The sequence below is a fragment of the Mchenga conophoros genome, linkage group LG5, assembly GCF_057382185.1.
Source record: "Mchenga conophoros isolate Kocher_MC1m ecotype Shallow Benthic linkage group LG5, M_conophoros_male_GT1.1, whole genome shotgun sequence".
NCBI lineage: Eukaryota > Metazoa > Chordata > Actinopteri > Cichliformes > Cichlidae > Mchenga > Mchenga conophoros.
In genome coordinates, this window is record NC_140530.1 from 4822123 (window position 1) to 4882550 (window position 60428).

Here is a 60428-nt window from a genome sequence, read left to right on the forward strand (position 1 = left end):
TCTGCTAAGAGCATGGTTTGTGTCGACATGGCAACAAGACACCTCCTACCACGCATGTTTTCTACAGTCTGCACACTGCCCTGTAGGGCGGAAGCACAGTTTTAGTGCATGGTTTTAAAGCCCCAGTCAGATGAAACAAAATCACAGTGTGTGGATGTGTGCAGGAGTCTGCTGAAAAAAAGTCAGCAGACTCCTGCATTATGTGTGCAGGAGTCTGCTGAAAAAAAGTCAGCAGAGGTCTGATGATGTTGATAAATTGTTATTTGGCTGTGTTGCTCAGGTTACTAGGATACAAGGTTTGAGTCGAGTTTTACAGCTGATGGTCAGCAGCGACAAGAGACAAACAACATGTTCCTTCTGCTCCTGCTGGCCTCTCAGCTGCCGACGCACAACATAGTTTAAGAGAGATGGTTGTTTGGTGCAATGTAGACTTTTATCCATGTGCGTCCAGCTGCTCTTGGGAATGTCTGACACATGCTGAGTCACACTGTGGATGTTGGCATAACCACAGTAGTACTAAATACTTCTAGAAACAACATCAGCAACAAAAAATGTTCTTATGCAGCAAAACGTTAAATAGACATTTTCAGCCCCATGTCTTAGTGGTTGTAAACAGCAGATCTGAACAGCAGGTAGGTGGGGCTTTTGTGCTCACAGCATGACCTTTGTGCCTGAGTTGACAATATCAGGGATACCTCCTCTCACAGCATACAGAGAGAGTAAAAAACCATCAGAAAGTGTTTCGATCAGTGTGAAGCTCAGACTTCACTCTGAGCTTTGTTATACATGCACCGATTTCATTATTTCAAGCTCTTGCCATGTTAAATATGAGCATCCACCACTGGAGCGGTATAAGAAATGACAGAAAACAATCAGCTTCCTTCAAAATGTACCCGCACTGCAAGGACTGCAAGGTATTCTGCCTATTTCATCGGTGTTTGATGGGGATCATTCAAAAAAGTCTACCTTTTCCATAGCAGGTTTCCACCATCATCCCTGTAATCTGAATGTATTACAGTGCATTTTGTCTCTTTGTTTTTGGCCAGCACTAGCAGTGATGAACCACATTACAGGAAGTGGTAACTGAGCATTAATGTGTGTGCATCTGTACGTGGGTGGGATTTGCTGCAGGCCTATAACCACTTACGTGTTCATCTTCCCAGTAGCTTAAGCACAGCAGCCTCATGTCCCACTCTTGTCCACAACCAGCTGCCATCACTGACACTTTTCTTTCCCTTTGTGTCTGAGATGGTGCTCTTTTGCGCCCTCTCCTGGATCATGGCTGACAAAAAGTCTTGAACCCATAAGATAAGATAAGATAAGATAAGATAACCTTTATTAGTCCCACACGTGGGAAATTTGTTTTGTCACAGCAGGAAGTGGACAGTGCAAAAGTTATGAGGCAAAAATTAGAATACAATAAGAATAAATACAGTACACAGCTGTACAGAATAGAATAAAATAATATACTATATACAGTAGAATAAAATAGAATAAAAATATACAATAAGATAAAAATAGAATACGAATGCTATATACAACTGAGTAAAAATACAACGATGCCAGAAAAGATTATTGCACTTAGTGTTATTGCACATGTGTGGATGTGTGTGTTTGTTCAGTTAAAGTCTTTGTTGTGGAGTCTGACAGCAGTGGGGAGGAAAGACCTGCGAAATCTCTCCGTCCCACACCGTGGGTGCCGCAGTCTCCCACTGAAGGAGCTGCTCAGTGCTGTCACAGTCTGCTGCATGGGGTGGGAGATGTTGTCCATCAGGGATGACAGCTTAGCCGCCGTTCTCCTGTCACTCACCACCTCCACTGGGTCCAGAGGGCATCCTAGAACAGAGCTGGCCCTTCGGATCACCCTGTTCAGTCTCTTCCTGTCCCCAGCAGAGATGCTGCCGCCCCAGCAGACCACACCATAAAAGATAGCAGAAGCCACCACAGAGTCATAGAAGGTCTTCAGGAGTGGGCCCTCCACCCCAAACGACCTGAGTCTCCGCAGCAGGTACAGCCTGCTCTGCCCTTTCCTGTAGAGGGCGTCTGAGTTATGAGTCCAGTCCAGTCTGTTGTTCAGATGAACACCAAGGTACCTGTAGCTGTCCACAGCCTCAATGTCCATACCTTGGATGTTCAGTGGTTGCAGTGGAGAATGCTTGTGCCTGCGGAAGTCTACCACCAGCTCCTTGGTTTTACTGGCGTTGATCTGGAGGTAGTTCAGCTGGCACCAGTCCACAAAGTCTTGAGTCAGTCCTCTGTACTCCTTGTCGTCCCCATCAGTGATGAGGCCGACTATTGCAGAGTCATCAGAGAACTTCTGCAGGAAGCACTGGGTGGAATTGTGGGAGAAGTCTGCAGTGTAGATGGTGAAGAGGAACGGAGCCAGAACCGTTCCCTGCGGGGCCCCCGTACTGCAGACGACCCTGTCCGACACACAGCCCTGAGTCCTCACATACTGTGGTCGGTCGGTGAGGTAGTCCAAAATCCAGGTAGTGAGGTGATGGTCCACTCCAGAGTTCTCCAGCTTGTCCTTCAGAACCGAGGGAAGAATAGTGTTGAAGGCACTGGAGAAATCAAAGAACATGATTCTCACAGTGCTTCCAGCGGTCTCCAGGTGAGCGAGGGAACGATGTAGGAGGTGAATGACGGCATCATCCGCGCCAATGCCAGGCTGGTAGGCAAACTGAAGTGGGTCCAGTGATGAGCTTGTTAGGCGCCGAAGCTGAGCCAGGACCAACCGCTCCAGGGTCTTCATCAGGTGGGATGTCAGAGCCACCGGCCTGTAGCTGTTGAGGTCCTTGGGGCGTGAAGTCTTTGGCACTGGTACAACACAGGAGGTTTTCCAGAGCTGTGGGACTCTTCCCAACCTCAGGCTCAGGTTGAAGAGGTGCTCCATCACCCCACACAGTTGGTCCGCGCAGGACCTGACGACCCTCGAGCTGATGCCATCTGGGCCCGCTGCCTTCTTGCCATTAATCCTCCTCAGTTCCCTCCTAACCTGGGTGGTTGAGAGAGACAGGCTGGAGCCTTGTGTTGAGTGTGTATTGGATGCTGTTGTTGGGGGTGGGGGGGAGTGAGCAGGGTGAATAGAGGAGGTGTGAAGTGTCTGAGGTGTCAGAGGTGGAACAGCAGCAGTGGGGGTGGGTGAGTCTGCAGCCGATGTTGCAGACTGCCTCATGGTTGAATCAAATCTGTTGAAGAAATGATTCAGTTCATTTGCCCACCTCACATCCCTCCCAGGCAGAGAGTTCTGCTGTTTGTGGCCTGAGATGGTTCTGAGGCCTCTCCAGACTTCACCAACGTTGTTTTGCTGAAGCTGGTAAAATAAATAGAACGTATTTGCATTAAAAGTGTTAGAATTGTGTTAATAATATTATTGTTGTTGTTTTTGTTGTTATGCAGAGGGCGGTCAGGATTAGCTATGATGGATGACCTCTTCTCCACCACAGTTTCAAAGTGTCCAGCCAATCACAGAGCCTGCTTTTCTAATCAGTTTATCCAGTTTCCTCGTGTCGCCACCTTTGATGTTGCTCTCCAGCACACCAGCACAAATTAGAGACAGAAAATCTCATTTCACTGCAAATTTGGAAGAATCTCACCTTCCTTATGAAATACAGCTTGCTCACCCGTCTTGTTGTATAAAACGTGTTGGTGTTCCAGTTCAGCCTGGTGCCTGAGTGGATCATCAGGTACTTGCATCACATCAACATCCTGTCCCAGAATAGAAACAGACATGTTATGAACGTGCTCACCATCTCTCTCTGGTCTTCACTTGCACCTTCAGAAGCAATAAAAGTACTAACTATAACTTTTGATTGGCTTTTAAAATTTTGCTTTGTTTTTTTTTTTTGCAATATTTCTTTTTACTTACCAATGTTACTATTGGTAGTAGTGATATTTTCTCCTCTGGTTGCTCCCTTTCTCATACCAAGTCTCTGAATGTCTTCCTTCATTACATCCATTAAACTCTTCTCAGGTCTTCCTGACTCTGCATATGTCCAAACCGTCTCCGTCTTGCTTCTCTAACTTTGCCCCCAGACTGCTCAACCTGAACCTGAGCTGATATACCCAACTCTGCCACCTCCAGCTACACCTCCTGCCCTGCTGTTAGTGTAACTGTCTCCAAACCACACATAACAGCAGCTAATCTTGTGCATATTTCCTTTCAGTCTTGCTGTTATTCCTCTGTCCCAAATCACCTCTGGCACTCGTCTCTACTGACTCGTCTCTGCCTACACTCTCTTCTTCACCTCTCTTGTGTACTGTCTGTTGCTTTGAATGGTAGAAACCAGGTATTTAAACTCATCTAATTTCACTACCTCTACCCTTTGTATGCTCATCTTTCTATCTGTCTCCCCCTCATTCATACACATGTATTCTGTCTTGTTCCTACTGACTTTCAATCCTCTTCTCTCCAGAGCAGCTCCTCAGGCTCTCTTCCACTTGCTCTCACTACAGATCATGATGTCATCTGCAAACATCATAATCCACTGAGACTCCTGCCTGACCTCATCTGTCAACCTGTCCATCAGCACTGCAAACAGTTAGGGGGTGGATCAATCCCTGATATAATCCGACCACACCTTGAAACCATCTGTCACTGTTACCCCGTCTTACTGTCCTAAAATATTTGTGTAATAATTATGTTTCAAATGTATCAATTCTGCAGATGAATTTGTGAAATTCTGCCGTACAAACTGACTTTGAAATGCAAGATTACTGTCAGACTTAAAATGGCCCAATATAAACTCTTTTTTTTCATTGGCTTCTATCCACAAATGTCTTCTTTGAGAATCCTCACACAAGTCCATCTAAAGCCTATACCATAACTTTCTGATGCAACCCCAACGGGATCTTTGTCTATTAAAAACGGAGTTTGGGGTATATATAACTGTTAATGTATAAGGCATTAGTGAAATGAGAAATATTTTACAATGTGCTCATTTTAATAATTCATAATTCATTTCAATAATTTGCAGGGCACAATGTCAGATATAGTGAACTGACAAACTTAATTTTCAACATCTTTTCAATACATTACTTTATATGTTCTTTTTTATTTAACGTATTCTAATCAGCATTACCTTCATTTGGTTTCAGGGGTCAATAAACCATTAGCTTAAAAGGATTTCTAACTATGATGTATCAAATTAAACGGCTTTCACTAGCTGAACGTTATTCTATTATCATTTTCATTTGAACAACAAAAAGCAGCATAAAGCGTGGTATTTTGTATCGGAATAGGCCAAAACCTTAGCCAGAGCCCCTGAGGAAGATGGCGGCTCCAGAAACGCGTCGCGCGGATATGACGCTTTTCTGTGCGGTGACGTAGTGCGCATAATACGTATTACGTAACGGACGTTCGGATCAAGAAGCGCACTTGGAACTTTTAAGAGGGTTGGTATGTTTTATGTGTTTCAATGTTAAAAACAGATAATTTTTTACAGTTATGTTGTTAAGTAGCATGTGCCGCTTCTTTTGGACAATGCACAGGCTCATGGTTCACAATGGACACATTGTTCTTTTTTAGTTCTGTCATCGCTGTAGCAACAAAGCTAACGTTGTTAGCTGCAAGGCTAACACATCCATTCATTCCTTATAACTGCCACACTGTTAGCATACCTACAGCTAACGGTGTTCGCTAATATTGTGATTTGACATTAACCCAATCCGCTAATATAGACCTGGGGCAGGTTGTTAACATTTTGTTTTCGACTTTAGTTCACACAGTTGTCACGACCCGGTTTAGGTGACAGTGGCCCAACATGTTTCGTCCCAAACCGACTCTGAAGGACCGACAGCACCTGTACAAGCTTATCATCAGCCAGCTGCTCTACGATGGATACACTAGCATAGCCAACAGTCTCATCAATGAGGTGAAGCCACAGACCGTTGTGTCTCCCTCTGAGCAGCTCATGCAGCTGGCAAAGATAGGTAAGAGTTGAGACCATGTTCTGATCTTGAAAACAGCATCTTGGGGTGGAGGGTGGGGGATACCTAAAAGTATTTTGTGCAATTAAAAGAAACAGCCGACACCGACGTCATAGCTTTTGCTTAATTATAAGACGAGCTGTTTTTGAAGTGAAACAAATAATGCTAATTCTGACTTGCTTGAAGAATGCACTCTTCCACTTCAGTAAGACCTTTGGGATCATCTATCAGTCACACTCTTCTCTGCTCTGCATGCGTTGCTTGTTTGCACTGGTCTTATTTTGATTGATTTGATTGAAAGTGAGAGTCATTAGTGTGTGCCATACTGCAGCACCATTTACAGTTGCAGGACTTTTCCCTTTTGCATCCTCCGAAACACTCATGTGGCATAACCACAGTTTCCAGTTAAGTTAAAACTTTTGCAAAGATATGAAAAGAGGCTGACGTAGTAGACATAGCAGTGTGAAATGCCTCCAAACTGCTGACCCTTTGCTTTTAGCTTCCTCCTAATTTTTCTGCTAGGTTAGCTCCAGTCTGCCACCTCTGACTGACATATACACGAAACATGTGCTAAAAAGTCAGCTGTGTCGTAATGGATGCAGCTCACCCTGGACACTGTCTTTTCCCCTCTGCCCTTAGGACAAAGATTCAGGACTATGAAGCTCAGACCGAACACACTAAAACAGCTTGAAAAAGAAAAACATGACTGATTATAGAGTGACTGACTTTCTTTTAGGGCAGATTTTTCAAGTCTTCTACTGGTGCTACTTTTACTGGCTTTATTTATTCTGTCTATCTAGTTATCTAATCTCCTCTATCTGGGGTTATAATCTCAGATTCTCAGGCCTTTGTAGCAGTTTTTCATCCACATCTTGGTTTTTGTACTGTATGTCTTCAGATCCTAACTACAACCTATAATCCATTACAGGGATGGAAAATGACGATAGTGCTGTTCAGTATGCGATCGGTCGCTCCGATACTGTAGCCCCGGGTGTTGGCATCGATCTGGAATTTGACGCAGACGTCCAGACCATGTCTCCAGAGGCGTCAGAGTATGAGACCTGCTACGTCACATCTCACAAGGGCCCTTGCCGCGTTGCTACATACAGTCGAGATGGTCAGCTGATCGCTACAGGCTCTGCTGACGCCTCCATCAAGATCCTGGATACTGAGCGCATGCTGGCGAAGAGTGCCATGCCCATTGAGGTGAGGCAGCTCAGACAGCACAGGCATGCTGGATGTTTTTAAGCCAGTGCACTGACATTTTTTCATTTCTACATACATCAGGTGATGATGAATGAGACGGCGCAGCAAAACATGGAGAATCACCCTGTGATTCGGACGCTGTACGACCACGTCGATGAAGTCACCTGCCTTGCCTTCCATCCCACCGAACAGATTCTGGCATCTGGCTCCAGAGATTACACCCTCAAACTGTTTGACTACTCCAAGCCCTCTGCAAAAAGAGCCTTTAAATATATACAGGTCGGACATATTCAAATCCAAAGTGCCAAAGCTGATGTATATAAATGCAAATCTTTGTAATCCAGTTGTCGCCTTTCGATTTACCCACAGGAAGCAGAAATGCTGCGTTCAATCTCCTTCCACCCCTCTGGTGACTTCCTGCTAGTGGGGACGCAGCACCCCACCCTGCGCCTCTATGATGTCAACACTTTCCAGTGCTTCGTGTCTTGCAACCCACTGGACCAGCACACAGACACCATCAGCGGGGTCAGCTACAACCCCACAGCTAATAGCTATGTCACCTGCAGCAAGGACGGCAGCATCAAGCTGTGGGACGGTATCTCTAACCGCTGCGTGACGACCTTTGAGAAGGCACATGATGGAGCGGAGGTGTGCTCCGCCATCTTTTCCAAGAACTCCAAGTACATCCTGTCCAGTGGGAAAGACTCGGTGGTCAAACTTTGGGAGATCTCAACAGGCAGGACTCTGGTCAAGTACACAGGTAGGGAGGATTTGCTGTTATTCTAACCTATGGCAGTTGAAGCATTCACAGTCACAGGTTTGCTGATGCATAACTTACCTATAGTGAGCTACTTGCAACATTTAAAACCTATAAAAAATAAATATTATAACAAGTTTATGGCAAATTCATATTTAAAATTCTAACACTCAAGAATTACATTTATCTAGTGTGCATATTAGCTGTTCATGCTGAGACATATGACCAGAAATATAGTTTATATAAATGTATTGTTTCTGTCACGAGTGTATAGACTATGAAAAGAGAAAAAAATGCAAGAAATAAAGTAAAACAACACAAACTAACCAACTAAAAAAACAACATTAAGCATGGATGTCATTTCTGTTTTTAGTCCAGCACAGAAATAAAACTTTAAAAAAAGAACTGAAAGCATCCACACAGCACACACAGCTTCTGACTGAAGCCCAGCTGTTAACACTTTGCTATGTTACTCAGCATCTATATTTCTATATTTCACACACGATTGTGTATCATATTGACACTATTGAACAGAATTTCACATGGATCATGTGTTTGCCGTCCCTGTGTTGTTTTTTTGTAATGATTTTTAATTCTTAGTTTCATAACCGTGCTGTGGATGGAAGCAGTGGCAAAGCTTACTGTTCTCCAGCTGCTGAACAGGTGGTTTGATTAAAAATTCTTATTAGGATTTAAATGACAGAGGTTGGATAGTACTTACAGTAAGGAGCTTAGCTGACGTCAACGTAATTAAAATGCGCTTTCTCCCACATTGTGTGTGTGTGTGTGTGTGTGTGTGTGTGTGTGTGTGTGTGTGTGTGTGTGTGTGTGTGTGTGTGTGTGTGTGTGTGTGTGTGTGTGTGTGAGAAAATCCAAGAGTGTTATGTTTTGCATTTGTCCCTTAAAATTCCTAAATGGATATATGCAGTGTTTCATCTTGATAAGTGTTAGCGTGCCATGCTTGAGTAAAAAGGGTTTTTACTCCTATTTATCAGCTTTTAGGCACTGTTCTGTAACGTCTCCATCAAGCATGATCATAATGCAGTGGTAATAAGGATCCTATTTGTCAGTCAGCACTAGAGGTCGCCTTAGTTTAAAAAAATCACTTATGATGCCATTTTATCCGCCTTTTAATTTTTTTATAATATTGAAACATTTAATAGTGTTTAATTAAACAAATCAGAAGGAAATAATACAGGAAAAAAGAGACGTGGCGCTCAACACTGTAAAAACCAGAGGAATGAGCTGCAGTTACAGGAGAGACACTAAGATGATACAAACATGAGCTGAATGGACTTAAGCTGGGTGTCACTTTGTCACATGGATCCACAATGCTTTGTAAATTTCACGTGTTATTCTACAGTTTTATGACTTGTGTAATGCTGTGAAAGAGACAAAGCACTTATGGTAGCAGTATTGTAGCATGGGAACTATATAATGTTACAGTAGATCCACAGTCAGTGGAAGTGAGCAAGTGTGCATGGACTTTCAAATCAATAAAAATGGCAGTTTTTTAGAAGTGGCGTCTGAAACTCTTAAGCATAAACTCTGTTTACGCTTCCATATGTGCAACAGTTCATGCTGCAACACTGCTATCTGCACACACGACCCTTTATATTTCTACATCTCCTCACTCTACTGTCATTTCTCTCAACGCACTCTGCAGATACCATCTACACGATGTTATAAATATCTAATCTATAGAGGTTTTGCAGGCATGTGACCCCTTATCACTTCCCAACCATTTTAGATGCGTAACATGTCAAGTGAGTAAAAAACCCACTAAACGTCATGGAGATGAGATAAACTATGACAGTTATAAGTAAACAAACAAATGCCACACACTTTATATCATTATGTTATCAACAGTTATACTGGACGAGATCCAACATGGGTGACAGAGTCACTGGACTCTGCCTCTGCAGTCACTGCCTGAACAACTGAACCACGGTCACTGCAAATTTACCTGATGTTTATCATGTTAACATATTACCATCTAACATCTGTGACAGTGATACTGAGGCAAGTTGATTGAGGATATCTTCAATTTTCCATCAGTAAGCACTGCTGATTTTACCTTTGTTCACTGCTATTCATGGCTGTTACTGAAACTATATATTTATTCTCAAAATGGTCATTTTGTAAAAATGTCAATTAAAACTTCAAGTATTTTTTAAACATTTTTAAGAGATTTTAAAAAAAAAAGTGCCTTCTTGTAAGTGCTACCAGTGTCGGCATTTCAACAGGAAGTGTGTCAGCGTCCTCGTGGCTTAGTGCTGCTCTCTCTGCTGTGTTATCCTGTTGCTGTGACAGTATAACACCGTCTGTGGTGGGCTGTAACATTCTCCCTCTGATAGAGTCACAGGCTGCATGCAGCTTTATTTGGACACTTTAAAATCATGGAACGTTACAAGCATTCTGCTCCTGATTATTTTCATCAGTCAGGAGAGAGACATTTATGATAAGTTTGTGTGGTTAAGTGCGTTTAGTTGAACGTGCTACAAGCACAGTAAAAAGTGCATGAAGTGCTCCTGGATGTGGTTTATGTTGGTCATGAAAACCATTTCTGTAGCATAGAAATGATCAGTGCTGTCATCAAGGAGTTTTTATCACGAGATAAGTTATGCTTTATTTACATTTTTAAAACCACCAGTATCTGTTTCAAGTAATATTTGGCCATTTCACATTGATCATTTAGAGAATAAATATATCGTTTCAGTAAAGCAGTGAAAAGGAGCTAACAGAGGCAAAAACAGCAGAGCTTACTGATGGAAAATCAAAAAAAATCAAAAATCCTCAGTAACTCACGAGAGAAATGACAAGTACAGTGAGGAGATGTAGAAATAAAAGTGTCATCTATGGATGGTGGTGTAGCAGCATGAGCTGTTCAAGATTGTTTAGTTGACACGTGCATAGTTATACAAGTACAACACACAGTGAAATGTGAAGTGTGTGTGTTATTTATTTTTTCTCTCCTAATCTGCCGTTGTTAATGATTTGAAAGTCCATGCCACACTTGCTCCCTTACAGCCTGTTTAGGTTTGATGCTCTTTGGCTTGTGAAGACTACACTGCCCCCTAGCAGAGCAATGCTGAGTTAATGTTTCTAACTGCAGTGAAGAACTTGTTGTCAGCTGATTGGATTACATTTTACTTTATTGCAATAACCAGGTCATCGTGCCTTCACTGGTTTATTTTCTGTGATGCTACATATTACCTGCTGTTGGGACATCAGTGTGATCGAGGTCCACACTGTGTTTTAAATATACAGTAGCTTTCAGCTGGCAGTGCTGGATCTCAGTAAAAAAAGATTTCATTCCCTACAATCTTCATCACACTGAGTCAGATTATGAGTAATCGTGACTGTTCCGTCTTCAACTGCTGTTCTGATAAATGTTGCAAAAACTCCTGCCAAATCAAGAGCCTGATGACGCTATGTTGGAGGGTCTGCAGACGTGTTGCATTGCCACTTCCTTCCTCCTTTGTAAGAATGATCATAGTTTCAGATTTTTTTGTGAATGTTTATCTGATAAGAAAACCCTTGTGGCGTGCTTTGAGAATTCGGGGGTGGTGGGTGCAGACACAGTGATGTAGTAATGCGTTGTGCTCAAAGACTGGGGGGATTTTTTTCAAAATTGTTAATGTGGTTTTGATTCTTTTCTTAAGGAACCTGTGGGCTTCAATGCCCTGCTTATTTAACAGTAATTAATAACTATAGATAAATGTGTGGCCTATGCACAGGCTACACATTTAAAAAAAGGGTTACCCAGGAAACCAGAGCTTAATTGTATAATTTAGTCTACTAAGTACTAATTGGAAGGTTTCTGTTCGATCCTTGGACAAGATAATAACCCCAAGTAGTTTTCCGATGCATCCAGTGCTGGATTTAGGTGCAGAAAAACATGCCTGTGTGAATAGTTGTGAATGAGGTGAGTTCAGTTAGACTAGACAAATGCTGTATAAGAAGAAGCAGTCCTAACTACACAGCTGCTCATTCACATGCTGGTAGTTATAGTTTTGCTGTCATATAGCAAGTATATTATCTACAATGCTGCCTGCTAACATTCAGCACTTATGCATTTGATATTAGCAGGGAATCAACAACACTGCCGTGATTGCTCTCTGTGAATGTCCTAAGTCTACAAAAAGGAGAAAATTGGGTAACCTGTATCTCAGTATGAGAGAAAAGTACTGTTATTCTTTGTGAGATTACTCTGCAGGCAAAGTTTGGACAAGTCATCACTGCTGGAGATCTTAGTGTTATAGAGATCACATTGATTTCTACTGCTAACGCTCTAGGTTGGAGATGTGTCTGCATCTGTAATGAGATCTGCAACACACATCATCCCTGCAACTTCTAATCTGACCCATAAACACGCTGTCATTTAGCCTGTGGAGAAGATTTCTCCATCTTTGTGATGTTCTTATGGGTACAGGGACAAACCAATAGCATTCATGCATGCACAAGATTGCAGTGTGGTTCATTTTTAGAGTTATGCAATCACCATTCTTATGGTGGCAAATTAACATACATCAGGCAGCTGTAGGCACACAATCAAATGCTGTACTACACGAATAGTTCCTAAAGTCACCAAGTCATCTCCACGTCCACTTCCATCAGTCACTGGAGACAAGAAGAAGAAAAGTTCCCGGCTGCTCAAAGACAAATAGCAGCTAAGTGAAAGTAAACTTTATTGCCATGTACACAGTGTACACACAGTGCAAATAACAAAACATGCTCAGATGCCAAGATTTACAAATATGAATGCAAAGTAAATATGTAATCCATAAACCAACTGGAAAATATAAAATATGCAAAACATTTATGCAACATATAAATTACATTAGAAAAAGTGCAATAAAGAAGAAACAGCTGATTAAGCTGACTATAATGCCTTGCCTTTAGAGATATGACCACGACAGGTGTCAGGTGCGTTCTTCAAGAGCAGTATAAGACTGCCAGTCTGTCGTTTGGATATAGTGTCTGTGCATTAGTGAGTGTTTCTATCAGTCGGTTATTGGAGGGGTGTGGCAGTAAGGAGGATTCTGGTAGGCAGCCTGGTGTTGAGAAGCCTTTCGGCCTTGGGATAAAAGCTGTTGCATAGCCGCTTGTTAACTTTAGCCTTCTCAGGAAGTGTAGTTTCTGCAACAATTTTCTTTGTTGAGGAGATGGTGTTGTTTGTGTGAGACGTCTTCAGTTATATGGACACAGACGAACTTGATCCTCCAACAATCTCAGTTTATGATGAGTGGGTCAGGTCTTCCTGAAATCCAACATTAGCTCTTTAGTTGTGTTATGTCTGTGAAGGTTCTCAGTCACCTTGGCTCAGGCGATTAGAGGATCATCAGGGGGTCCTTTTGTCCCTCTGTGGGGGGTCACTCCCACTAGGTTTATATCTGGGACTCTCCACTATTTGACCTTAGAACTGAAGAAGCTTCTCGGATGAGAGGTGAAACGTCTTCAAGTAACTTAAAGAAGTCCAGACGCCTTTCTTTGCAAGCTCCTTTGACCTTTAGTTGTGTTGACGTTGAGAGATTGTTGTCTGTGCACCAGTTTGACAGCTACTGGCTCATCGGCATCTGCGGAATCATCGTTGTTGCTTATCAGTGCTAACGCAGTCGTGTTAGCAACAAACATGATAATGTGGTTGGTGTTATGTGTTGCTGTGCAGTTGTGAGTCAGCTGAGTGAAGAGCAGAGGAATGGGTACACAGCTCAGTGTGATGATGTTAGAGGTGTTGCAACTCATCTGTACTGCCTTTTTTGTGAATGGCAGTCAATGTGACAGAATCATGGCATTCTGTGTGTTGATCACATAAATAACATGTGTACTTTACAAGCCACAGCTGATATTTTGGTGTATCCGTGCAAGCTTAATTCAGTCAGGGCCACCGTAGTCAGAGGTGATTATTAGAGAGCCGTAAAACCCACTATTCTATGTCCACAGTGGGAAAGCAAAACAGTGAAGTAGTGAGCACAGAACAGAGCAGGCATCATGAAAGGAGGAGCTACGTTTGAGGTGGGTTGCAAAGTGGCTTACGGTTATAGTCTGCGCTTTTGGTTATTATTATGCAAACTGTGTTGTCATCATAGTTTACACAACTTGAGGCAAGCTTGACTTGCTGCTCTCTTCTCCTGTAAGATTTAAAAAGCTTGCTGAGAAGTTTTCTCTAACTATTGCAGCTCTATTGCTCCACTTCTGCAGTGAGTCATCGTAGAAACACCTGTAGGATCCAACCTGTTCAGTCTCAACAGTTTAGCGGTTCGCAACCAACCAAAATGATAACAAAACACACCATCCGCCAGCACTCACAGTATCACTTTTGACACTCGCCACATGCATGAGGGCAGTAGCAGTGAGCATAGACTGGCTGGAATCCAGCTCAACTGGCATAAGCTATACAATTTATCAATTACACGTGTTTTATGGTCGCATGTCTCTGAGAGCTGCCTACTCTCAGGAAGGGATGTGCTGTGCATCTAAGAAGATGCATACTACAGTGTGTTACACAGATACCACACATGCACAGAGATGCTCATTATTAAAGGCCCAAAGGAAAACCTGTTTGGAATCAGTGTCTGTGATTTTAGGCAGTAATAATATTGTCTATCCTCAGTTCACTTTGTTTCACCATGACATCATTTCACCAATGAGACAGTTTTTTGTTATGTGAAAGTACTGAATTGAAACAGATTCACATCCATCTCTGTTCTAAGGGACAGAAGCTAAAGTGAGCCCAAATATCTTGTTTCTCTGTGAGCGCTTCCTCATCGGTGGTCAGGCTCTGGCTGGCATCTCTCCAACGCTTGACTTATTTTCTGTGTTTGAGTTGGACTGACTATACTTGGATGTTTGTAGAGTAACTCGCTAACACACAATCTGGCCTTCACTGTTATAATTTGAGCACTTTAGTTTTTGGGTATCGGTTGTTAGTACACATGATAGCTGATAAACATGGGAAGTAAGGACAGCATTTATCAGCTGATATTTACTTGAAAGTACAGTGAAAATGATTACAGCATTTTTTTTAATGCTCAGTTACTTAGACTGACCTGTCGGGCTCATCTGTTGCAGGCGCAGGGCTGAGCGGCCGTCAGATGCACCGTACGCAGGGCGTGTTCAACCACACGGAGGACTACGTGCTGCTGCCTGACGAGCGCACCATCAGCCTCTGCTGCTGGGACTCCCGCACAGCCGAGAGGAAAAACCTGCTGTCTCTGGGTCACAATAACATTGTCCGCTGCATCGTCCACTCACCAACCAACCCGGGCTTCATGACCTGCAGTGATGACTTCAGGGCCCGTTTCTGGTACCGCCGCACAACCACAGACTGAGCCACAGGAGGATGTCTGACTCTTGTGAAGCCTTCCCTGACCTCAGCAAACACTCAGTCTTCTTCAATCATTTTCAGTTCAATGGAAAGAGGACAGTGGAATCAGAGAGACAGTACTTAGGAGGAAAAATCAGTCATGTGGTTTTCTTTTTTATGACCTATTAAAGAGTGTAGAAACTTCAGTGGTAACACTCTCCTCACATTTCTTAGATATCATTCTGCAGGTTTGATTGGTTTTCCACTTTTATATTTTGTGTATGTCCTTATGTTGTAATTCTGATTTTTAATAAACAACCCAAAGGAAAAATGTCTGTCCTATGAATTTGATGGCGTAAAGTCCCCCTCAGAGCTTATAACACAGTCTCAGTGATATCCTGTCGATATTTTAAGAACACAGTTGTTGCTGCAAAAAGTGAGCAGCAACCTGTCAGGAGCACCAAATGGACACAACACGCAAACAGCCAGAGCCATTTCGCACTTTCTGTCACAGTTAAGCTTAAGAGATCCCTCTACACTTTCTTGGTCTTATCTTCAAAAACAGGAAAGAGGGAAAAAAGAAGCAAACTTCTCAAAGCTCCTGGTTTCCCTTCTCTGGTGTGGCCTTTCACCTCTGCCTGGAAGGTCAGGCTGCCCCATCGCCCCTCTGCATTCCCCGACCCCGCCGTATGTCATTCAGACAACAATAAGGAAAGTCCCAAGAATTTGTGCTTTCAACAGCCACTACCCCCGTTTTCTTGGCTAACCAAACCAATCAGTCACAAATATAGAGAAATGATCCATATTTAAACATAAAGAGGAAACGCAATAAAAGGCAATGAGAAAAATTCCCTCAGTTAGTTGGAAGGGCAGACTAGTGGTGAGCAGGGTACTTCTGCTTTACAAGAAAAATTGAGGGTAAAAGAAGTGCAGAGTGCCATGAAGATGGGTTAAAACAAAGAAAAGCAGTGGGTGGGGCACAAGTTTGTGTGAGTGTGTGCAGGAGTGTCTCTCTGACCAATGGGGCTGCGGGAAAGCAGCTGAGTTTCTCCGCCCTGTGTAAAACAGCCGGGCTCGCCGTGACAGCTCAGACAATATGCTTGTGAGGCACGGAGGAAGAGGACAGCACGCAGACTTTCCACATACACGCGCTTCACTGAAACTGCGACCCTCGGCAGACGGATTTATTTCTCTGTGTGGATGCAGCTACTTCCTTAACGATCATGGTGAGTGCTGCAGCTGCTTCTGCGCTTCAACAGTTACTCAGCTTTTACTTTGTAATGCAGCATCCACCCTGTTGTGTCCTGCCGTCAGAGGAATGTGCCTGTAGACCACCTGCTCGGCTTTCGCTTTAAGCCGCGGTGTCGGCTACCACCTATTTCTACACACACCCCTGTGACCTGCTCTACTGTAGGCTGTAACCTGAGTCCATCCTGACGCAGCTGAGAGGGAAACTCTAAGAGCCTCATTAACACAAAAGCCTTTAGAAGTTGCTCAGCCGCAGATAACTGAGGATGTGAAGCTGGATATTTTCAGAATGATAAAACCAACAGACACAAGGTCTTAATATTCAAACTATCATCTGATCACCGAAACTTTACGCACTGTGGAAAATCAACTTTCGTGGCTTGATTGCATTGCAACCTCAGCTCACTCATCCACTACGTGTTACAAAAATAGTTACTGCAGCAACTAATGCAGTGGTTTCTAGATATGTTTGTGGTTTTCAAGCCCAAACACTATGATTGTTTCGAATAGGGCTGCTGCAGCTTCAGAACTTAATGATTATCCTCATTTTAAAGAAAATCCCTATAATATTATCCTAATATCGATAGCAAATTACAGAAAACAAGTGTTAGTCAAGTTGTTGATTTGTTTGTTGTCTTTTTTGGAAACTGATTAAACTCCAAATACAAGTGAATGATGAGTCAGTAACCAGAACTGTCATACGCACAAAAAGAACAATTACACAATCATTTATTATTGTAACAGCTCAGGTTGAGCAATTTGGAGGCAAAGTTAGAGGAAAGGCTGAGATGGGTGAGGATGGAGCGGTCAGGCAGGAGGAAGACCACAGAGGAGGTTCACAATGTAGTGAAGGAGGGGATGCTGGGATAGGGTGAGAGGGACGCGGACGATCTCCTGAGAGGATCACATGTGCATTATGACACAGTGTCCTCCATTATCATTTTATTGGAGCCTTTATTTTGTGTGCCTTTATTGTGAAAGGCAGTCACTGTGACATTTGGGAATATGCTGAAAAAGTCTACAGAAATCAAACTTGGTGGAGGGCTTACGCACACTTTAATACTGTAATACCTTTTCTGACGCACACCCGTTTTCACACCTTGGCTCATGTGATTAGGTAGAGGATCAATAGGGGGTCAGTGACCCTCTTGGGGACACGCCCATAGGGCTTAAAATCTGGGGCTCTCCACCAATCGCTCTTAGAACTGAAGAAGCTTCTCGAATGAGAGGTGAAACGTCTTCAAGGAAACTTAAAGAAGTCCAGATGCTTTTCAAGCTCCTTAGACTACGATGAGCTGGATGACTGAGAACCTTCACAGTCATTAATATAGGCCACACCAGTTGGGTAATGAATCCTACCATTTCCCACCGTATCACGGTTGTCACCGTGTATTTTCACCATTCTGCCTCCAGAAACGAGTGTTTGTTGAAGCACTCTGAGAGTCGCGGATCAGGGGAGCACTGCGGCCAACAGCAGATGTGGAAAGCATTAAAGTGAGCTGAGAATTCTGCTCCAGTTGCTGCGTTGGACAGTTCTCAGGCCAGTCAGTGTGTAAGGTCGGGTGGTAGAAAAAGTTTAGAAACCTCTATATGATGAATGAAACAGCAGAGCGCAATCTTCCCAAACCCTATCTGGAGTTACCAGTGGTGGGAAAGGATATGCATCACTCTGACAATCCCCAAGCGAAGCAACCAGTTTGACTGTGCTCATCTTATTCATTTTCCCTTTAAAAATACTGTCTGGCTTGGCTGATGACTAACTCTGTTTAAGCAATCGAACCTTACATGAAGGTTGTTTTATACCCGATCCCTGCCTTTATCAGGATGCAGAAAGCTATTTTGGGCCGCCTAGTGTGTTGCTTAGTGTCTGTTTTTATCATCTGAGAGCAGTAGTCAGTGCACAGTCACAGAGGTTTACACAGCAGGAGGCTGGTGTGGAGAAGTGGCAACAACATCACCCACAAAAGGAAGCTGATCTAAGTTTCTTGAGCTAATTTAACTCCTGTGATCTTCAGTCGTGCGTTTAACTCCTGAGGACTTTTGAGGAAATCATTAATAAAGTAGGTAACTGGATCCTCCTCAAACAGAGTACTTACTAATTACTACAGTAATGATAAATGAGTGGATCCAGCTCATTTAGTGGGAGGTTTATCTGAAAACCATAGCTAACAGATCAAGTTGTTCAAGTTTGTAATAGCAAAAAGGTAATTGTGAAACAAAAAGCAAAAAAACGAACCCATCAGCTACAAACACGAGGAGAATGCTCACGCTCGCCCATTCCTTACATGGCTTTTTTTTTCACATGTGAGGGAATTTTATTGTGTCTTCCAGCTTATTGCTTTGGTTTCTACTCCCATCAGTGAGGAGCAATAAATAAAAGCTTCACTGAGCGCACAGTGTGTTACTGTATGAGCTAAAGAGTTAGATGTGTTTATGAAGTCGTTTGAGGCCAAATTAAGTTTCTCTCACAGCTTGCTGAGCTCCCCCAAGTGACCAAAAAACAGCTTATGCCACTACTAAAGAGATATTATAATAGCCAATGCAACAGCCCTACCTAGATGCACGTACTGTAAATTGCAATGTTAAAAAATAATTTAAAAATTTCCGAAATGAAGTGAAAAACAAAAGAATGTGAAGAAAAAGACGCTAAAGCAGACGCTCAGATATCAGATGTGTTAGTGTTGGGCTGTACTTTCATGTAATGGAAATTTATACCACAAGAGCGTAACTGAAGCATCCTAAGTCGGACAACAAATAGTTGTTTATATAGAGCCTGACTGATAGAGAATTTCCAAGGCCAATACCAATATTTGGTGATTTCAATATTCAGATATACTGGCCTACATTTCATTTATCTTTAAGACACAGAGAGTATAAATGTCTGCTGTCATAAATGTCAGCAGATCAGCCAACATCTAATATCAGCCTGCCGACAAAACAGCAATTTCATTTTTTAAATCAGACCTTTGAGTTTCTCTTCAAAAGTTTGTTTTGGCTTTTTGAAACATTATCATCTAATACAGGGGTCTCCAACCCCCGGACCAAGGACCAGTACCGGTCCGTTAGTGGTTTGGTACTGGGTTGAGGCTCGGGTGTGAAATTGATGGTTTTCAGGGTTTTTATCGGTTTTTATCGTTAACTCGGTTTCCCTGGGTCTTTTCACGTGTGTTATGAATAAATTTCTTTTTTTGTACCGGTACTGGTTTTATGTTGTTGTATTTATTTATCTGCAACACCCTAAAGGCCGGTCCGTGAAAATATTGTCAGACATAAACCGGTCCGTGGCACAAAAAAGGTCGGGGACCGCTGTTCTAATGAACTGAATATAATGTTAATTTCATAGAAGGTCTCATGAACTCAAGATTGTATAACCTTTGAGGTAAGTATGTCAGTAGCATAGTGAGCGCCCCCACATGCTCCCTAAACCCTGTGGCTTCTGTGGCATAAAGCTCATGTTAAAGATATATTCTGTCATTTTAGTCCCCCGGTGGGGATTTTTGTAAATAAACTGAGCTATGTTTACTTCCCAGTGGCCATACTTGAGCTCATTCTTGATTTAGGAAACAATATTTTAGTTCCTCAGTTATCAGTGAAGTTACATATGAAGTTTACTACATTTCTGCAAATTTCACCACCAAAGCACATTTAAGTAATCCCTCTGTTTGCATGCACGTCTTTCCCTTTTCGTACTCGAGTGCAAAAAGTAAAGAAAACATGTCGATAACATGAAATGTGAATGTTTGACACCCAAGGGCTACTGCAAAAATGAGCTGATACGGTCGCCTTGCTCTTCACTACTGCAACTGCACTAACGCATCAAAATGATCCCAAAGAAAAAAATATGTTGAACAATCCCGTAGTGAATATCTGTAGTGAGAGAAAATGCAGAAGATGAGCATGAGGAAGTGTGACTATAAATAAAACCAGAGTGCAAGCAATGAGATAAGTTCCTGTCAGGGAAACAGTGGGCCTGCAGCCCGAGTGTTATCTGTAGAAATACTCCTCACTTTGACCAGTCTGTCAACCACTGTTCATGCTACACCTCTGCAGATGAAAGATGCTGTAGTGCATTTGTAAAGCGCTATACAAATACAGGCCATTTACCATTTGTAGTCTGTATCACAGGCGCGCCCTCGCTGATTTTGAGCACAGCCCCACTTTTAGCGTTTTGGTCATTTTAACACTTTGGTTTTTCAGATCCACAAGTGGTTTAGACATGAACTGCTAAGTTATCAGGTCTTTAACTTTAAGCTTTCTAATTAGAACGTTTGGTTTGCAAGGTACATCTAAAAACTGCGTCTTTAGACACAGATCGGGAAAAGCTGTTTGGTCACAAGTAAGGAAGGCGCTGCTGGAGAAGCATGATATTCTTGATAACTTTGAATCGCGTTTTAGGAAGTTGCACTCCACAGAAACGGCTCTCCTTAAAGTCACAAATGACCTTTCGATGGCCGCAGATAGCGGTGACTGCTCAGTCCTTGTTCTATTGTCCATATGAGGCTTACTGTTTGTACAGCATGTTCTTGTGTAGACCGTAGCTCAGCCTTTGATACCGGGTTTCCAGATCTGTCGTGAAATGGTTCATTTCAATTCTGGCGAATAGAACACTTTTGGTGTCAGTGGAAACCTTTTGGTCAGATGTAGCTGAATTTTCATGCAGTGTTCTGCAAGGATATGTTTAAGCCCCTTGTTATTCTCATTACATATCCTGCCATTAGGCCTTATTATTATTAGTTTTAAAATCATTTCCTATCATTTGCATGCAGATGATATCCAATTGCACCTCTCTTTTAAACCTTGTAAACTGGATAAACTATCTGTTCTAATGGACTGACAAACAGTTTTCTGCAGCTTAACACAGACAAGACTGAGTGTTGCTGCAGAGAGCATCAAGCCCCAAATTAGACAACGTCTGGGTTCTTACTCGTCCACAAACAACAACTACAGGGAGTGCAGAATTATTAGGCAAATGAGTATTTTGTCCACATCATCCTCTTCATGCATGTTGTCTTACTCCAAGCTGTATAGACTTGAAAGCCTACTACCAATTAAGCATATTAGGTGATGTGCATCTCTGTAATGAGAAGGGGTGTGGTCTAATGACATCAACACCCTATATCAGGTGTGCATAATTATTAGCCAACTTCCTTTCCTTTGGCAAAATGGGTCAAAAGAAGGACTTGACAGGCTCAGAAAAGTCAAAAATAGTGAGCTATCTTGCAGAGGGATGCAGCAGTCTCAAAATTGCAAAGCTTCTGAAGCGTGATCATCGAACAATCAAGCGTTTCATTCAAAATAGTCAACAGGGTCGCAAGAAGCGTGTGGAAAAACCAAGGCGCAAAATAACTGCCCATGAACTGAGAAAAGTCAAGCGTGCAGCTGCCAAGATGCCACTTGCCACCAGTTTGGCCATATTTCAGAGCTGCAACATCACTGGAGTGCCCAAAAGCACAAGGTGTGCAATACTCAGAGACATGGCCAAGGTAAGAAAGGCTGAAAGACGACCACCACTGAACAAGACACACAAGCTGAAACGTCAAGACTGGGCCAAGAAATATCTCAAGACTGGTTTTTCTAAGGTTTTATGGACTGATGAAATGAGAGTGAGTCTTGATGGGCCAGATGGATGGGCCCGTGGCTGGATTGGTAAAGGGCAGAGAGCTCCAGTCCGACTCAGACGCCAGCAAGGTGGAGGTGGAGTACTGGTTTGGGCTGGTATCATCAAAGATGAGCTTGTGGGGCCTTTTCGGGTTGAGGATGGAGTCAAGCTCAACTCCCAGTCCTACTGCCAGTTTCTGGAAGACACCTTCTTCAAGCAGTGGTACAGGAAGAAGTCTGCATCCTTCAAGAAAAACATGATTTTCATGCAGGACAATGCTCCATCACACGCGTCCAAGTACTCCACAGCGTGGCTGGCAAGAAAGGGTATAAAAGAAGAAAAACTAATGACATGGCCACCTTGTTCACCTGATCTGAACCCCATTGAGAACCTGTGGTCCATCATCAAATGTGAGATTTACAAGGAGGGAAAACAGTACACCTCTCTGAACAGTGTCTGGGAGGCTGTGGTTGCTGCTGCACGCAATGTTGATGGTGAACAGATCAAAACACTGACAGGATCCATGGATGGCAGGCTTTTGAGTGTTCTTGCAAAGAAAGGTGGCTATATTGGTCGCTGATTTGTTTTTGTTTTGTTTTTGAATGTCAGAAATGTATATTTGTGAATGTGGAGATGTTATATTGGTTTCACTGGTGAAAATAAATAATTGAAATGGGTATATATTTGTTTTTTGTTAAGTTGCCTAATAATTCTGCACAGTAATAGTCACCTGCACACACAGATATCCCCCTAAAATAGCTAAAACTAAAAACAAACTAAAAACTACTTCCAAAAACATTCAGCTTTGATATTAATGAGTTTTTTGGGTTCATTGAGAACATGGTTGTTGTTCAATAATAAAATTATTCCTCAAAAATACAACTTGCCTAATAATTCTGCACTCCCTGTAAATAAACAGATACAAGTTGTTCGGATGCGTCACCGCTTTATTGAAGACTCACACCTGATCACGCTTGAAGGGAGTCCAAAATAAATTCACACTTTCATCACCCAATTCTTGTTTAGAGTCATTTAATGGTTTATGCTGTACAAACAGTTAGCCTCATACAGACAATAGAGAAACTGCAGTTTTTGGCACTCTGGAGTTGGCTTCAATCTTCAGCCACAGACGCTGCGCTTGTCAAGTGAAGTGTAGCAGAAAAACCACATCAGCAGCATCGAATTTCCAAATGGTGTCGTTTGTTTCTTATGTATCCGCTTTTAATTTGTAAAAGGAAATATTTTGTTTCTTACTAGTTTTAATCCTGAGATCAGGTTTAACAAAAGAGTCCAATAGTTATTCCATCAGTAGAAAAAGAGTATTGAAACTTTAAATGTCTCTTTTCTTTAGTTCAGTCATAGATCCGTCCACCAAAAGCTGCTTGGAAGTTTTCATTAGTTGAGTTTTTGACATAGTTCTCACCAGTTCCCGTACAGGAAATACCAGGGCAGCTGCAGCGAGTCGGTGTCACTGCCACAGAGTCTGTGTTGACCTCCTCTTGGGTTTGTTTGGGTTGGGGGAAGGTTGACAAAAGTGATTTTCCACGAAGCACATCTGAAGATCATCTAAGATTGAAAAAGTGATTGACCAGAGACAGATTCCACACGTGTCAAATGATAATTTATGGGGATATTACACTTTGCTTTTTCCTCCTTCTGTCTCCATCTGCGCACACACACACAAACACACACAAACACACACACCGCCCCCACCAACACTGTCTTTGTTTCTGTGGGAAATTCTAATATGTCATATTTACAAGCTGACTTCCGTCACACATTAAAGACAGGAGTTGATCTCAGCTATGTCTCATCTCCGGCACTGCACTCCCACCACTCTGCCTGGGAAAATAATTTTTGTTTCTTAAATCCTAGTGCATCTCTGGTCCTGTGTGACAGATTTGCATTGAAGGTATAATGGATGAGGCTTTGACCTGACCCCGAGTTCGTGTCTTGGTCAACCAAAAGGGGGATGTTCCCACACTAGGAACTGATCCTAAGCTTGTTCATGTTCCACTGGCTCTAAAGGTACACACTACCACATAAATACGACTTGCACGATGCTCTTTGGCTATACAGGAAGAAGAGTTCCAGTTATCTTCCCAGTTTGTAGTACAGTTACAAAATACCCGCTGAATGTGCGTCACTGGTTACAAAATACTTTGGCAGTAGAATTGTGAATAAACACAAGAAGCAACGAGTTTCTATGTGAACTCTCTCACAGCCTGTGACGGACTGCATTTTGACCACCGTGACCTCACTAACAGTTTCTAATAGTAATGAAGATTTGTATCTTCATATGTAGGAAACTTTTACAAAAAGTAAATGGATCACATGAAAACATTGGCCTTGTTAGAGAGGTGAGTTTCGAGAAGTCCAGTAATGGGGCATTGGAGAGCTCTGAGACAGGCCGGTCTTTCTGAAATCCCCTCACTGCTGCAGATGACCCGCCTTCTTTGACTTAGTTTAGCAAAAGACCACTTCCTGTTAAAAAAGAGTTTGTCCTTCCCACAGTCACCATGTGCTTGGCAGCCAAAGACTCAAAGGCCCAATCAACATGACTACAAAAATAAGCCCCTCCCTCCACATGGCACAGCTTTAAGTTCAAGTTGGACACATCATAAGAGCTTCATTATTTGTGTAACTCATGGTTCTACTTTGTGAACCTAAGCCTAACTTTATTGTGCAGTACAAATTTTCACTATGAACCAAATTTTTACCCAGTTGTTTTATACTCGGCTGATTAAAGACAGGTTTGGGTTCAGATATATGACCTGTACTTTTTGACCTAGCTGTCTGTCATTTGTGATTAATCAACCCGGTAGCATCAGCTATGCAACGAGTTGTTTTCCGCATGTGTCTTACAGAGTACTTCAATGGTGCAATGGTAGTACAAATTATGGTTAGCAAGCCAAACAGAAAAAGAAGGGAGCTAAAAAGGGGAAGGAAAGAACAGAGCTGTGTACGCCAAGACCTTTAGCAGTGTCGTCACCGACTTTGCAGAGTGCAGAGTCTGAATGATGACGTTATGATGACCGAGCAGTCTGTGCTTTCGTTGTTAGAAATGACTGAATTGTTACCACCTATGCAGTTTATATGTGCTCATATTTTAATACGTGTGTGTATACATGTAGAAGCTGGTCGATTATAAATAAATGACTGTGAAATTCTATAACTGGATGATCTGTTTGTGAGGACTTGTGGTTTATGAGTTTCTCTCTTTTGTTCCATACTTGCAGTTGTCTTTGTTACATTAGCAAGGCTACACCTGTTTTGGGCTTTTGAACGGCATCGTTGAAGAAGAGTCTATAGCGTAAGCTAAGATCAACGTCCCCTCCCTGACCGCTGACACCGGTTGTTGTCCGAGCTCTGTGTCCATCCTAAGGCCCATCACAGAGATGTGAGCATGTAACATTTGTGTCATATATCTGTGGCGTAGCATCAAGAAGTTTCCTTTCCTTGAACTACTTCAATCCTGGACACCAGGCTGTTTGCTTAAATAAATCTAACATGATACCATTTTGAGACAGTGGCACTGTTTCACATTTAGTCATGATGCTTCCTGGCATGACAATGACTAAAATAAATGCGGTATTTTTGTGCATTGGTATTGCTGTTGTTGACCTTTTAAAAGAGGTACAATGACATCAGTGTTACCAATTCACTTTCACCTTTTTAACAACACATTAATCTATGCAACTAATATAATAGAAATAAACACATCATGTGAAACGTGTCAGATTTGTTTTTAATCCAGGTCGCTCCGTGAGGTGAGGTTTGGAACAAGACATTTTATCTTTAGAGCGCACGATGTACAACCGCTACAACTCGTTGGCTTCTACACCTGACTTTTAGTAGCCAGTCCTTGCGTTGGTGAGCTGATGTTAATTTGTGAACAGGACAGAGAAGAGATGGGAGAGGCAGAGGCAGCTGTCCAGCTGAAGTGCTGAAGCCCAGCTGTCCACGGGCATGATCTGCACAAGCAGGCGCGTGCAGGAATCCAAAAGAGTCACAGCTGAATCTGACTTTGTCACTATATTCGGGGATCAACACACAGACACAGAACCACGGCCACAAGGCAAGGACGGACGAGTGCATGTGCCACCCGAGGACGAGCGACCTATAAATGTCAGACGGCGTGTCATTCAAATAAGGGCTATATATGAAATTTGGCCACCGACAATTAGGTCAGTCTTTTTACGTGCATTCATGGGTTATGGGTGTTAAATATACAGAGTTTGGATAGTTTATAATGAAGCTCAGCAGTTGTCCTCTCAGGATAATGTGCATGGTTATTATAAGGAGAAAGTAGATCGCAGTGCCACGGTGCCTGACTGTCATCGGACCCTGTGTATTTCACTTGCACGTCTGTAGCATGACCCCGAGGATTAAGGAGTTTGCTGAGGCTTGCTGCATGTGTCTGCGCGTGTGTGTTGACAGGAGGCCGTGGTCTGCTGTGGTCAGTGTGCAACACAGGCCCGCATCCCAACAGGTGCTGAGCGTGTTGGTCTCTGATGTTGAATGGGCTCTTTGTTTCAGAAGATTCACCCTCAGAGAGAGGGCAGAGCCAGCAGAGTACCCCTGCCCCAACCTCTCCCCGCACACAGAGTTATCAGCGGGAGGTCATGTCGGTATTTGTTTATCCCAACGTCTGTGCAACTGTGTTTGAGTAACCCAGCTATCCGTCATCATACGTATTAGCTTTAAAGAACAGGAGTAGGTGTGAGCAAACAATTTAATAGCATAATCTGTAATCATCGAAGCTTTTCAGAAGCTTTTCAGTCACAAGCTAGTGGGAAATGTCTGATGCTGAGAAATTACACCACCAGAAAGACCCCAAAACTGCGCTTCCTCTAGCGGTCATCTGACTCTCAAAAAGCGAGTCGATTCCCATAGACTCTGATGTTTAAACAGCATTAAAAGGAGGTTACAGCAGTGGCAGTGGTATTTTGTGATTTTTACAGAAGGTATGAAAAATGTTCCTAATCAGTGTTAAAAGGATGAATATTACTGCTGCGTATGTTTCAGATCATAAGCTCATTTTAAATACTTTAGATTCTGTTTAGTGTCCAGCATTATATTCAATAAATCATCAGTTTGTAATGGCTGACCTGTGGGCATCATGTGTCTCTGAAAATAAACAGAAACACAGGCCTGATTTACTGTTTAAAAACAGTAAATTAAAATATAAAAAAAAAAATCAGCTGAATTAAAAGGCTCGAGCAGTTTGTGACATGCTTAACTGTCGATGTCTACAGTGAATATTATTGAAAAATGAAGGTAAAGTGTGGGCTGCTTAAACGTGTTTCATTCAGTCAGCTAATCTGAAGGTGCTGCTGAGCCGTGCCTGTTTATTACACTAGACCGACAGCTTTCCTTGTTGAAATGCTAAAGAAGTTAACAACTGATCTTCTCTGCATCACATATGCTGACCGAGCTGTTAAGTGAGAGAAAAGTCATCTCTTACACATCACTGAAGCTTATCTTCTTGCTAATGCTAGCTGTGTTTCCACACAAAGCTCATATCACAGCTGATCTCAAAGTAAAGGCTGATCCAGCAGCATCCTGTCTCACCTGCTGCTCTCCCACCAGTTTACCATGGAAACCCAGAAGTTTATGCACAACCTGCATGACCACCAGAAAAAAGTTGTTCTCTATTTTTGTTTAGCACTCAAGTCAGTGTTAACTAGAGACTGATATGACGGTTAAAATATTTTAAGCACTGCTGTATATACGGCCAGTACACTTAACTGCATCAACGCTTTCCTGAGTTTATGGGCTAAATCACAAATTCTGCATGATAACATTTTAAAAAGCTTTATCTATGGTTTGATAATTAGTTAATGACTTGTGAGAGACATGTCGTTAACCAAAAACACTCCTTTTCACATGCCTTTTTTAAAAAATCTTTCAACTTAAAATCTTCGAGTCTTAAAAACATGATTTAAGACACAACCCAATAATGTCAGTAGCAATGTCCACGTCTTTGCTTACAGGCAAATAAATTAGTGGTTTGGCTCTCCATGCTCCTTTCAAAACTGTCGAAGTGAATTAAATTTATAGATGAAAAAACCTTTGATATGCACGATATTCACAAGAATTGAAAACAGAGTTATGAGCTACGTTAGTGCCTGAACTCTTTCCTCTTTTGAGTTGGTGGCTGCACACCATACCACTATTTGCTATGCATTCAACACTGCCCATTGTTTTTGGTTTAGGTGTGTGTGTGTGTGTGTGTGTGTGTGTGTGTGTGTGTGTGTGTGTGTGTGTGTGTGTGTGTGTGTGTGTGTGTGTGTTCTCATACTGAATGTCTCCCCACAACACGGCTACCACAGAGAACAAGGCTTAAGCTGCAAGAAACTCTCACACACCACATGTTATATATACACATGTCACACATAGAAGAGCTGGGTACTTTTATGGAATCGAGAACTAACGATGGCTAACAATGCTTACCAATGCTTGGCAGTGGTTTAGCTACAAAACATTCACAAGACCCAGCGGCCACTCTTCTTTTAGAAATTGCAACTGGGATTCAAAACAAGTTTAGCAAAATGTATCGCCCACAGGGGAAGCTTTTCTATTTTCCTCTCGATAGGAAGTGCAATCTGGAAGTGAAAGCAAAGAAATATGTCACTGAAAGAAGTTAACAAGTTAATTTATCTCTGGAGTCTAAGTTATTACAGGTAATAATCCTGACTTTCACCACTTCCATCATAATAAGTCATCTTAGTTTCTTTTCCAACTATTGATAATCGGGAAACAAAACGCACGTATGAGTGATGCATATCAGAAGCTGTTAACAGTATTTTTTGCTCATTCCTAAAACACAGGACTATGGCTAGCGTAGGGTTTGCAGCTGGGCTTGGCATTGTTGCCACTGAAGAATTAGACCCTCAATCGGGTTATGATTTTTTCCCCTGTGAGTCTGACGACTGAGTTCGACTCACATTTTGCAAGAGGAAATACCATTATACGTGACCACAGCCTATTTCCTGTGTGGTAGTACCACATGCAACCTTCTAACCCTTTTTTATTGGTCTCTCTTTTTTTGTTGTTGTTTAGAACCAATTAGCAAAGGCTCTGTATGACAACACAGCAGAGTGTCCAGATGAACTGGCCTTTAGAAAGGGCGACATCCTCACAGTGATAAATCCAAACGTGGCTGGAACCAGTGGGTGGTGGATGTGCTCTCTGTATGGACGACATGGCCTGGCACCTGCAAACAGACTAAAGCTCTTACCGCAGATGGTGACACCAGCAGTGCATGAAGTGCCCAGGTCAACTCATGGTAAAACTGATGACAGTGTGCAAAATATCTACCAGACACCCAGAACCACCAGCAGTCCTGCTTATGAACGCATGGACATGATCTACAAGGTCCCCTCTGCTCACTTATTGGCTTCAAAAGGTCCAGAAGCACCAGGACCCGAAGCACACAAGGTACAAGTCGTTTTTTTTCTGTATTTAGAAAATTATTATTTTGCAGTTTTTGGAAAGGAGCTCGTTGTAGCTGATAGCCAGTCTGTTTGTCCGAGGTCAAAGTCATTCATGCTTCTTAGGAAGTGTTAATGCTCATGATTAGAGAGGTAGAAATGTTGTAGAAATGAAACCCCTGCTGACAAAAGAGCTTGCAGATGGAGACCAGGGGCCTCTCCATGGGGACAGGCATGCAGCACTGGGGTCTTTATGGGCCTGTAAAAGCCAAACAGACACAGACTTCAGACACTTTTAACTGCAAACAGCAGCACATGCTGACAGGGACCCCAGAAAAACAGAAGTGTCTGTGCGGCTGCCTTTGCAGCAGAAGGAGGGGGATATATTCCCGCATGTTCACCATTTCCTCTCCTGCTCCAGGGAAGTCCTGTTTCTCTCTACAGTAGCTACCTAATTGTCACTGAACAGCATGGTTTTCATTACAGAGCTGCATTAATTGGCAAGGTGTATGAATAATAGCACTTACAACAGGCTTCAGAGCAAACACTGTCCCCATAAACGTGTTAACGCATGTGTCAGTGGGGAAAAGTGGCTTTGATCAAAGCAGAGCAAATGCTGCCAGTCAACTCCAATATTACAGCCTGACTGTTTTGTCTGCAGCCTTCATCCTTCAGTACAGCATCCAGTCCAAATGGGAAGATGTACGATGTGCCGAACCAACCAAAAAAAGCTTCCTTTTACACTGTAAGAATGTCTCAAAGTCAAGATAACTTTAGATGATACTATTTGATTGGGCTTTAGTCCGACAGCTTCATTTTCTTTCTAATGTGCTATTCGCAGAAGACAACGCCTCCTACACCGATGCCACGAATGCAAGTTCTGGAGAAGGGCCTTAACTCTCCGGAGACTTTAATGTGTAGCAAACCAGAAGACTCTTATGTAAGTTTCAGATGTTTTAGAGGATTCATTTCTACAGAAGAGGATAGAATAGAATAAGCCTTTAATTGTCCCACAAGGGGAAATTTGGTTGTAACAGCAGCCAGAAAGACACATATACAAACAAACAGTACACAGGACACAGAACAGAATCATACACAATTTATTTCATGCATATTTACATCAAGGACAATGGTTACTATAAACAGTTATTAAATTAAATAAAAGTAACTACAGATAAGAGGCAAACCCAGGTTGTAGTGTGAATCGGTTGATTAAATTATTGCAGTTACAGCGCAGATGTAAACATCTATGAATGCTGGGAGCAGTTTTGATTGTTAGGGCCACTGAGAAAAAAAGTGAGCACATCTTTTTTTTCTTTTCCAGAATTCTGAAAAGAAAAAGGTCAGAATTCCAAGATTAAAGTCAGAATTCTGACTTTTTTCTCAGAATTCTAGAAAAGGGAAAAAAAAGACCTGCCCACTTTTTTCCAGTGGCCCTAATCCTCTTCCATAAATTTCTCTACCAAGTCATTCATTTCGTAATATCTTTCAAAGGTTAATATGGTTTAGATTTGGTTAATGTCCATTCTTTCTATAAAGTTTTCACCTGTTTGGAACATGAAGCCTGAGATGTAAAAATGTATGAAGATTTCTTTTGAAATCTAATATTTTGTAACATTTTTTTTTCCTTTGGCATTTGGCCAAAACAAAACTAGCACGGTAGATGTTAAGAGGTTAATGAAGCAAGGATTGGTGCCTTTTATAAATGTGGTCTGTTATTATTTTTAAATACAGAAAATCAGTCAAAACATCAAAATTAACCTGCCTGTTACTCCTTTGTCTAACAAAGTACTGCTGATTATCAGGGTAAGGACATAGATCTGACTTATGGCACTGGGATGTTACCAGCAAATTTTTGGGGTCGATGAAGTGCTAATTTGGGCCTTTATGAGTCAAGTTTGTTCCTGAACATCCAAAAGATGCTTCATTGGATCGGGTTTGGGAAACAAAAGTCCCAGGGCACTAACTCAACTGTCAGGTTTCCCGCAAAACAGATGTAGGACTTGTACTTTAAGTGTTGAACAACTTTGTTCTTGTTCACAGGTGTATCCGGTCCCACCACCCCCTTCTCAGGAGCCAAATTATGACATCCCCATTCCATCAGCCACAGAATCCCGAAATAAAACGATAGATGGATACAACACCCTTCCCAGTTCTCGCAAACCTGAGTTGATCTATGATGTGCCAGTGGGACCTGAGAAACAAAGTCCATCCCGTGGCATCTCTGATACCTTGTCCAGCAAATCAATTTCCAGGCCGATGTATGACACTCTTCCAGCACATCGAAAAGAAAGTCCACCTATATTGCTTTATGATATACCCAAACCAAAATCTCCCGATATCCAGATTAAAACAAAAGTATTACCAAAAGATTACAACAAACTTCCAACCCCGAAGCCAACAGAAGAGTCTGTATATGTGGTTCCAGCCAAGGAGGAACACCTCATCCAAGGTGTCACCGATCAGCCCAATGATCAAAACCCCATAGAGTGCAGGGGTAACTCAAGCAATGATTTTGAACTCCAAAGAGTGCGTCTGCAGCGGATGAGGAACTTTCTGGTCTGTACAACCTTTCACGGCATTCAAGAAAGCGGGCAAACTGCATTGCGTGAAGATGAGCAAGGTCGAAACAAGCATCTGTCTGCAGCAGATAATCAAAGAATCAGCACGGCCTCCAGCTCTTCCAACAGCTCCTGTGACTCTCTGGCCCTGAGCTCCTCTTCCCCCGAGCTTCTGCGAGAAGTAACACTCGGTCAGGATGAGGCGTGCCGCAAATTGCTGGACTTGCAGGAATCTGTTTGTGAAGCTGTGCCCAAACTCATGCATTTTGTCAGCAGTCATTGGAGGTGTAAGGAACATCTGGAGAAACATCTCAAGGAGATCAAGGAAGCAGCAGAGTTGATTGTTTGTTCTCTGACAGGCTTCCTAAACTTTGCCCTAGATGTTAAAGGAAATGCCCGTCGTTTGACTGATGCCAACCTGCAGACCAGGCTCTTTAAACAGCTTTCCATCATAGAGGATTCAGGTGTGATTTTACAACAAACAGTGAGTAATCTGAATGAGGCCAAATGGCCTCTAAATAAGCTCAGTCAGGAACCGGGGAAGGTCCAGACACCTGACCAATTGGAGCGCTTTGTTATGGTGGCAAGAACTATTCCAGATGATGTAAAGCGCCTAGTATCGATCATCAACGCCAATGGCAAGCTTCTGTTCCGAACTCCTCAGAGAGATCAAGAGTCTGTAAACACCACGGACCCTCCAGAAAAAAAATGTCCTGACAAAACCAAACAAGAAGGGGACTTAGCTGAGGATGACAACGTTTACGTGGAGCTGCAGGTATCAACTTCTGCTCCTCTGTCATAATACAAAGATGACTTTTTAGCCACAAGAAACCCATGCTGCATACTTATTAATATATTGGCTTTGAATTTTCCTCAGACCAAGAAAGAGGAAAACAAACAGCAGGAAGTGCAGAAGGAACCTAAAGAGAATGTCACACCAAGAACAGAGACGACGAAGGTATGTCTCCTCATTAGCTGACACAGTCCTGTACAACAGACCTTTTAATTTATAAAAGGATTTTTAGTCTGAAGCAGACAAACCAGTCTAGAAGGCATGTTTACCTTTATTCTGTTTCTCCCCTGCCCAGGCCAAGCAACACTCCTCCGACTCTGGCACCGAAGAAAAGCAATTATCTTCCATGTCAGAGCACTGTAGACTTTACTTTGGTGCTCTCCAAAAGGCCATTGGTGGATTTGTGGGAAGCCTTCAGGATGGCCAGCCACCAGAGAAATTCATCTCACAAAGTAAGCTGGTGATTATGGTGGGCCAGAGACTGGTAGACACTTTGTACAGGGAAGCCCATCGTAAAGGGTCTAACCAAAGTCTGCTGTGTAAGAGCAACCACCTGTGCGCTCTCCTGAAGCAGCTAGCTGTGGCCACCAAGAAGGCGGCACTGCACTTTCCTGATAAGCAAGCTCTTCGCGAAGCTCAAGAGTTTGCAACGCAGCTGGCCCAGAGAGCACAGCACTTTCGGCTATCGCTTGAGCTCTGAGGGTGAGCCCACGGTATCAAGCATACAGATCTATGTGAAGAGGAAGGTTTTATTCATCAGTCATGTAGCTATTTCTTTTTTAATCATGTTTATAGTGTACAACTTCTGAGCCTAACTATGCTGTTGCTTTTGCTGATGAATGCAGGTTGCTGTTTAAATATTAACAACTGTAGAAAAAAGCCGCCGGCACAGGTTATTTCAAAAAGGTATTGCATTTGTACTAAAAGGCAGTATCAATATAAATTGCACATTCGAGATGCTGTAATTAAGCCAATGTTAAAATGCATTTTAAGTACAGAGTATAAAGTATTTTTTTCTAGACTTATGGGAAATGTATATTCTTTGAGTTTTGTTGGTTATCTGTGTTTTTCTTCATTGTTTTTTTACTATATTGTGTATGGAACATATTCTTCTGAGTAGCATGTTGTTACAGTCTACTTTTTGTTAATATCTATGTAAATATTTCAAAAAACATTTGTTATGCATTCCCAAAATTTACTTGACAAAAGCCTGAGTACAACATATGTTGAAGTTCTGTTGATATTGAAATAAAAACACAGACACACACAACTGAAAACTTTATTTTTCTGCTTTGTTAATATGTTATAGAAAATAGATTTTTTTTAAAAGGGACTGGAAATGAGAACATTGCACCCCTACAAACTGTTCCGCCGGCTATCTTAGTTCTTGGTATTGAAATGATGCTTTTGCATGAGATCAAAGGGGAAGATTTGTATTCTGTTTCTACCTGTTTGCCTGGATGTTCTTTTCAGTACTTCTGTTTTATTTATTTTCACTTGCTTTCTGTGAGCCAGTTAGCCTGTTTTCTCTGTTTTAAATTTCTGTGGTATTCTGTCATTCAGTCAGCAGAAATTCATGCAGGGCCAAGCACGCAACAAAACACTGTGAGGGGGATTTACCGGCCATGCATTAGCCCTTTAAAGCATGAAATAAATGTCAAACAGGTTAATGGTATACAGTTAGTGTAAAGGTGAAATTAAATACATGAATATCATTTATATGTGATAAATATCATTAGCTTAAATTCAGATTCAAATATAACTCTAACCATGAGCACCACAGCCACTGAGCACCAGCCCACCACAGTTCTTTACTGAAAATGTACGCAGTACACCAAGCTAACCTGTTACTCCTTCACGAAACCGCCGAGCGTTTTCATGCGACTGCTGAGTAAGGCCTCAGTTTGTTTTCTGCAGGACAGTTCACAATATGAAAACAACTTCACATCATATACAGATCTGTTATCTGATTTAAAACATCAGGACATTACACGTAAGCTTTAAATTTCCACTTTATCAAATGTCACTGAGCAGTCCTTACCTTACCAAATCGAACCTCTCTTCTTCCGTCCTGTCTTTCCCCTCTCTTGACTCCATCTCTGAGTGAAGTTAGCTCTCTTTCTCCTCTTTCCCTGTGAAACACAGCAGTAACACATTGTGTGACAAACTGCACACAAACAGTTTGTGTGTTTGCTGTTAGCAGATAGAAAGGTTACATTTGAAATGACCTGGCACTTACTCCATTTATGCTCTCTCCTATCTGTAGCGCTGGCTAGAAATTCTAGAAATCTGCACCAAAAACGAGGTTCCGGATCCACTTTAATCCTCAGAATGGTGTCATAAATCAGTTTGATGTTTGAAGGCTTCCAGTGATGGCAAATAAAAACGTCCTTCTAATGTGTTAAACCTAAAGTAAGAAGCTTGTTTTGAAACTGTGGGGAGTAGAAAGGAAAGATATTTGTTTAAAAATGTAGTGAGTGAAGTAAAAAAAGTTTAGAAATGAATAAAAACTCAACCAATTCAGAAAATTCTACCTAAGTACAGTAACAAAGTATTTGTACTTCATTACTTGCCCTCTCTGTGAATGTGTTACACAATCTTCCTAAAAGTATCATCCCAGCTAATTCAGCTCAAACTCAGACGCTGCAATGCTCAGAGGAACTGCAACAAACTCAAAATCAGCTACACTGCCATTAAAACGTTTTATTCCCCACTTCCTGGTTTCTTAGTTACTTTGTTTGTTTGTTTTTTGCATATTTGTCACATTTAAGTGTTTCAAATTTTAATATTAGACAAAGATAACCGGAGCAAATAAGAATTCAGTTTTTAAATGATTTCATTTATTAAAGGAAAAAGCCACCCAGACCTGCCTCATGTTAAAGGTTAAAGTTAGATAAAGACACATATGGGTTGTTTAGAACGGTTGCCAGGAGAAAGCCTTACCGAGGTCATTATTAGGGATGTGTGCAACAGGACAACTGGACTAGTCGCACATAAATGACCAAAAGCCAGTAAATTATTATTTCCTATATGTTATACAGCCATTTTCCGTTAACACTAATAAAATTCGATTATGGGTGATGGAAATGAGCTTTTTCTGAATCATGGACGGGCTCTCCCTTAGTAACAGCGTGAGGAGGTCAGTCATTTGGCAGCGACAGAGTAGAGCTGCTTCTCCTCCACATCGAAAGGAGCCGTCTGAGGCTGTCACCTCCTGGGTCAGAGATGGCATCTGTCGGATGGCCTGGGAACCACTTGATGTTTTTCCGGATAAGCTGGAGGTGGGGAGAGGGAGCTCTGTACTTCCCTGCTTTGCCTGCTGCGTGACCTGACTTCAGATAAGATAAGGAAAATGACTGGATGACGTATGTTTTGTTATTTTAAATTCAAACTTTTATTGAAGTGGTTATTATGACAACAACATGGATCATCTATAATTGACGGTAAGTAGCAAGTAAAGTTCTTTTATGTAGTGCTTTTCACAGACGTAACAGTCACGAACAATTCAAACACAATATCAAAAGAATAAAGGCCCGATTAAACAGAAAAGTTTAGTTGTTTTAAAAAGAAAAAAGACTAAGAGGCTACAAGGAAATATAAAAACATATAAACTTGTTTGAGTGTTTACCAGACAAAGTCACAAAAAATCCTACTGGCTGCATTTTAGGATAGTTGAAGCCGGTGTTTAACCCACACTGGAGATTAAACATCAGGATATTTCAGTCTCTGCTGCTTCAATACTGGACCTCATTTGAAAAATCTATTTTGAGTTTCTTTTCGTTCCGTTTGCGTTACAGTGAAATACAACCATTAATGGCGTAATTGTTCTATTTCTGTCACTGAAGCGTGAAAACATTTTTACACCCTGAAGTGATTGTTAGACATCCGAGTCATTACAGAACAGGAACTGGATTTAGGGTGGTATGCTGTCTTTCCTAACTGTGGACTGTGCACAATAGTTAACCTTTTACCACCCACTCTTCTGCTTGGGTACTACCTTTAAAACTGCTGGTAGTATATAATGTCTGCGGTGAAAAACACAGCACTGCAATGAAATGAATGAACAAAAAGACCTTTAGAGAGGCCACTGTTCAAAAGATGGGGAAGATTATTTTCAATCAATACATGTTTTACATCTCTGTAAGCTTTTGTTTTGGTTGTCTATGAAGTTGGGCGAGCAACAGTTCGGGCAGATTTTCTCACAAATTATGAGATGTTCATTCAAATTTTGCTGATTTAAATTTGATGCATAGCTACAATAATTTTTGATTCTTTTGATACCTGCTGGCTTTTCCCCTGAGGCACTTTTACCTTCTCTATTCTCTTCTCCCAGTTTGCATTGCACTTTTTCTTTTGATCATTTGGCTGGGAGTTAGCAAGCGGTTCCAGACAAGCATGAAGAACTACAGGCAACCATAGAAATCTGCTAGCAAACAAAGCAATCACTGATCAACTGATCTCACCCACCGAGTGCCAACAACCTCCAGAAACAACTGTCAAGCCGTCGGGGAATACACATTTCCCTAGAAACCAGTGGTTGTACCACGTCTAGTATATGGTGGACAAATCTAGAGCTATGTGTGCATCGTATTACACCAGAAACCTTACCAGGTTATGAAATGATTTAACCACATGCAACGCAAGACACAAACGCTTCCACTGTGTCATTGTGTAACAAAAACTAAACTAAAATGGAAAACTGAATGTAGAGCTACCTTTAGCAACAATAACTTGAAGTGTTTTGTGTCGAATGTTTTTGTGAAGGAATTTTGTCCCTCTCGTATTTACATCGTTGCTTCAGTTCATTGGAGCGTGCATGGATAAGGAGGACCTCATGGTCAGCTCAAAGGTCCTGCCTTACTAACCGCGTGCATGCACAAACCTGTGCATAAGTCATGTGTAAGAATGCAAATCAGTGATTTATCAATATTTATGTACCTAAATTTGTTTAGATTTGTACTTTATGAACAACATTAGAAGTTCCTCTGACCATCTAGATCAACCAATGATGGCCTGGTGGAGTGAAGGGTGTAAGCTTGAACCTTTTCAGCCTAAAGATATTCCAGTATTGCTTATCTCATTTGATCTTATCTTAAATTCACATTGTTTATATCATTGCTTGATGTTGCTTTCTTCTTTTTCTTGTAGTTTAGACAGGTTCACACATCACTGTGAGTGCTTCGGGGGAAACAGTATTCACAACCTTCATTATTTTAACCAGAGCCTCGAAACACTCAAAAGTTGTTCCTTCTCTGGCTTCCTCTTCGGACAATTATTTCAGGTTTTTTCAGTCAGGACTTTCTATGACTTTCCATTTAGAGGTGCGTGCTTCTGTCTTACAACATCGTCACTGCTTTATTTGCTTCATCTGAAGGTAAATGAATTTGCTCATAGAGAGCAGATTGTGGTTGTGCAGATTGTATGCAACTGGTAAACGGGTACAGGGCTATTGGTTCAGAATGACTCTGATTTATTAACATGTTAATGGTGGTAAGAACAATATAGGACAGATCAAAGAGTCATTTTGCTTTCACACTTTGGTTTTTTGTGCAGTTTAGCATCATTGCTAAGCACATATTAGTAAATGCGGTCCATAGTTCCAGAAGTCCAGTTGTTTTCTCCCAGCAGCCTTTCCAAACAAGCCTCTTGGAGCCATTAGAGGAACTGCAGTTTTTGTTACTTTGACACTGGCTTCAGTTTCAGCCCGAAGGTTTGCTAATGGGGAGTACATCAGTCTCAACACAAGTTTCAGTTTTAATATATTGTTGTATGGTTTGAATTTTACTACTAATTCATATTCTTAACCGTCACACTGAAGACTTAGTTTGGCAAAAACATTGCTACTGTAAGTCCAGCGATTGTAGTTTACGTTGTGAGATTTTAAAGGACCACGTGAAAAGCTACAAAGGTTGCAAACATAATAACTTTGTAGTTTTTAGACTTGTGATACGCAGAAAAGACAAAAGTCTCAGCCAAACACAGAAAGGACTAGGCCTGGAATCAGTGGGGTCAATATCAAAAAGTGCTGAGCAAAGAGGAAGAGTATTTATATTCACTCTATTATAAAACTTACAACATATAATATAAAAGAATACCAGGATTACAAACCTCTTAACATCCACCAGGTCGCTGGAAACCCAGGGGGTGAGTTTAGTTAACCACCTGTTTCTACAGTATTTGAACCTTTCTGAAATGTAATGTGTAGGTTCTAATAAAATGCCTGTTTAACATGTGGCTAAAGCAGAGCCACATGTTAACCAGTTAACTTTGTAACCTCTAAGGATTATGGCCACCAAGACCCTAACCCTAACCTGTTGCTGGTCACCTGGTTAAGAGGCTAATGGGGGAGGGGGCTCACAAACGTTTCCAGCTCATCGATAAATAAATGAGTATTATTTACTTGGAAATGCAAGTGAAATTCTCATGCGTGTTTATGACAAAAAAGAGTGTATTAACCACCGACAGACTGCTCACACGTGCAGTTACTGATTGGATGCCGCCCTCTGTTGACACTGAACGGAAATGACTTTAATCCCATATTTTGGCTGCTTTTTCACTCTTAACCAAGCGGATATGTTGTGAACATCTGCATTTATACATTTCCGAATCATTGCAACATCATTTAAACGCATGTAATGCTGCAAGTTCTCTGCTTCTTTTAAACCTTTGCTGTAACACCTGTGCATTCTAGAAAGATAAGGAGAAATTCGGGGTTAACTGTTAAGTTAAACCAAGTAGCTCACAAGGCTTCGTAAAACAATGCCATTAAACCCTGTTGTATCATTCATTAACACATTTATTAATGCATTGTTATAACCAGCTGGTGAGAGGGTGGTGGACTTGTCGATAATGAGCTCTGAATCAAATCAAATCACTTTTTATTGTCACATCACATGTGCAGGTACATTGGTACAGCACATGCGAGTGAAATTCTTGTGTGCGAGCTTCACAATATCGAAATAGCTGTCATTTCTAGATCGGTTGTTACTTCTAACACGTTTCCATGTAGCAGATAGAAAACTACCAAACTGCTATTAAGAACACTATTTTTTGCACATTGTACAGAGACTCAACTTTGCACCTTCGCTCACCCCCTCCCTCCACAAATCAGGAAGGAACGCTTTTACACCCAAAGAGTGAAACTTGCCAAGATAGTTCACATCCAACCTTTGCCAGACAGTTCTCAAGGCTAGCTTCTAGCTAATGGGACAGAAGTACTTACTTCTGCAGTAGGTTAAAACCTACTTCAGCAGTAGGTTTTAAAAATGTGAAATTTTGATTCCCAATCTCACTGCTTCTAGCTTTTATACTAAAAAAAAAAAGAAAATAATAGCCACACTCATCTACAAACTGGAGTGGTAACCTTAACATAACATCTATCTCTACGCTAAAGTCACAAGATAATGAAACAGACAAACTGCAGTCTGGAGCAACAGCCACAGAGTCATGAAATAAAACAGCCATCAATATATTTGGATTGATATCGCATCTTTTTTCTTTTTTTTTAAATAAAACAGAACTACCTTCCACATCCATATTTTTCACTTCGTGACCAAATCTGATCACAAAACTACAGAGCTAACGGTAGTTATGTTTCATATACAGTCTCTGTATAAAAGGTCTTTAATTTTCTGATTTTATTTTATTTTTTTTAATTCAGGCAAACAATAACAACAACAACAACAACAAACAAACAAACAGCGAAGCACCGACAGTGTACTCTCTTGCTTCTCACGTGGGCCTCTCGAGCCTACGTGCCTTGCGTCATATCGTCACGTGCTTTCCCTCTCGCTCTCCTCCGGTACAGACTAAGGATCGCAGTCATGGCTTCGTGAAGCGACACATGGCATCTTGAAGCCATGAACCAAATTAATAAACACAACAAACAACAACAACAACTCACCGGAAAGCGGACACATTTAAATAGCAGGCGTGTTTGATTTCATTTGTAATTACAGCAACTCCGGTAATATCTCCAGCTAGCAGTCAGTCACACTGGGGGAGAGGCGCACTGCAACCTCCCCCGGTTTATTTTCCTATGATAGCCAGCTTTCTTTACCGTCACTTTTAAGTTTCCGTCTTTTCTAAGAGAAGCTCGACATGGGTGTGCAAGGTTTCCTGGAGTATATTGAGAAGCACTGTCCCAGCGCTGTGGTGCCGGTGGACCTCCAGAGGTTGGCCCGGGGGAGTTTGGTTGGAGGTGGCCGGCAGAAACCCCCTCAGAGTCCGCTTAGGTTGCTGGTGGACGCCGAGAACTGCCTCCATCGACTCTACGGGGGCTTCTACACCGACTGGGTCTGCGGGGGCCAGTGGAACCACATGCTGGGCTACTTGGCCGCCCTCTCCCAGGCCTGCTTCAACGGGAACATTGAGCTCCTGGTGTGCTTCAATGGCGCCCTGGAGAAAGGCCGTCTTCACGAGTGGGTCAAGCGGCAGGTGAACGAGAGGCAGACCGCTCAGCAGATCATCAGCCACGTCCAGAATAAAGGCACCCCACCGCCCAAAGTCTGGTTCCTGCCTCCCGTGTGTATGGCCCACTGCATCCGACTTGCTCTCCTCAAGTTCCGCGTCGGGGTGAGTGGAAACTCGGCCCGGCAGTGTCTGCCTGTTGAGCTGTGGACACAGCCCGAGTTAGCCTGCTAGCTGCCCACCTTGTCACCACAGCATCCTGACCCACGATAGGATGCTGTTCCCACACTTAGACAAGTTCTAACCTGCTGTGCGAGGGTGGGCAACTGCGGTGGTTGACTAGTATCCAACAGGTTGCTGGTCTGAGTCAGATGCTGGCCCCCCTCTGTCACTGTTTGTCCTCCCATCTGACAGAAGTAAACAGAGTGAACAAAAAGATGTCCAGACAGGTTTGGCATAAACGAACAAGTCCCTGTTTCACTGGAAGAACGTAACTTCATGGCTGAGGTTTAAATGATCTCAAAACAAACAAACTACTAACTGTAAAGATACTTTCTGCTCAGTTAATAAAACGATGAGCTGATGAGATAAAGTAGAAAGTTCTGACAGCGTCTCTGCCTCAGCTGTGAGTCCCATCACACAGCTGCTCGATTTGTTGGAATCTGGTAAATTAATGCAGTACGCCACAACTTCACACTTACATTTAAGACTTGTAGTGTGTGTTCTTTTTAACACACACACCAAAAATAAAGCCCTAATTTTACCTGAGGCACAGACCTGCAGGTCATTGAGGTCAGAAACATGTTCTGTGGCTCTTCAGAGCAATGATAGTGATGTGTTGACAATATGGCTGAACTGTTTATATATTTGTACTAATCCTAATAAAGATGGCATACACAGGATCTTTCTTTTAGTAGCCTGTTCAAGCGTGACCACAAAGCAGGCAGCAAAGTGAACGTGAAAGTGGTTACAGTGATTCTGCTGTAACAGTGAATACAGACAGAAGACTCCAGTCCTACTGGTACACGTTTATTATAAGGCTGTAACATGACAAAAAGTAATCAAGTTGTGTTTCGTATTGTAATTTTCGGTCTGCCCACAGGATGATAACAGTGAAATAATAAAAACTGAACTCCAGTGTGAAAACTTATACGGGACTTATGAGCAAGGCTCACTCACCAACAGCTCACACGAGTGTGCTCCTCGACTGTAGTTTTCTTCCTGTGCATATTCTTTGAGTGCTTTAGCGTTAGCTCAATTCTTGTCTGTGGCTCTCCTCAGGTTGTCCAGAGTGTGGAGGACCACCACCTGGAAGTGATAGCCTTATGCAGGAAGAGTGGCTTCCATGGTCTGGTGGCTTACGACTCGGATTACGCCCTGAGCAATATCCCATACTACTTCAACGCCCACATCCTCAAACTGAGCCGCAACGGCAAAAACCTCACCACCAGCCAGTACCTGATGCACGAAGTGGCACGGCAGCTCGATCTCAGCCCCAATCGTTTTGTCATTTTTGCATCGCTTTTAGGTTAGTGTTGTAGTTTGAGCAAGTAATGTTGGTGGAAGTGTTTGCCCCGGTGAGGCTGACGGATACACGTTTTCTTTTTAACAGGGAATCACTTACTGCCTGATGAAGACTTGGCTGCCTTTCACTGGAGCTTACTTGGTCCAGAGCATCCCTTAGCCTCTTTGAAGGTAAGGACTTTCTCTGAGAGCTGCGAGAGCTGTCGGCCTTGTGCTTAAATATTATGGTTACTGGTCATTTGTTTGCTCGTGCAGTGCACATCCTTGACTGATGGGAAGGAAAAGTGCACGTTTTGCATTCAAACATATAGTAGCAAGCGCCAGCGACGCCTAGACTGAAGTAGCTACCAGCAACAGCGCAGGATCTCATTGATTGACATATGACCTGGTAGAAAATAGAGGCGTTACCTAGGCAACTGGACCCTGGAATGTCTGCAGGTGACCAGCTGGCAGCTTCAGAGCGATTCAAGATGAGTGAAGTGTTTCCAGTGTGGGCGTTGCTCAGCACACAGACAACCATTCATCCTCCTAGTCACACTTGTGACCAAATTTTAATCACCAGTTATTAGTTCGTCTTTATTGGTACTCGCGTCTATGTGACATCACCCATTTGAGCGCACCCCCACTTCAGACCAGTAGATGTGTTTGCATGGACTCGTGTCCTGGTTATGATAAAGTTTTTGAAGTATGTAGTTGTTTCGTTAGCACATGTAAACATGATCAGAGTATTTAAAAACTTTAATCGTTCTTTTTTGGTTTTATTCAACCTGGATTTGGTAACGGGACTCCAGGTCCAGCCTCCATCCCTGTAAGTCGGCTTTAATTTGAGCGTTTGGCTCTCAGATTATTGTACATACACTGACCTTTATGTTTAATGGTAAATTAACTAAAACTTCTACTACAAGTCTCATTAACCCAGTCACACACGCATTCATACATATCTAGCACTTACACTCACACCAGAGGCAATTCTGGGTTCACTGTCTTGCCTAAGTGATCAACCCGCTCTGTCACCTGAGCCACAGCCACTCGCCTTGTTTAACATCACTGCTGTCATAAGGAAAAGCACACTTAGGCTCCCTTTTATGATGCTATCCTGGTATCAGTACCAGCAAGTTTCAGCAGCTGCCCTCAGGTAATAGTTATAGGTACATCTACCTATTTGTTTGTATTTCTCAACATATCACACCTGCCTAAACTAACATCACACAGTTACCAGGATACTAGTATTTATTATGTACACAGGACACGCAGAACCCAAACATCTGTTTTCCGTGTAAACAGCGTTTCGCGTATATGACCTCGGATAAACCTCATACCCGGGTCCATGAAAGTCACAGGAACCACAGTGCTGTGTAGAAATATCCAGAGCATTCACATCCAAAACAGGCATGTGCTTAATGGGTTTCATATCTGTTCTGTCACAAAGCTTGTTGTATTGATTCTGATGGTGTCTGTATGACCGTCCAGATCCCACAGAGTGTTTCAGAGCCATGTTTTGCAGGATTGGAGATCTTCAGTCCATGCACAGTTTGACACGGACAAAACCTCTTTGCTCAAAATAGCAGTCTTCTCTTTCATGTAGTGATGAAGCTGTCAAAATGCTCTCAAGTTGACAGCACAAGACTCAGATTCTGTTTGTGGTGCTGCGGATGGGCGAGTTCACTTGGACGTGTGTGGATGTGCACATGATAAAAGATAACATGCAAAGTTCTTTGTTTGCCGCATAAATGTAAGCAGCCTCACTTTCATTAATTCCAGCTTAAGTGAGTTCATTGTCGTGGCACCAGAGAGTCTAATGAACAAAGTTCACTTGACACTGTTACGGTGGAATGATTCACAACACGAAGCACAATCTAAGCTTTTTGTGCACGAGTGTTACAGTAGTCGACATTTCAGTTTGATGTGGACATACTGCAGACACATCCGAACATGTTCACAAACCAGCAGACACCCCTGAGCCTGAATCCTTCTCAGATACACTTTACTTACAGAGGAAGAAGACACTTTTACTTTTGACTTAAATCATTTGTGCTTGTTGATTCGTAACCTTCCCTCTTATGCAGTGAAGGGTTATATAAGCTTTGGCTGCGTTCAGGACAATCTGTCTTTCACAGGTGCGTGCCCATCAGCTCGTGCTTCCTCCCTGTGATGTTGTAATCAAGGCCGTGGCCGACTATGTCCGCAGCATCCCCGACATCACTGACCTGGAGACCATTGGCAAGGACATCTTCAAGAATTCACAGGTATGAACTTTCCAAAAGCCCTTTGAACAAAGTTTGAATGTTTTGCTCCACCCTGTCATCCCCTCTACCCTTGGTAATGCAAACAGTGAGATATTTACAGATTCAAATGATTTAGCTTCACAGTAAGTGGTTGGACCAGCTAAAACAGTATGCTTGACACTGCATTTGACTTATTTTCGCCTCAGAGCTATAGTTCTGTTACTCACCTTTTCTGAAAATCTTGTGAATGCAATAACGCAGGATTTTGACATTCCTACCGTAGGTGTATCTGCTTGGAAGCTGAAGGGTAGCAGTGGCAGTTTCATATGTTTAAAATCCATCCTCATGTAGTTCGCCCTTCTTCATACACAGCCAGTGCTCGGGGGGGGGAAAGAAATGATATAGATGAGATAAATGAGCAGTTCTCCCAGTGCAGTCACATTAACCTCGAACCGCCAGGCAGAAATATCATTCTTCTGTTTTCTAGTTCACATCACGTTAAAGTGATTCTTTGTGACTTTGAATTGACTGAGCAAGAAAAAACAGCCGTGAATGGGTCATGGAGCTAGAGCCAGCTAAAGTGATCATGTGACAGTTTTCAGATGTAGTCCTGTTGATTAAAGATGCAGAACGTCCGTGCTCTAAATAAAATCTGTTGATCTGCCAGATGTGCAGGTAGACTGCATGCGCGTGCCTCCTTTAGCATACACTACACCACAAACAATAGAAAGCTTTGGGAAAATTGATTATGAAACAGGTTCTGACAGGTGGTCTCTCTTCATTATGGCTTCAGTTTGGTATTAAATCTAGTTGTATGGCCAGTTTCTGTCCTTTACTCCTTTATTTTGGTGACACCGACACATAAGGGATCAGAGTGAGCTCTGAGCTGTGGCGATAAATATGTAGTCGCAGAGGATCCAGCGGGATGCTCAGAAAATGGGAAGATGATGAAGTGGTCTAAACACATTATTGAGCGTGCAGTGATTGATTCCATTTGAGTTACCTAAGCTATGTATATTATTTTTACTGCATGTTTTAGTAGAAAGTGGTCAAAATCAGGATAAGAGGAATAAAGAATTTGCTTGTTTGAAAGTGAATTTGGAGATTTTTTTTATTTTAGACAGAAATACTCTGTTCTCTCATTTTTTTCTTTTAGTCTTGCACTGATGACAAAATCTTCCGCTTCAAGAAGGCAGTGGAGTACTACTCAGTGGCCAACCAGCCCCAACATTTACCTCTACAGTTGGGTGGGTTTTCACCTCATCTCACCATAAACTGAAAACTCTGGAGTTCGGGTCAGCAGCACTGATCCGTCGAGACGCGGCGCTGAGACTCAACACTTTAATATATCATTTATGACATTAACGTGCAGAGTTTCTGCTTTAACTTGAGTTTACATCAAAATGATACTTTTTTTTAAAGTTTCCATTAAACTACTTTTGGGTTCCGTCTGTTCGGAGACTCGCTGCTGTGGGGGGATGTACAGTAGATAACATTGAAAAGTATAAACTGTAAATGTTATTTATGGGGAGTTTAACACAAAGTGTTCAAAGTTTAGAGGTTAAAAAGCATAAAACTAAACTGAGTTGATTGGACATGTCACTGCTGACCGAAGCAGCAGGTCAAACGCACTGAACAAATATAAAGGAGTGTTTTCCATCTTTTTATACAGTCTGTTACTCATATTCAGATAGACGTATCAAAACTCACTGGACTAAATTTGATCATTTTAACAGTGAAAGAGCTTCTCAGAATAGACGGCCTGCAGTCCACCTGCTCAGGTGCATTTTCTTTGGCTCTGTGTTCGGTTCTATTTGAAGCTCTTCAAATGCAGTACTGCTCCTACACGGTTCTTTGCCACTTAGTAACCACTATCAAATTTCAGTGTGAATGTGATGAAGCACATAAAATATCTGCGTTTGTAAGTGTAGAAGTTACTTTTCATATGAACTAGAGGTTTTGTGTTTGTTTCACAGTTAGACCAAAACACACGGGGGTGCCAGCTGCAGTGCCATCTCCTAAACTACTCGCCATTCCACAGGCGCCGCAGCCTGACAAACACGGGGTAAGAAATCCAGCCAGTACCACGGCAACGTGCTCCAGCTGCCTCAGCTTTCCTGATGCTTCTGTGTCTCCCCTGCCTTCAGGTCCAGCACTCGCACACAGACGCTGTGGTGGAGGGCAGCCAGTCTGTGGACTCGGTTGAGAAAGCTCTCCCAGAGCAAAAGAGCTGCAGCAGCATTTCTCCTGAAGGGAGGCACACTCCCCTCTATGAGAGATCCTCTCCCATTAACCCCAGGCAAGCCGGCAGCCCCAACCACATAGAGGCTCCTTTCTTCAATGCCTCCTCCACGTCGTCTTCCTCAGAGAACGATGAGAGCTCTGGCACAACTGCCAAGTGAGTAGAGCTCAGCATGTCCTCACTGATGGTGTGCCGATTCATCAGCGGCTACACTGACTGTTTGAGATCAGCAGCAGTGGGAGAGGACAAAGGTGAAGGTAGCTGTAAGCTAGTTTGTGCTTTATTCAGTCAGGACCAATGGACCTGGCCTAGAAATACAGTAAATTTGCTTTTGGCAGCTTTTGGCTCTTTTATGTGAATATGTAGAAATTCAGTAGAACAGCAGCGTGAACCCAGCATAGAAAGAGCATGCATCGGTGACAGCTATCACATTAAGACAGACACCAGCAGCAGCCAGGGTAGAGTTGGTTTGCAGCTTTTGAAGAACCTGCTCTACCAGTCTGGGTGTCATCTGGATCCGCAAATGGGCTTAGGGTTAGAAGGTCAGGGATACAGTTGGGGTTAGAGTGACCTCATGTTTGGGTTTTGTGACCTTTATAGATGGAAGCAAAAGATTCCACAGCAGAATAATCCACAGAGCGGTGGATGGTGTCGGCTGGCTCGCTCTTTCTTCCTATAAACAATCCTGCTGCCATCAGAGAAACACAACACGATTGAGATTCATCAGCCCAGAGCAGATTGTTCGGTCGCTCAGTCCTGTTCTGACATCGATGTGTCGATTGCGGGTTCTTTTGCCAGTGGACTCTGGGCACTCTGTCGGGTCTGTGGTTAAATAGCCACAAACTGCAGTAAACAGACACATTTCAAGTTTTTGACACAGTAGCTTTTTCATCCGATCAGAACACATAAGCCTCCCTTTTGCACATATCACTGAGCCTCTGACTTTGTCACCAGCTCAGGTTTCCTCCCTGGACTGGTTCCAAGATCAAGAACCGCTACGCTCTGTTGGAAATGATGCGTAGGCAGGTAGTACGTGACAAAGTAAAGGGTCAAAGGTTTCTTAGTATGATGTTGTGCCAAAAAGATTCTAGTCATTGTGAATGGCGGTTTATTTGACTTGTGGCTGATTGCTGTAAGAGACAGTAATGTTGAACACTTACCTGTAAATGCAACAAACCTGTTTCCCTGTTCTAGTCACGTGAGCAAGCACACTGAAGAGTGGCACAAAAATGGACATGCTGCTCACGCTTCCAACACACCAGAGAGAGGTGAAGGGGCGAAAGTGAGTCTAGCTTGACCAGTACTACATATTGGTTGATGGGGAATCTGACAATAGACTTGATTGAACATCCCCACACCCCCTTGTGTCCTCAGACTGACCTGTGTGGGACCTCTGCTGTGAACCTGGGGTCACAGGATGGAGATCTCCAAGGCTCGAATGCACAAATCCCCTCCCTGCTCTCCATGCCCACCAGGAACCATATGGACATTACCATCCCACCTCTCCCTGCCCCCGCCCCCGAGGTCCTGCGGGTTGCCGAGCACAGGCACAAGAAGGGCCTGATGTACCCCTACGTCTACCACGTCCTCACTAAGGTCATCTAGACTGCTTTTATCTTTGACGTGTTGTATTTGGCATATACAAACTCTGCATGTTGGTAGAATGTGAAGTGCCTGTGTTGAGCGGCCTTTGTCACTGTCCAGCACTGATCTAACAGTGTGCCTTTGCAGGGAGAGATTAAGCTGTCTGTCACCATTGAAGATGAAGCCAACAAAGACCTGCCTTCAGCAGTGCAACTGTTTCGACCTATCCGTCAGTATGTTTACGGAGTGCTCTTCAGCCTGTCAGAGGCCAGAAAGAAGGCTGAGAGACTCGCCATGAGGAAGAACTGCCTCCCTGAGTGTGAGTTATGATCAAATAGCTCCTTTATGTCTGTTTAACACTGTAGTGAAAACTCACGGGCGGGGATTTTGAGATTAGAGCAAGACTGAGAGCAGGGCTCTGCACTTCCACTGTTTTTTCTTTCTTAGGGGTACTGGTTTCAAGTTTCAAATAATGAGGCTGGTGTGAAATGTCCCAACAAACATGCCCGTGTGGGCTCACTGGGGCTGTGTGCACAAGGCAAACCCACACAGGCCCCGAGCGGGTGTGCCCACTTGGGGCCACAGCAGCCAGGGCCCTTAGAAAATAGTCACTGGGACCTTGAGAGGTAAAACTGTTGTTGGGCAGACATGGGCCAGTGAGTGTTTTTGTAGACAAACAGTATGGGTTGCACACAGAATTCCTCCTAGGAGCCCAAAAGGAGCAAAACTGCTGTGGGACACACGGGGGAAACGTTTTTTGTTCATCCACAACTATTGAGTGTGGGCATGCGTGGGGTTGTGCTGGTATCAGACAGAGTATTTTGAACTGAACCATGCAAAGCTACTCTAGTATGTGTAGTCCATAAGGAGAGCTCTTTTGTTGCATTAGTTTGTTATCTACAGGTGCATCAGTAGCAACTGTGTCGGACAATTCTTAATTCTGATTTGGATTTTTTTTCTGAGAACTATAACTCATAACAGATTTTCTGACTGTTCAAACCGAGGCTGCTGGCTCTGAGCTCCAAACAACTTCAGACACTTTTACTTGGTCAGCTTGTTTAGAATATCCAACGTCAGCAGCTCAAGTGTCTTGTTAAGTTTGTTGCTACAAACCATTTTGTGGTAGTTCTCTGTGACAAAGTGGGTGAGCAGCTGTCACACTTTTATAATTTCATTACAAGTTCATTTTCCACACTACAGAGGTCCTTCGTTTACTGTGGGAGTCGTGTTCCAAAAATAACCAGCGACAGGTGAAATCTGCGAAGTAGCCAGCTTTATTTTTTACAATTATTATAGATGATTTAAGGCTGTAAAACCCGTCACTACACACTTTATACACTTTTCTCAGACAGGCACGAACATTTTCACACTTTTCTCTCTTGTTTAAACTCTCAAAGTTCAAACCTTCGTAGAAAAATCAGTCCAGTATTGTAGAATGAAACCAAGGATCAAACCCTGTTTGAGGTCCAGAACATGGGAACAGAGCAGCTGCCAGAGAATTCAACATAAACGAATCAATGGTACAGAAGTGGAGGAAGCAAGAAGAATGAGCTGAGTAAAGTTTGACTTATCTGACTGTTTTGTTTCGCTCAATGCGCCTTATAATCTGAAAATTATGGTAACTTTACCTTCCTTTAACATGTCCAGAAATCCAACTTTCTGTGCGATGGTTAGCATCTTCCTCTGCCTTCTGGGTGCTACTGCAGCTGCCTTTGACAGTGCAAAACGTTTCGTTGACATTGTTGTGTTTGTTGTGGAGAAAACTTAGAAACATACAGTGCAGCACTTCAGAGTCACACTGCTAGGATCGAAGATTTATGTAAATTTGACAAGCTGAACGCATTCTGTACTGTACAGCCAATCAGGACGCAGAACACAATGCGCCGTAAAAAAATAAAATAAAAATAAATAAAAATTGCACAAAAGAAAATCCTCAAAACAGCGTTACAGCGAGGGACCACTGTCCATCATGTTGTTTTTTCTACCATACATGTGCGTATTTGCTATAGCTTCACATACTAAACTTGGTTTGTTTGTGTTAGCATTATGTTGCAGTTAATATCAAAGCATGTACAAGTCATAATTATAGTATTATATTGTTATAAATATTGTTCATCCATTCTCTTCCAATTATCCACATCAGGGCGCGCGGGGCTGGAGCCTATCCCAGCTACCACGGGGCGAGAGGCAGGGTAAAGCCTGGACAGGTCGCAGAGCTAACGCAGAGAGACAGACAACCTTTCACACTCACATTCACACCTATGGGAAATTTAGAATCACTACTGAGCCTAACCCCACTAACTGCACGTCTTTGGACTGTGGGAGGAAGCCGGAGAGGAGCCACACAAACACGGGGACAACATACAGACTCCACACAGACAGACCGGCCTTTCTGTGTGGAGTCTGTGAGGCAACAGCGCTGACCACTTGGCATTGTGTTTGTTTGTTCTGAGCCACCATGCAGGTCATTGTTGACATCACTGCGCTAAACCAAGCAGAAGGGTGCTCTACTTGTAGAATTGTTTTCTTTTGTTTCTTTTAATGTGTATTTGTCTTTTATAGGGACCCATTTAGCTGTGTTAATGATCTGTGAGTGTTTAGTGACTGTTATGAGATTTTCATATGTACACGTTAGATTTACAGGTTTGAGCTGTTGGTACCGGCTAGACTAATTAGCTGTGAATTGACGCCCTACATAGAGTCAGTCAGAGGTTGTTTCCGGTGAGCAGATGATGTGTGCTGCTTCTTTGTTGTGTTGGTTTGTTTAATATGGAGGTCTAACTTTCACATGTCACAGAGAACACTGTAAATAAACTCCTCACCTCAGGAAACTCTAAATATAATTTTTACCTGCCTGCCCAGACTAGCTTACATTCTGTATTGTTGACTTGGGTTTACTTTGGTGAGCTTTGTGTCTTCTTCATTCAAAGTTAAGAACTCGATTACAGCCATAGCCACATGCTAACCACATCTGGCTGTGAGTGTGTGCGAGTGACCGCTGTGCATGAAAGGGACCAGCATATAATCAGATTTGAGCGATTGACTCGTCACCGGTCTAGGCCAAGATCGGTGACAATCATCCGATTCTGGTTTCGGTCCGTTCGACCACTGTTGATACCTGTTATGTCTTTAGGTTTGACTGGAACCTTTGAGTCATGATCAACGTGTAAATAACAGCTATTGAGCCCTAATACTGATATAAAGCTGGCTTTTAAACATTTTTTTTACATGCTATAAAAGTACGAATCGCTCACTATTTTTTGTCCTCCTGCAGACACACATGTCATGGTTAAAGAGTGGGCTGCCTACAAAGGCAAATCTCCCCACACTCCAGAGCTGGTGGAGGCTCTGTCCTTTAGGGAGTGGACATGTCCCAACCTCAAAAAGCTGTGGTTGGGGAAAGCCGTGGAGGACAAGAACCGCAGGATGAGGGCGTTCCTGGCCTGCATGCGCTCTGACACCCCGGCCATGCTGAACCCCGACAACGTCCCCACGCCCCTCTTAGTGCTGTGTTGTGTGCTCCGGTGAGTAGCCACAGTCTGACAGCTGGAAGCAGTGCGATGCTAAAGTTTAAGGGAGTGAGGATTGATGAGGACGGGCTCGATCGGTTCCCGCTTTCTGTAACACTGTTAATCTTCTGTGTTTTGCTTCAGGTTTATGTTACATTGGCCAGGAGTAAGAATTTTGCGTCGTTACGAACTTGACGCTTTCCTAGCTCAAGCACTTTCTCCTAAACTTTATGAACCTGACCAGCTGCAGGAACTTAAGGTGATTTTATAGTCTTGATTATATGAGGAGCGTCTGAGAACTGCATCCGGGAATATCTCGGCTATAATCTGCTGCTCAGTCAGCCGTTCCCTTGCTTTGTATTCCACCTCTTTCTCTTCTCTGGACACTCCTCATGTTCCTAAAAACAAGCTCTGCAAAACACTGTTTTGTAGAGCTTGTTGTTACTGAAGCTGTAGCTTTGTGTTAAGAGATGTATTTGTAGAGCTTTGCGGGATTTCAGTGACGTGTGTGGATGGTTTATAAATTCAAGAGAAGCTGGATCGATTTGACCCTTTTTAATTGAACCATCCACACGAGCTGTGCGCTTTCCTCTTTGTGGTCTCTGTGTGTGTAGCTCCCCTCAGCCTGTGTCAGAACATCTGGGTTGTGTGTGTTGGCTTTCTGTCTTGGCTCAATTAGCTTGTTCGTCGCTGTGTTTTAGCAGCTGAGTGTGAATGGGCTGCTTACACCCGCTCTGTGCTTCGCTTTGCAGTTCCCCCGTTTCAATCTGAATGGTCAGCAGGGCTGTTAGGGGTTGCTAGTTTTTTATTTTCATTTCAGCATTTTAGAAGTTTTTCATATTTTGCTTCCACAGATTGACAACCTGGACCCTAGGGGAGTCCAGCTGGCTGCTCTGTTCATGAGCGGCGTGGACATGGCTCTGTTCGCCAATGACGCATGCGGGCAGCCGATTCCCTGGGAGCACTGCTGCCCGTGGATGTACTTTGATGGCAAGCTGCTTCAGAATAAACTCGTCAGGGCCAGCAGGGAGAAGGCCCAGCTCATCGACCTCTGTGACGGTCAGGTAGATTCAGCCGCACCAGTCTCACGTCAGCAAAATACGCTCCAGTATCAAGGTTGGGATAGGGTTTTCTCATGCTTCTAGTGTATTTGAGCCTGCTGTATTTGCCATTAATATTGTTGTTGTAGCTTAATGAGTGATGCTAACTTTACACTATCAAACCTGTGCTGTAGACATTCAGGGAATCAAACAGTTGAACAAAACAAACCCTAAACTGTGTCCTGTATGGGGTTCAAAACATATATACCGGTAAACAGAATACCATTTGCCCAAAACTCAACCCTCTGGGCTCTATGGTGGCCATTTGTGGCCATGAACAAGCTGAGAGGGAGTTTTTATGTTTTTGCTCTCCCTGCACAAAAATAACAATGCATTATAATCAATGTTGATGTGAATCAATTACATGCCCCAGACTCTACTATTAATAATACAAGAAATTCCAGTAGCAATGCAATTATAGAAAATTGCAAGATGTGATGTTGTCTTCCAGCTAGTGCAGTGGACAAACAAACTGGTGTTTAAAGGGTTAAAAATGTAAAACGTAATAACTATTTTATATTTATGAAAAAAACTAAAGTTAGTTAAAAGCTTTATGCAGAAAAAATGGCAACAAAACATAAAAATGATAAAACTTACAGACCTAATCTGTCGGTGGACACTTTTGGCCTCAAACAAACTGAAAGGGTCGTGATTTTGAACAAACCCAGAGGGATAAGTATATGCGTCCCCGAGTGCTGCTATTGGTTATTTACCTTCATGCTCACATTAGAGTTGGGCAATATGTTCTAGTTTTCCAGCTGAGCATCTTCAGTCCAACAACTGACTGTGGTGTGTGTGCGGAGCCATCCATCCATCCATCCATGGACCTACTTACATGTAAAAATGATTAAAAGACTTACAGTTATGGTTTGCATTAACTCATCGTGAGCAATTTGGGGCTTTAATGATTTCTTTGAACTGTTCTCTCTCCAGGGTGGAATAATTGCATAGCTGCTTTAATGACTTTAAAAAAGGTGCACAATTTAGAATTTTCTGTAATCCACACAGGGTCAAAAATATAAAGAAAAGCTCAGATATTTACATTTGCTCACTGTTTTAATAAGAGAGAAGGCCAAGGCCTATTAACTTCTCGTTAGTGATTATGATCGACTACAACAGGTTGTTTCTCTTAGCCAGCATAAATAGGGTTTGTTTGACAGCATTCATTAGATGGAGCAGTACTCAGAACAGTGGGGAAGGCCAAGGAGCTCAGCGAAGAGCTAAAAGGAGAATTGTAGAAAGGTTTCTCAGTGCCAGTTAAAAAAAACAGTCGTATGTAAGTACAAGTTATTTAAAGTTGTCACCATTATGCCAAAGAAGAAGGCCTAAACTGTGATCCTCAGATGAGAGAAAATTGGTTAGGATTTTCAGGAACAACCCACCAAGGCGTGTCCACGGTGAGTGTTACGTTGCCATGGACTGAGAGGATACAGACCGAGAAAGAATCCCCAGCTTTACATTTAGAAGAGTAAGGATGAGGCTTTCACACCCGAGAACGCTTGGGAAACTGTGTTAACATGGACACGATTGGTTGTTCTAACAGGACACACATCAAACATACAGTTTTAGCTTGTTGGTAACAAAAGCACCTGGATAAGGTACAACTTGGTATTGGGTATTTAACTGGATATTATTGTGAAGGTCTGTATATATAATCAATTCAAACCTTTGCATTTTAATCATTAAAGATGTGTGCTGTACAGTTGTTCCACCCTGGAAACAGAACAGTTCAAAAGAATCATTAAAATTGCTGTAACATTCATGCCACGAGTGTATGTAAACGTCTGACCACAACTGGAAATGAAGGAGTGTAAAAAATGGGTACAACCTGCTATTAAACAACGGCAAAGAACAGCTAACAATATTCCAGCATCTTGCCTAGAAAAGCATTCTGCTGTATTTTATTAGCTCTGAAATGTGTCTGAGAAAGGAAGCGTGATTTCCACACTGGTGATGAAGTTCCTTAAACTGACCATAGAGGGCAGGGTCTCTTCAGCAAAGCAGTAGCTACTCAGAAGAGTAGCTACATATGTAGCGATATATGTAACTACTCAGAATGAGAAACAAAATTGTTTTAAGTGACTTCAAACCAGTTCCAGGCTGGTCTTAGTTGTGTGGGAAGTTTCTGAAAACTATCTCTAGGTTTCACGGAGACTGGTCCAAAAAAGTTCTCTTGATGAAAAAGCCTTATTTATGTCTGTGGTTAGAGGAGAATGACTAGAAGGCTAAAAGCTAAAGGGAAATGTTTTCAATAAGCACTTGTCACAGACGAGGTCTGCAGGAGAACGCACAAATCTCGAAGCAGATGCACTGCAGAGACAGAGAACCACACTGGTTCACTTCTATCAGCTAACAACAGAAAACTGAGGCTCCAGTTTTCACTGGCTCATAAAAATTGGATGAGAAGATTGAGCAGCTTTTGCCTGGTTTGAGCCTCGATGTCTGTTGTGACATTTTGGATGCTAAAATCAGTATTTGGTGTTAGCAGCATGAAAGCATGGATCCATCCTGCCTGTATTAGCAGTTGAGGCAGCTGCTGGTGGTGTGTGGACATATGTTCAGCATCATTTAAATATCGCGGCCAGCCTGAGTATTGTTGCTGACTACGTTCATCCCTTTATGACCATAGTGTACGTATCTTTGATGGCTCCTTCGAGCAGCGTAAGCTCCTATAATTCCAAACTGGTTTCTTGAACATGATGATGAGTTCACTGCACTCAAACGGCCTCGACAGTCACCACAACACAGCAGCTTTAGAGTGTGGGGGTCGTCTACTGAGTGCCTGAAAATAGGGAACTGACTGAAGATGCCTGAGATTGAAGGTAGTCTGCACACATATCATTAATCTTTAAAACTGCACATTTAGTTTAACGCATTCTTAAAAATTTTAAGGCTGTTCCTGTTGTTTTGTTGAAACTACTGTTGAGCACCTGTTGTCCCAGATCTCATGAAAAGGCCAGTTTCATTTTACCGTGATTTAATCAGACACTGAACATTTTCTTGTCAGACGGCGAGCACCGCAGCTGATCTAATGAAGCTGTTAAAGGGAGGCACTGTGTTTAACTGACAGCAGTGTGATATTGATTTTATAGCTGCTGATTCAAGAGGCTGATGACTGCACAGACAAAAAGAGCTCTCTATGTTAAGCCAGTGCTTGTGTGATATCTCTCTCTTCAGGCTGAGCTGGCGGCCAGGGTGGAAAAGATGCGTCAGAGTATCCTGGAAGGCCTCAACTTTGCTCGGCCACCTCATCTGCCTCCTTTCCCCCCACCGCCACCTCTGCCTCCTCACGGGATGCCTTTCTACCCTCCCACTGGTTATTTCTACAACCCGCCTCCAATGACGCCTCCTGCAGGGAGAGGCTGGGGGGTGCCCGGTGAGTTCTGCTCTTTAAAACATGTAGCCCAGATTAAGGTCATTTCTCACAAGTCTTCAGAAACAAAGTGTGGTCTTAACATTTGATGCCAACTTCTCGCTGTTTCTGTAAGGATTGGAAGCAGTCCAAACACAAGGTGGGAAGCTGGAGATCGCCGGCACTGTGGTGGGTCAGTGGTCTGGTACACGACGCAGCCGAGGAAGAGGAGGCATCCCTCTGCAGGTGGTGTCTGTCGGTGGACCAAACAGAGGGTAACAGCAGAAAGATCGAACGTCTCGCTCATATTACTTTGAGAACAGACTTTTCCATCATTTACGTTACACGAGCAAACTAAGAAAACACCACTTTCTTCTTTTTACCACTGTAGAAAATGAGACAGTGTCATTCACGTCAGCATATCGCGCCCATAGTGAAGTAATACGGCTCGATGCATGAACTCACACATTTTTCTAGACTTTTCGGATCTGAACTTTGTGTAAAACGATCAGGTTTCTTTGTAATACACTTTATGACTGGTCCTGATGTATGGTCTAAGCCTTCCTGTCTATAAGCTCATGTAAAAACTACTTGTTTTTCATGTAGAGATTCAAAATGTGGCAAAAACAGCAGATTAAAATGAATCTACAGTGGAAATCTGTCTGCTTCTTGCAGTCGTCCAAGAGGCGTGATTTCTACACCGCTCATAAGGACGTTTGGTCGGGGAGGACGGTACCACGCCCGAACCTTCAAGAGCCAGGGAACGTACCTGGTAAGTCAGTCATGATTTCATTTTATTTGGAGGGACTGTGCAGAAAAAAACATTATCTATGAAAGAAACAATAACACTGCTCTGGATTTCTAATTCCATCGATGCAGACAGGATCCCCAGCACAACAGATAAACACTAACTGTTGTGCAGTTAGGTCCATATATATTGGACACTGACACAAGTTTAGTTTTTTTACCTGTTTACTGAAACATGTTCCAGATATACTATGGACACAATGTGCAGACTCTCAGCTTTCATTTGAGGGGATCCACATTCAAACTGGATGAAGGGTTTAGGAGTTTCAGCTACTTAACATGTGCCACCCTCTTTTTAAAGGGACCAAATGTAATTGGACAGTTTACTCAAAGTGCTATTTCACGGACAGGGGTGGGCATTTCCTTTGTTATGTCATTATCAGTTAAGCAGATAAAAGGCCAGGAGTTGAAGAAAAAAAAGCAAAAGTGTGGAAAGCATGGCACAGAGGCAGTGTGATGGCTGTGAGCGGCACTGGCACACTAGTGTTTACTAGCATTAAAAAGGAAGAAGCCCAACATCTGAGTTCATCCATGAGTTCAAGACCTCAGGCTGTCATTGCCAGCAAAGAGTTTTCATACAAGTGTTAGAAATGAACTTTTTATTTTCAGTTATTCAATCTGTCCTGTTGCTTTTGAGCCCCTGAAATGAAGAGATTGTGTTCTTTTTGTTCAACCCACTGAATTAAAGCTGAAGGTCAGCACTTCATCATTGTGGTAATGTACAGAACCACAATGTCTGTCCAAATATGTATGGACCTAACTGTACCCCACTGACCTCCATACATACAGGCAGCGATTTGAGGCCAAATTTCACATTTCATTCATCGCTCTATCAGACCTGTTGCCACATCTTCAGTCCAGCTCTTGTGTGGCAAATCCCAGCATTTCGTTCTGTTTTCTTTAAGAACAACAGATGAATGTGTTATTTATGAATTAGTGCCGGATGTATCTGTCAGGCCACTGCTAGATCTCTGTCTGCTTTCAGTTTTCTCATCTTTTTGAAGGACACACTGCACTACAGTCCAGTGTAAAAGCTTGTTTATGAGTTTGAAACCTGAATGCTTATATTAATAAGTAATTGTGTTGATCTAGTTTAAAATACTGACCAAAGCAATAGTGACTGTACTTTTGCCATCATTGGTTATTGACCATCATCGACCATTTGAAGCTTTAATCTTCAAGATGATCATCAGTGTCTGAAATTCTCAGTGTTTGTCACACGTGGATTTTGGTACCAGAGAAACGAATAATTCCTAAATTGAAGCTCAGCCTGTAGTTTGCTTTCCCAGGAAGGTACCTCACAAAACTCCCGATGCACCTGTTGGTTTTTCCACTGTTTAATTACGGTGCAAAACCAGAACACAACCATTGTGTGAGCTTTCAGCATGGGAACATGAGAGGGAACTAAACAGGCTCCCTGCATGTCTCTGGGCTTCCTTTTGCTGCTAATTAACTTCTAAATAACTCTTGAGTCCTTTTGTTTGTTGGCAGGACTTCCAACCCACAAATGCATTTTTCTGTGCTGCACATGATTTTCAATGGACTTTTGTAACATGTGGGCCTTAATAAGCTCTAAATATCCTCTTCTACTGTATCACACCATTGAAAACACACAAGTTATTTTCATTGTTTCTGTGTTTCTAAATGTTTCCGACATTTTCTGACCTATGAAGGTCATCACAGTGCACAGTGCCTTCTGGGTCTTTGACTGGTTGCATCTAACATCTACTATCATCATTTCTACCAGTATAAAAATGGCTGTATTTGACTGTTATCATCTAAAAGAAACAATGAGAGTGATATTTTCTGTCTGATATTTTCTGAGTAAAGAGTAGAAAAATGCTGATATAAAATGACAATCTTCTGAAGACCCACAACTCTGTTTTCAGCACTTCTGGTGTTGAATTTTATGCATGTAGTCCAAGTACTCACAAAACCTGCTGATTTCTTTTAGATATCTTCTCTATCTTATAGTTTGCGTTTTGCTGTTGGTCTCTCTTTTGGCGGCTCCCTTTAGGGGGCGCCATAGCGGATCACCTGCTTCAGCCTGTCCTTATCGTTCTGCTCCTGTCACACCACGCTGTATGTCCTCCTTCACTGCATCCATAACTCTTCTCTGAGGTCTCCTTTGTCCAGTACATTCACTGTCCCTGTTCATGTCTAAGCCATCTCAGCCTTGCCTCTAACTTTGTCTCCATGCTGTCTTCAGCTTAGCCTCCTGTGTCTTTGTCAGTGCCACTGTCTCCAAAATCGATCTTCTTCACCTCGCTCGGTCCCTCCATATTTCTCTCTCCAGCCGTGGCAGATGGCTGTTTGTCTGCGGTCTAGTTCTGTTAGAGACCACTTTCTGTTAAAAGTGAGTTCTTCCTCCCCACTAGAGCAGGGCGATATCACCAAAAATATTTATCACGATATACATTTGAAAACTTGCGATAACGATATAACTGACGATATAATTGACACGAGACAAAAGACTTTACAACTCCACAACTTTATTAGTGCAAAAAAAATAAATCAATGTATTTTCACTTAAACAAGCAGCTGTTTTTATGTGCATTAAAGTTATATAAAAATTTAACAGTGCAAATGCAAATTCCTTGCTGACAGTTTAACCAAGTGGAAACTGGCCGACACATCCTCAGCACAACCATGTTTAATATCCACAAAACTTGAAAAGAGGTTATACACACACAATACGGTAATATTATGTTGAAGCACAGTACGTATCACTCCGCGAGGCTGCCTACGATAGCTGTAATGCTCCGACAATCCATCAAGCGGTGCGGCTTCGTAGCTTAGCAAAGTTGTACTAAAACGTGACAGATTTTCGAGCGCC

At 42.5% G+C, this 60428-nt stretch overlaps 3 protein-coding genes across 6 annotated transcripts in view; all 3 read left to right on the plus strand.

Annotated features, from left to right (window-relative positions):
* Nucleotides 1–5123: 5123 nt before the first annotated feature.
* Nucleotides 5124–15534, plus strand: cstf1 (cleavage stimulation factor, 3' pre-RNA, subunit 1). Of its 2 annotated transcripts, none has more exons than XM_085272875.1 (6): nucleotides 5124–5397; nucleotides 5750–5934; nucleotides 6860–7137; nucleotides 7219–7416; nucleotides 7507–7897; nucleotides 14969–15534. In XM_085272875.1, the coding sequence occupies exons 2-6, from the start codon at nucleotides 5766–5768 to the stop codon at nucleotides 15226–15228; spliced, it is 1296 nt and encodes a 431-aa protein (XP_085129001.1). In that variant the 5' UTR covers nucleotides 5124–5397; nucleotides 5750–5765; the 3' UTR covers nucleotides 15229–15534. The 2 variants fall into 2 exon arrangements, with proteins under 2 accessions (XP_085129001.1, XP_085129000.1); XM_085272874.1 differs by having other exon boundaries at nucleotides 5129–5397; nucleotides 5722–5934.
* A 694-nt stretch (nucleotides 15535–16228) lies between these two features.
* Nucleotides 16229–34474, plus strand: cass4 (Cas scaffold protein family member 4). Of its 2 annotated transcripts, XM_085272878.1 has the most exons (7): nucleotides 16229–16429; nucleotides 29116–29493; nucleotides 30148–30231; nucleotides 30328–30426; nucleotides 31530–32822; nucleotides 32925–33005; nucleotides 33136–34473. In XM_085272878.1, exons 1-7 carry the CDS (start codon nucleotides 16427–16429, stop codon nucleotides 33538–33540), a joined length of 2343 nt encoding a protein of 780 aa, XP_085129004.1. In that variant the 5' UTR covers nucleotides 16229–16426; the 3' UTR covers nucleotides 33541–34473. The 2 variants fall into 2 exon arrangements, with proteins under 2 accessions (XP_085129004.1, XP_085129005.1); XM_085272879.1 differs by lacking the exons at nucleotides 30148–30231; nucleotides 30328–30426 and having other exon boundaries at nucleotides 33136–34474.
* A 6147-nt stretch (nucleotides 34475–40621) lies between these two features.
* Nucleotides 40622–60428, plus strand: part of LOC146573625 (constitutive coactivator of PPAR-gamma-like protein 1 homolog) — a 22543-nt gene continuing 2736 nt past the window's right edge. The window contains exons 1-16 of one of the 2 annotated variants that reach the window (XM_085272876.1): nucleotides 40622–41414; nucleotides 42531–42777; nucleotides 42862–42944; nucleotides 44891–45019; nucleotides 46155–46245; nucleotides 46975–47063; nucleotides 47146–47396; nucleotides 48435–48522; nucleotides 48615–48836; nucleotides 48972–49143; nucleotides 52099–52348; nucleotides 52478–52592; nucleotides 53188–53397; nucleotides 56611–56809; nucleotides 56922–57060; nucleotides 57461–57557. In XM_085272876.1, coding sequence (XP_085129002.1) covers nucleotides 40941–41414; nucleotides 42531–42777; nucleotides 42862–42944; nucleotides 44891–45019; nucleotides 46155–46245; nucleotides 46975–47063; nucleotides 47146–47396; nucleotides 48435–48522; nucleotides 48615–48836; nucleotides 48972–49143; nucleotides 52099–52348; nucleotides 52478–52592; nucleotides 53188–53397; nucleotides 56611–56809; nucleotides 56922–57060; nucleotides 57461–57557 — 2856 coding nt within the window. In that variant the 5' untranslated portion in view covers nucleotides 40622–40940. The remainder of the gene's footprint in view (nucleotides 41415–42530; nucleotides 42778–42861; nucleotides 42945–44890; nucleotides 45020–46154; nucleotides 46246–46974; nucleotides 47064–47145; nucleotides 47397–48434; nucleotides 48523–48614; nucleotides 48837–48971; nucleotides 49144–52098; nucleotides 52349–52477; nucleotides 52593–53187; nucleotides 53398–56610; nucleotides 56810–56921; nucleotides 57061–57460; nucleotides 57558–60428) is intronic. The other variant, XM_085272877.1, reaches the window with a different exon arrangement.

Coding starts and splice junctions, on each gene's coding strand:
- cstf1 (XM_085272875.1), top strand. CDS start 5,766: ATGTTTCGTCCCAAACCGACTCTGAAGGACCGACAGCACCTGTACAAG. Junction 7,138..7,218: donor AGAGTGCCATGCCCATTGAG/GTGAGGCAGCTC, acceptor TACATACATCAG/GTGATGATGAATGAGACGGC. Junction 7,417..7,506: donor GAGCCTTTAAATATATACAG/GTCGGACATATT, acceptor ATTTACCCACAG/GAAGCAGAAATGCTGCGTTC.
- cass4 (XM_085272878.1), top strand. Junction 30,427..31,529: donor GCAAACCAGAAGACTCTTAT/GTAAGTTTCAGA, acceptor TCTTGTTCACAG/GTGTATCCGGTCCCACCACC. Junction 33,006..33,135: donor CAAGAACAGAGACGACGAAG/GTATGTCTCCTC, acceptor TCCCCTGCCCAG/GCCAAGCAACACTCCTCCGA.